This window comes from Ovis aries, chromosome 9, assembly GCF_016772045.2.
Source record: "Ovis aries strain OAR_USU_Benz2616 breed Rambouillet chromosome 9, ARS-UI_Ramb_v3.0, whole genome shotgun sequence".
NCBI lineage: Eukaryota > Metazoa > Chordata > Mammalia > Artiodactyla > Bovidae > Ovis > Ovis aries.
In genome coordinates this window covers 14,603,635-14,671,604 of record NC_056062.1, presented here as the reverse complement: position 1 = coordinate 14,671,604, position 67,970 = coordinate 14,603,635, and the positions used below count along the sequence as shown (strand labels likewise).

The following is a 67,970-nucleotide window of genomic DNA, read 5'->3' as shown; positions in this document are numbered from 1 at the left end:
ACCCCACCTACGCTTCTCCTCGAGGCATCTTGGGGTAGCGTCCTGCAGATCCCTTGGCCTCGCTGACCCCGCAGTCCTCGGCACCCTGAGGGGTGGACAGCCATGGCGGGTGGGAAGGAGGAGGGCACTGGACCACTGCGCGCGCTGGTCTGCACGAGGCCCTGGCCAGCCTGCCGCCTGCCACACCACCTTGCTTAGGTGACAGGTCTGCCCAGTGTCAGAAGCTAAGCACTAAAGCTCAGCCGGGCTCACGGGGCATCCACATCCGAGCCCAGAGTCACCACCTCCAGGAAGGCTCCCCAGGTTCCCGGGGTGTGAGCCTTGTCTGCCCCATGCCCCGCTTGGAGCCCCTGAGCACAGCCTCCTCCCACCTGTGCTTGTAGGTGTGTGTGAGTGAGCGTGAGAGCGTGAGAATGTGTCAGTGTGTCAGGGCGTGTGCCTCCTGATCTCTACAGCCGAGGCGTGCTCCTGCTGGCCAGCAGCCAGGCCCTGAGCTTGCTCTGGACACACGGAGTGGACAAAACGCCCTGCTCGCTGCCCGAAGAGACTCTGCCTGCTTAGAGGTGCGCCCACACCCCAAGCATGCTGGGGCCAGCAGCCCAGCGGGGTCCTGCCAGGCGGGGTCCGCCGGAGGGTGAGCAGGGCGACAGGGGTTGGGGGTAGGTGGGAGGGCTGCTCTGAGAGCTCATTTAGAGGGTCAGGATGAGAGCAGAGCTGGCTCCCAGGCGGGGGGGCGGGGGCATTGGAATCGGGCAGCCACCTCCTCCTCTCTGCCCACTGCGGCTCAGCCGGGCTGTGCATGGCCCCCACTGCCGCCCTGGAACCCCAGGGGCCCAGCAGAAGCCCCAAAGGTGGCCGGGCCCTCAGCCAGCATGCGGGGTGCGCTGCCAACCGGCCCAGGGAGACGTCCTCAGAGCCGGGTGCTGCAGACGCCCCTGCCAGGGAGGGGGTGGTGGCCGCTGCTCTGCTGTGCTCTGCGTTCCCATTTACATCTCCCAGCGCAGTGCGCCAGCCTCCACCACTCACTTCCGGGGCCATAAAAGGAGCGGGGCTGAGAATAGCTCGCTGTGACGCGGGGAGCTTCCCCACGCAGGTGCAGGCAGTGCCGCCGGCGGGCGGAAGGCAGGCTCTATCCCAGCTCCACCCCCGCGCACGGGAAACAGTGGCAGCCAGCTGGTAGCAGAGGTCCAGGGTCCCGCCTCCATTCTCCCTCTTGCCTCTCCTTCCCTGCCCCTGTGGGGCCTGAGCCCCATGCCCTTAAAGCCACCCGCCCCACGCGCACGTCTTGTCCACGCCCCCCGGTCTGGCCGAGGCCTCTCCTGGGCACGCACTGATCCACAGCTGCACGCCTGGCGCAGCTGCAGGCCCCTTGCCTGCCGAGGCTGGCATCCCCCCACTCCCCGCCCTGGGGTGTGGTGCCTTCCTGTCTGCTGCAGGCCTCTCAGATGCCAGGCATGGCCACAGTGACCTTTGGCGCCGATCTTCACCCAACCCGTCCACGGGCGGCCGCTCAGCTGCGCCTCCCTGGGCTTCTGTCTCCAGGGCGCCGTCCATGCCCTCTGGCCCTGTGCCCGGCCATCACTGAATGGCCAATTCTTACCAATTCTTACCAATTCTGAATAAAGGGTCTGTGCTGTTCTGCCGCGGACCCCATCCGCTGCACAGCCGGTCCACCTGCCAGGGCCCCCATCCTGGTTCAGGGGTCTCTCTGGAAAGAGGGTCGACATGGAAGGCGTGTGGGAGACAGGGCCTCAGTGCATGCCGAGCACCTCCCTGCGCCTTGGAACACAGCTGGGAGGTCACTGTCACCCATTTTACAGACGGGGAGCTTGAGGTGCAGGGAGGGTAGGGGATGAGCTTGGGGAACCAGCTGGTGAGCAAATGACTGAGACTCCTGGCCCCAAGGCTGATCCCATCCTGCCATCCACCACCACTGGCCAGATGCAGGGTCAGGCTACCCCGGACGCCCTCTGAGCCTCAGTTTCTTCGGCTGATGGGCAGGTGGCCCCTCGGAGGTTCAGGGTGAGGGGCTGATCGGCAGGACGTCCGACGCACGGCCCGTCTTCCGCGTTCTTGGTCCTGAGTTCTGTGTGCGGACCTGGAGGTGGTCCCCAGGGTGTGAGGGCCACAGCAGCGGGGGGCGGGGCGCTTGGAGGAGGGGCTGGTGACATCCGCGATCTGCACACAGCGCTGGCTGCCTCCTGGCTTGGGGACACCGGTCCGACCCCCACAGGCCAGAGTAGATCCCGGACCCCTTGGCTTCCCCCGCCGCCCTGGCACAGCGCCCCCTCCCCACTCCCTCCCTCCTTCTCCTGGCTGAGCTCCAGTGGGAGGGTCAGGAATAGCCCAACATGGTCGAGGGGTGTACAGCCCAGACCATCACCGGTGCCCCCACCCTCCCCGCACTGCATGGATTCTCCTCAACACATTCTTGCCCCTCCCTGGCCACACAGCCTGGGGGTCAGGGCCCCGCTGAGGTTGGGCAGCACGTCAGAGGACGGGCCCCTAAGAGAGGGGCTGGGCCTGGGGCCAGGGCCTGAGGGCGCAGGCCAGGCTGGGCCAGCTGTCCCGGGCTGGGTGCTGCCCACCGGCTCTGGGAGCAAGCCTGTCCCCACCCACCCGAGTGCTGGCCGCGGCCCATGACCTCCCTGTGGCCAGAGTGCTACCTGCGGGGAGGGAGCCCTAGGACCCCTCGGGTCTCGGGTGAAGGCTCTCCCTGCCCCGCCGGGGCGCCAGCACCTCCTGCCACCCCCACCTCTGTGTGGCGCCCACTGGCCCCAGCCCCTCAGTCCTCCCGCAGACAGTGGCCATCGTTCAAGCGTCCTCGTCCACCTCAAAGGAGGCCAGCCCTCCTGGGGGCGCCTGGGCTGGGGCTGGGGATGAACCCTGGGGGAACTGGAGAGGAGGGGAGCAGGAGGGCCCAGGTATGGCCTCTGGGGGCGGTGGTCCATCCCCCAACCCAAGCTGAGGATACGGTCCAGCGCCGTGGGTTGTCTCCCACCCTCTCCAGCCTCAGTGCCCCATGTCCACAGACACAGCCCATCTGAGCTGAGAGGCGGGGCCTTTCCACAGACCCCCAGCCCCCGCGGCAGGCCCGAGGGCCACTCCTCTAAGGGCCCTGAACAGACCACCTCCTGGCGGGGGTCTGCACCAGTTCCCCACCCTTGGCCATGACAGTGCCACCCACCCCAGAACCAGGCTGTCCTGGGGCCCCGTGTGCCCCTACGGGGGTGCCTCAGGGGCTTGGCTCCCTCAGGGTTGGGGCAGAGTCTGGGGATCTGGGGAGCCAGATGGCAGCCCCACCCCTGCAGGGTCAGGACCGCCAAGTGTGGCGCTCCCTCCCAGGCCCTGCTCCCCACCCAGCTCAGACTGGGGCCCATCTAAGCCAGCCCATCACCAGAGCAGACTCATCCACCCAGCAGCTTGCCGCCCACTGCCCGTGTCTACAGGCAGGAGCAGCATGAGGAGCCGTCCATCTCCAGCCGCCCCAGCCCCTGCCTGAGGGAGCTGGGTGGGAGCAGGCCCTCCATCTACCATCTAAGCACCGCCTGAGGAGCTGCGCCCCCTGAACTGGGCAGGCACACTTTCCTAGATAAACAAAATGCCATGTCAGGAGCCTGCAGGATCCCACTGTCTCCCCTGGCAATATGAGAGGGAGCCTGGGGAGGCAGGAGGTGGCTTCCTGGAGAGCCCTCCCAGACAGGCCTGTGGGCTTACCCACCACGTGTGGTCCCTGGTGCCACCCTCAGCAGGAGGCATTCACTTAAGACCCATGGCCCAGGCTCTCTTTGCTTCTCACCCCTCGATGTTCCGGCCGCGTGCCCCGCGCCTCATCGCTATGCCTGGCAAAATTGAGGAAATCAAGGACTTCCTGCTCATGGCCTGGCACAAGGATGCCAAGTCTGTCAAGATCAAGAAAAATAAGGATAATGTGAAGTTGAAATTTCGATGCAGCAGATACCTTTACACCTTGGTCATCACAAACCAAGAGAAGGCAGAGAAGCTGAAGCAGCCCCTGCCCTGAGGTTTGGCCGCGAAGGAGCTGAAATGAAGCACTTACACTGCTTTGAACTGTATTAAAATTTTTAAAATTCTCAAAAAAAAAAAAAAAAAAAAGATCCACAGCCCACAGTCCAGGCTCTGAATTCCAAGTGTCCCTCTTATAAGTTGTGTAATCATTGTCATACCACTCTCTCCATGACCAGCAACCACCATCACCACCACCACCACCACTATCACCATCACCATCATCACCACCCTTACCATCACCACCAATCCCATCACCACCAATCCCATCACCACCATCTCTACCACCACCATCACCAACACCACCAGTACTATCACCATCACCATCAGCACCATCACCATCTCTACCACCACCACCATCACCATCATAACCATCACCACCACCATCACCATCATCACCATCTCTACCACCACCATCACCACCGCTACCATCACCAACACCACCAGTACTATCACCACCATCACCACCAATCCCATCATCACCATCATAACCATCACCACCACTATCATCACCATCATCTCCCTCACCATTCCGAGTGTCAGTCAGCTCAGATCCCTGTAACAAAACACCATTGACTGGGCAGCTTAAACAACAGACCTTTCTTTCTTTCTCACAGATCTGAGGCTGGCAAGACCAAGATCAGGGTGTCAGTCTATCAGGTTTCCAGGGCGAGTTCTCTTGGCTGGTAGGTGGCGATCTTCTTGAAGTGTTCTCACAAGGCCTTTTCTTGGTTTGTGAGAAAGAGGGGAACTGAGAGCCATCATGCTCTTCTGATACAGGCATTAGTCCTATTGGAAAAGGGCCCCACTCTTATGACATCACCTAACTTCAGTTACCTCCTGAAAGCCCTATCTCTGAACACTGTCATGCCGGGGCCTTCATCATATGAATGGGGGAGGGACACGGATCAGTTCACATCACCCACCATCCTCAACATCGCCACCACCATTAAAACCACCATCTCACCAACCACCACACCACTGACCCCGTGCATTCCTCACTGCCCCATGCACCACCACCAGTGCCCTGGCCACCATGCCGCCTTCATCCCCACCTTCTTCTGTCTGGGGTGCTCTAACTATGCCACAGACAGGGTGGCTTGCAAGCTGCAGAAATTCATTCCTCACCATTGTGGGGGCTGGAAATCCCAGACCAGGGTGCCAGAGTGGCTGGGTTGTGGTGAAAGCCCTCCTGGCTGTGGATGGCAGACCTTGCTGCATCCTCACGTGACGTAAGAGGCGAGGGGCCCTCTGGGGTCTCTCTTCTAAGGGTGTTCATCCAATTCAAGTCTCCACCTGATCACCTTTCAAAGCCCCCACCTCCCAACACATCAGCTTGGGGGTTAGGATTTCAACAGTTAAATCGGGGTGGGGGGTAATACAAACATTCGGACCACAGCAATCTCATCACCAGTGTCTTCATCCAGCACCACAATTGGTCATCTCTGCCACAACCACCACAATCACCATCCTCACCAGCATCACCATCTCCAGAGCCTCACTGCCAAGCGGCACCACACCTCCTGGCCAGGCCCCCTTCCTGGATGGCGGGGCAGGTCAGACACCTGAGGCCAGTGGATGGCAGCCACTCAAGGCCTCATGCCGTCCACTGCGGAGCCTCCCAAGGACAGCTGGACTCCGTTTTCCTAATTAGGGAGTGTCGGCCAGTGGAGTGGCGGGCTTACTGAGGCGCCAGTGACATCACTACTCTGCTTTATTAATAAAACGGGGGGACGTACGCCCACTCACTGGAGACTGCAGCTGAGCCTCTTCTGAGGAGAACCCTCGGGCCCACGCTTCTTCCTGAGCTAACAGATGCCTCCTTAGACCCTCTGGCTCCCCCTGGCCCTTTCACTGCAGGAGGGGCCTTGGCTCTTGACGAGCTGCTGGCTGGGCTGCAGGCCTGCTGCCCGGGATAGGGGGAGCTGGAGAGTGAGCCTGGGGGCCTGGGGCCAGAACCTGCACCCAGACTACCTCGCATGTGCTGCAGGGGTCCTGATCTGGAGATGGGGAGCAGGGCCTCCTCCAAGGTTTACTGGGGAGCCACAGAGATGTGGGCAAGTTGACACGGGCTTCCACCCTAACAGGTCCAGACATAGAACACAGCGTCTCCAACACAGGGAGCCCTGCCTCCCCTCGTGGTGGCCGGTGCCTCAGCACCTGGAGGCCTGAGCTTACGCTGCAGCCTTGGGGGACAAGGGCACAAAGCCTGCCCATTGCTGGCTCCCCAGCCCCTCACTCCTCATACCTGTCCCCTGGGCCCCACCCTCAAAGTCAGGGTACCAGAGCCTGCAGAGGGACCCCCACAGGTGAGTCCTGTCACCCTGGGCACCATGGTCCCCTCCTCCAGGATGCCAGCCTTTTGCTCTCCAGGTCCCTTCTGTGCTCCCAGCGCCCCACTCTGGGAAGCTCCCCTGGGCCCTGGGCTCCAGGCTGGCTGTCTGGACAGGGCTGGCTGGCTGCAGGCCCCGGAGCGAGCAGAGGGTCAGGTTGGACAGGGAAGTCTCCGGCCTTGAAGGATGCCCCCAGCAGGCTCTCTGGGCTCCTTCTACTCTAGGACCTACAGCCTCCTGACTCCTGCAGCCAGAGATGACTGGCCTCAGCTGGACTGGCAAGAGCCCAGGACCCCAGCAAGGGATGGGCAGAGGCAGGGCAGGCAGCTGCCAGAGGACAGGGCTGCTCTGGATGGGCCCTGGCCCTGGCTCGGGTGTGTGCCTGCCAATGGGGGACACAATAGGGCCTGGCACAGCCCTGAGGCACCCCCAGGAGCTGCCTGAATGTGTGGGGGTCTTCCCTGGGGGAAGCCCAGCTCTGACATTCACACCTCTCCCACCTGCCGTGAGTCAGCCACACAGTCACTCTCCACCCCCGGGACCACTGTCAGCAGGGCCTGGAGCCAGGGCAGAGGCGGGGGGTGGGGGGTGAGGGGGTAGGGGGGAGAGCGTGTGTGGTCACAGAGAACTCTACATCACATGTGGGGGAGGAGGGGCGAGGTCACAAAGCTCTCACCTTCCCCCAGGGTACAAATGTATCCCACACGTGGTTCCAGGCTCCCTGGTCTTGCCCTCCTTGGGAGCTGAGAGAGCACACGGGCCAGAGTCAGGGCTCAGCCCGCAACCTGGGTCAGGACGCAGGAGTGGGACCAAGGACTGGGGCTCACTGAGGGACCAGCGTCAGGGTTCACCCGGGCCATCCACAGCATACCCCTGGCTGCTCAGGAACCTTCCAGCTCCTTCAAGGTTCTAGGCTGGGGCTGCCTGCCCTCCCTCAAGTTCCTCAGAAGGTGCTGCAAGGCCCCCAGAGACAGACAAAGCAAGCTCCTTGTCTGAAAGGGTCTGTGGGGCTGTTAAAACTCCTGGCAGCTTCCACATCCACACATGCCCTATACCCAAGCCAAGAGACCATCCCTCAAGAGGGTGTGGCAGAGGGGTGACCACACCTCACAGCCTGGGCTGTGGGAGGGCAGGGGCAGCCAGTGACGCCCAGACCCCAGCCGCCACCTGGGGCCCCCTGCTGGGCCTCTGGCCTCTCCTCACTCTGTCCTGCAGGCCAGTTCCAGGCCCGGGCCCTCTTGCTGGGCTTGTGCACCTAATACTGCCAGAACGATGTGGCCACCCTCCACCGAGCCTGGCCTCCGTGAAATGGGGCCATCATGGGGACCGTCCACCTGCCTGGACTGGCTTCTCCACCTTCGAGGGCCGTGCACCCAGCAAGCCTGGGTGGGTGGGAGGCAGCAGGCGCTCCAGCCGAGATGGAGGCCCAGGCTGCTGCCCCACCTGGTCTCCCGTTCCAGGTGGTGGGTGAGACCATCCCATGCCGCTCTGAGACCACCTGGGCCCCCAGGCTCACTCTCCACCTCCCCCCATCCCGAGCAGCAGGCCTGCAGCCGGGCCAGCAGCTCGTCAAGAACCGAGGCCCCTCCTGCAGCAAACAGCACCATCCCTCAAGCGCTCCCAAGATCATGCTCTTTCTCCCGCGAGTTCACAGCTACTGCTGGGCGCTCTGGCCAATCTGTCATGTTACAGTACCTTTCAACTCCAGGATTTCCATGGTTTTAAAACAGCTTTTTATTTACCATCTTTTTGCTGATTTTCTCTACTTACTATCTTCCTTTCCCCCTTTACTTCCTCAGTCGTGGTTTCCTCCAGTTCTCTGACTGCATCCGTAATGGTCAGCTTGAAGTCTTTCCCTGTTAAAGCCGGCATCTCACTCTGTCACCTGCGTTTTAGGAGCAACATGGTATGTGGTCGTGTTTCCGTTTCTTTGTATCTTTGTAATGTTGGATTGGAAACTGGTCCTTTTAGGTAATGTGTCATACCAGCTCTGGGTACTGGTCACCCCAGACTGGGACTTGCCTTCTCTTTGTGTCTTGCTGGCTGGGTCATCTTAGGGGCTCCCCGTCCCTGACAGAGGCTCTGATGCTCCTTCCCAGGGGCATGGCCTTAGGAAGGCCCATGGTCCCCCCACCCCACCCCACCCCACCCCACTCCATGGCAGTGGTTTTGGCAAAGCTCTGACTGTGTGGTCTCTGACCACACACAGCGGGTAAACTCCACTCACAGCTGGCCAACTGCTGTTTTCAACAATGCCCTGGGCAGAAGCTGCTTCTCAGACCAATCCCATTGCACCTGGCTCCTCTGAAGCAGATACCAAGGTCAGTGGTGGGGATTCCCCTGACCACAAGGGGGCCTTCGGCCCAGCCTCTCTCCATGACGTCCCTCTCTTGAGAGCACCCTGGGGTGGGCCCTGCCACGCTATGCAGGACCAGCCCGCTTCTCCCCTGGCAAAGACCTCTGAGCACTGCTCACTGCTGGCGGTGAGTGACAGCTGAGGGCTGCAAGCAGGGAGCAGTGGTCCAGGCCTCCGGGGCCAGCCCCTCAGCATGGAACCGCCACACGGCTCACCCCGGGCGCCTCAGCAGTCTGCCTGCATCCTCATGGAGACGGCGGTGGAGAATGTGACTCATGGACAGTGCAGCGCCCCAGAAGCCCTTCTTGGGAGAGCTGTGCTCCCTGGAAGCAGGTCAGGGGCTGTCTGACCGCCCTTGGGCCTCCAGATGGCTCGAGGCACAGCACACAGCAGGTGTCAGGATGGCTTCGCCCTGTGCTAGAAGCGCACTTAGGCACCAAGGAAGCCCACTGCAGGCGTCCTTGGGGGTGGGTCCTGCCTGCCTTGTGCCATGGCCTCCCAGGAACAGAGGCAGCCCAAGTCCCTTCCTCCAACCCCCCCCTCCTCCAGAAACATCTGGCTACTATGGCCTCGAGCTGCCTCCAAGGGGCTCTGGCTCCACCCCAGGGAAGCCTGACAGGTCCAAGCAGGAGCTGCACCCACCCACCCACCCATCAACCCCCCTGCCCCCACCACCTTGGCCATCAGAGCTGTGAGTTCGCAGGGCAGGGCCTCCTGCTTCCCACCCCCAACAGGAAATGCAGGTGAGGTGGGCGGTTCACCACGGCCCTGCAGGTGGGCCTCCCACACTGAAGGTCTAACCAGACTCCCCGAGGCCCAGTGTAACCAGGGAAGCAGCGGTTCAAGAAGGAGCGCCAAGGGCAGGCTCCCTCGGCCAGCGGGGACAGCTGCTTACCGACCGGCCATGACCCAGCGGGGATGGCAGCAGGCTGTGTGGGCAGGACGAGAATCCGGCCCGGGAGCTGCGTCTGGTGGGGACCGAGCACCCACAGGGGGGCTAGGAGGCCGGCCTACCCCAGCACCGTCCTGCTGCTCCAGGCCGCTGGACTGGGGCTGGCTGTGGGGAGGGAGCGTCTCCGTGTGTCTATCCGTCACGTCCAGGCTGCGGCCCCAACATCTGACCCTGCTGCACGCCCACAGCACAGGGGGCACAGCTGACCCTGCCGCACGCCCGCAGCACAGGGGGCACATCTGACCCTGCCGCACGCCCGCAGCACAGGGGGCACATCTGACCCTGCCGCACGCCCGCAGCACAGGGGGCACATCTGACCCTGCCGCACGCCCGCAGCTCAGGGGGCACATCTGACCCTGCCGCACGCCCGCAGCACAGGGGGCACATCTGACCCTGCCGCACGCCCGCAGCACAGGGGGCACATCTGACCCTGCCGCACGCCCGCAGCTCAGGGGGCACATCTGACCCTGCCGCACGCCCGCAGCACAGGGGGCACATCTGACCCTGCCGCACGCCCGCAGCACAGGGGGCACATCTGACCCTGCCGCACGCCCGCAGCACAGGGGGCACATCTGACCCTGCCGCACGCCCGCAGCACAGGGGGCACATCTGACCCTGCCGCACGCCCGCAGCACAGGGGGCACATCTGACCCTGCCGCACGCCCGCAGCTCAGGGGGCACATCTGACCCTGCCGCACGCCCACAGCTCAGGGGGCACACAAGTCCAGAAGGGGTGTGAGTGCACACTGCACAGCTGCCGCCCCACGCGTGCGGGAGACCGCCGTGAAAGCTCAGCAGGAGGCGGTCTGGCCCAAAAAATCAGCAACGCGACTTTGAAAATGACCTGTGCTTGTTTCACAATCTTCATACACACGTTTTCATCGGGAAACACACGGCTCAGAGAGCAGCGGCAGGCCAGCCACGACTGTCACCTCAGTGTTTGGAAGGACGCAGAGACACCAGAGAAACGACCACAAACCGAACCCTTGCCTCCACTTGGCTCTTGTGGGAACAAGGGTGTCTCGGTGGAATGAATAACACAGGAAAGGAAACTGTGTGCTCAATCAGCTGCCTGAGAAGCGGTGGAACTGAAGGCAAGCGGTGAAGAGCCCAGAAAGGCGCGCCCACTTCCGGTTCATTCAAAGAGGGCGGCCGGGCTGCCCAGGGCACTCCGTCTGGTGACAAGCAACCAGGCCGGCCAGGGGCGCTCTGTCTGGTCGTAAGTGACCAGGGGCTCTCCGTCTGGTGATAAGGGACCAGGCCGGCCAGGAGCGCTCTGTCTGGTCATAAGTGACCAGGGGCTCTCCGTCTGGTGATAAGGGACCAGGCCGGCCAGGGGCTCTCCGTCTGGTGATAAGGGACCAGGCCGGCCAGGGGCGCTCTGTCTCGTGACGAGCGATGCAGAATGGAGGCATCGGCAGCGATGTAGGGAGCACAGCAAGTCTCCGGGTACAGGTCTCTACAAGAGAGGCCCACACAGTCAGCCTTCCCCACGTGAATCACTATGGGGCCAACAGCTCAAAGTAAGAGTTCCGATGCTGCTAGGCACCTGAGCAGCTCCTTTTACTGTTTTTGTTACATCACCTAAGACTAACTTCTGAACGTCTGGTCCAGGTTTACTAATGCGGAGGCAGTAAATGCGAAGTTCTGGGGATTGAGGGACTGTGGACCACATACAGGACTTGGAGCCCAGATGCTCAAAACACTGGCAGTGACCTGGGGCCCCACACTGGGGCAATGGGCTCCCTGGTGGCCTGTTCCTGCTGGCTCTAACAACTCTACTGCTGCATCCTGGGGCTCGAGGCCCAGGGCAACATGGAAGTGAGGTTCACTCTGCCAGGAGAGCTGACGACCGACGTGGGGACACAGGGCCTGCAATGCCACAGGGCAGAGGCCACACGGACTCTCATTCACAACCAAGTCCCACCCTCAGTGACCTGCCTGACCCAGGGCTGGCCCCCAGACCTGCAGACAGCCCCAGTGGGCAAGCAGGGGGCCCTCAGGAAGTGTCAGCCCCATCAAGCAGCAGTGGGGACCACAGTCCGTTGGCTGAAGGTGGCTCTTCCCCGCTTGGACAGACAGACGTCCCTACCCTTGCACACAAGGCTTAGGCAGCAAATACAAGCTGGGTGGCAGCCCCTGGAGGTTCTGGGACATTTCAGGTCTGGGTGGGCCCTTGAGGAAGACCTCCTCGCGCTCAGGTGGCAGGACAGACCACACGGCAAAACCTCGACGGGGCAGGCTGTTCTGAGGAACGGGACTCCGAGACTGCAGGTCAGGCCTCACTGCCTCAGGCCTCGCCGGCCGTGGACGAGCTGGGCAGTGGGGAGCAAGGCTGGGTGCCGCGAGGCCCAGGGCGCTCCCAGGGCGCCTCGAGCTTGACCGCGGCTGTGGGGGCCCCGCGCCGCTGTGCCTGCCACCGCCTGCTGAACACGGAGTGCAGTGCGCGCAGCTGGCCCAGCTCCTGTGCCGAGAAGCAGGGCTGTGCCTCTGCGAAGCGCACCACGGCGTCAAAGGACACCGCCGCGTGCTCCCAGGCTGCTCTGTCCAACCCCCCAGCCTCCGCCGGCTCCAGGCTCCCTGAGGCCACGCTCCCGAGGCGGGCCGGGGTGCCTGCTGCGAGCCCGGGGGTGTGCGCAAAGGCCTGGTCGGGGGGCTTAGTCCTGAGCCGCTCCGGCTCCTCCTCGGAGGATGAGCCCTCTATGAGTGCAGCCTCGGGCCACAGCTTCCTCCAGGCCCGGCTGAGGACGGTGCCTGGCACTGCATCCCAGGCGCAGGCCACGTCGAGCACGGCGTCATGCACACTGCAGCGGGGGGCCAAGGCCTGCAGCCTGCCGTGGGGCGTGACGAAGTTCCTCATGAAGTCCCTCCGAATGCCCTGGTCCATGGGCTGGAGCAGGGTGGTGACGCTGGCAGGCAGGAAGATGGTGAAGACATTCTCCGAGGCCAGCTCAGCTTCGCGCGGGTGAGCCCGGGACCCGTCCAGGAGGAGGATGGCCTTGCTGTCCTCTGGCAGGGCCACGGCTCGGAAGTGCTCCTTCACTGCGGGCACGAAGATATGATGGAACCAGTCAGCAAAAATCTCCTTGTCCACCCAGGCGCTGCCTTGGGCCTTGTACACAACAGGCAGGTGCTGGAGGCCCTGCACCGCCTTGGGGCCACCCCATTTCCCGACCACCAAGGGTTTGATCCTGTGGGAGCCCGTGGCGTTGGCACACATGAGGACGGTCAGCCGGTCCTTGCTCTGCGTGGGGCTGGGCGTTGGCCCACCCTCTGGGCTGGGGCTGGGGGAGCAGCGCCAGAAGAGGCCGGTCTCGTCGGCATTGTAGACCTGCTCTGGGGACAGGCCGTGCTCGGCGGTTAAGCTCCGGAAGAACCCGCAGAACTGCTCAGCTGCCTGCTGGTCGGCCGCCTGCTTTTCGCTAGACGCATCCAGCTTCTTGATGCCATGTCTGGCCTTAAAGCGCCAGAGCCAGCCGCCAGAAAACACGCAGGGCTCGGTCAGCTGCATCTGCTCGTAGAAGTCCTTGGCCTTTTCGATGAGCATGGGGCCCGAGACGGGCACTCCCTCGGACCGCTTCACCAGGAACCACTCATACAGCACGCGGTCCAGGTGCTCCAGCTTGGGTGTGTGCAGGGTGCGGCGCTGCGCCAGCGCCTTGTCCGAGTCAGAGCTGGCGAAGAAGCGAAGCAGCTGGGCCTTGTGGGCCCTGATGTCGTACAGGGTGGACATGCCCACGTTGTACTCCTGCATCAGCGCCCGCCTGCTCTCGCCCTTCTCCAGGCGCCGGCAGATGTCCATCTTCTCCTTCAGCGTCAGCACCACCCTCTTGCGCTTCTCCCCAGGGCTCCGCCCAGCAGCCGGCTTGGAGGCCATGAGGAAGGGGCTCGGCCCAGCCAAGGGGTCGCGCCTGGGCAGGGGTTGGAGGCCTTCCCGCCTCTTCCTCCCCCACCCTCACCTGGCAGTGCTGACGTGGGGCCAGCACAAGTCAGGGCCCCTTCTTGGCTCCTCTCTCCAGCTCCAGCAGCTTCCCGACCCTCTCTGCAGGGGGACCAGTGTCAGCCACCTGGGCGTCCCCACAGCTGGACCTCCGGCCTTCTCTGCAAGGACGGTGGCAGCGACTTCCCTCAAACACGGAGCAGAGAGTAGAGGGGCCCTGGGAGCTGGTTTCCAGCTAATCGAGGTCTCGCCGCCTGAGCCGTGGGGGTCTCTCTCTCGCACATGGTGCTTTATCAGCTGGAAAGCAAAAGGGGGAAGAAAGAGAAGCATTACAGGGCGCGTGCCTCGGGCTTGCGAGCACGTCCTCGTCACTTTACCTGCGCTGAAGCAGCCACTGGCGGGGTCTGTGGGACAATGAACAGAGCTGCCGGCAGGTGACGCAAGAAGAGGCCAGCTCAGGGGCTACCAGGCTCACTGGCTCTTCTCAGCTTCCACAGTGACCTCAGAGTCACTCGCTATGGCTCCAAACTAAAAGTGGCTGTTGGGTGCAATCTGACTTTTCAGGAAAGCGTGAAGGGCGAGGCTACTGAACGAAGCTGGGATGTCACCAAGCGCTGGGACCCAAGGGCCACGTCCCACTCCAGACTCAACTTTCCATCACAACTGCTCACTGGGCCACCTGACATGAATGCCTTCATAAAACCCTCGTTCCTTCGAAAGCAGCTGAGGCAGGGGTGAAGGTGCTGCAGCGGGCAGGGATTCCTTTAGGATTCTGGGGCTGGGGAGCCTGCAAGCCTCTTCAGAAACAAGTCCCTCAAGCCCTCTCTTCAAGAGCAGGCCCCAAACTCCTTCTAGAAAGACAAGCTCGGTAGGCCTCAGGCTCCTCCCAGAGCCAGGAGGGGCTGCCAGTCTCTCAACTACTGGTCCCCACCAGTAGAGCCTCGGACACCTCTGGTCACACAGTCATACATAAGCGTGCAAACAGCACTCACACCAACTCTCACCTGGGAGGGATTGCCAGCACATCCCACCGCAGAGAGGCAGGCAGTGCTCACAGCCCCTCTTCCAGGCGGGACCCCCCACCTCACCTCCCTCCCAAACCCTCATGTGTGGCCCCACCCAACTTCATGCTGTGGGTGAAGCCACAGGACTACTCACATGTGGAATGTACAAAAGCAGCCCCAGCCCTTTGAGACCACAGCTCAACAGCAGTGAAGTGTTTTCAGATGTAGCAAGACTCCCAAAGACAAACCCTAGGCCTGTCAGCAGCCAGCCCCAGGTTTGTCCTTTCAGCCCTCTGAGTTAGTCTCCTGGTCTGCAAAGTGGGGGTGCTGGTCTTTTGGGGAGCTGTTTTCATCCTAATGGCTGTGTGACAGTGTGACTGTGCACTGCCTGGCCCCATGCGGAGCAGAGGGGATGAAAGGCCATAATCCATCCTCAAGGAGATGTGTAGTGCAAACCCACTGTAAAAACCAGGAGGAAACGGGGTGGGGGTGGGCGGTCGGGCGGTCACTTCCGAGGGACTGAGACTCTAAGCACAACAGGAAGGAGGAAGGACCAGAGAAGGGGATTCAGTGCCAGAAACTGCTCACTGTTTGCCTGACACGAGGCGTGTGCAGCAGGAGCTAGAACACACCAGTCCTGCTGGTGAGGCAGAAACTTCCTTTAAAAGTGACATGCAGGTATATTACTTCTGAAGCAACAGAAGCTAAAGGGTAACATAACACGGCAAGAACAATGAAGACCATTTGCAGCCTTGCTGTGGACATCCTCCTGTGCCATAGGGGAGGGTAGGAGGGGGTAGGGGGCACAGTGTGGGCAAGAGAGAGAGCAGCCAGGCACCACCTACATGCGGCCCCTTCCTGCGAGCTGGGGGAGGCTTGTCCTCAGAGAAGGCCTGAGGAATTCAGGTGGGGCATGTGAAAAAGCACCTTTCTTTGGGAGCAGCCAACAGCGTGAGGTCGGGGCGGGGGGCGGGGGGTTGACTACCGGGAGAAGTGCTCAAGACACAAGTTCTGGCCCAAGGAAGGGCTGGATGGAGTCCTGAGAGGCAAGAGCGGCTGGGCAGGGGTCCGCGCTCAGGCGTGGACGCCGGCACACTCTGCAGGGAAGCGAGGCCGTCGTGGGCGCAAGTGCGGGGCCCAGGCCTGGGGCAGCCTAAAGCAGAGGGCCGGCTCGGTTAAGAGACGAGGCCTTTTCTGAGAACGCTCCTATTCCGGAGACCACGTCTGGGTCAGAAGGGCAAAAGCCAAACAGAGAAGAAAGAGGCCAGGGCTCAGGCCGGCTCCTTCCGGGGGAAGGGAACTCGGGCGCCGGTCCTGCCTCGGGCCGGAACGCCGGCCCAGCTCGGAGGGAAGCTGCGGAGGGACCAGATCGGTTCCGGGGCGCTCAGACCCAGGGGCGCTCTGCACCAGCAGCCAGGCCCCGTGTCCCGGCGCCCGCCTCACCCGCCACACTGGCCCAGACCTCGCTCACCTGTGGACGCCTGGCCGCCGCCGCCGCCGGCCGGAAGCGCCCCGCCCCGCCCCCGCCGGCCCGCGGCCCCTCCCAGCCACTTCCGGGGCGCTCTAGGCGTGTCGGAGGAATCGGTATCTCTGTGGTCTCGCGGGCGGCCGGAGCCTGTGACTGGCTGCCAGGGCCAGGCGGTGACCGTAGCTGTGGGTTTGGTGATAGGTGCATCGCTGGGCGAGGGTGGCAGGAGGCTGCGGGTGGAGGAAAGCAGTGCTTGAGCCCCTCCCTTTGCGAAGCCCAACGGCCAAGGCTGTTTTTCTCCTCCCCAGCCTCCACTAGAGCCTCCCGTGTGTTAGTCGCTCAGTTGTGTCCGACTCTTTGCGACCCCATGGACTGTAGCCCACCAGGTTCCTCTGTCTGTGGGATTCTCCAAGCAAGGATACTGGAGTGGGTTGCCATGTCTTTCTCCAGGGGATCTTCCCGACCCGGGGATCAAACCCATATCTCCTAGCTAGAGCCTCATCCTCCCCTAATTGAGATGATTTGGATGATAAGACTTGAAGCCTTGACGCTGTAATGAGTTGAGATTTGGGGACCTTGGGATGGGGTGAATGTATTTTGCATGAGAGGCAGAGGACGTCCAAGCCCGAATGCCCAGAGCCCTGTGTGACTGGGTCACCTCACTTGTTATCAGTGACTGTGGATGCTACTGAGATACACTTCTTGAGGTGGGAAATTATTCCGGTTATCCCATGGGCCGGGTGTCATCCGTCACAGGCTCTTCATGAGGGGGAGGAAGGAGGCACAGGGCTGGAGAACCATGGGACCGTGGGAGCAGAGCCAGAAAAGGAGATGTGAGGCCAGACCTAGGAGGAAGGGGCCACGAGTAGAGGAATGCAGAACTTTTAGGACCCGGAAAACAAAAGAAGGCATTCTCGCCGGAGCCTGCAGAAGAACCAGCTCTGTGGACACATTGAGTTCAGCTCTAAGACATGTCAGACTTCTGACCTCCAGAACTGCAAGAACTTGTTTGAAGCCAAGTTTACAGTCACTTGTTAGACGGTAGCAGCGGGGAACTTAGATGGATTTTCATAGCTTCTTGCCTTGGCTCCCAGGATGCTCCCACCCTTGGTCCTCCTTCCTCTCCCTCCCCTGCTGATTGCCACCTGGCCAACTTCACCTCTGGCTCTCTCCTCTCTGTCCACACCCGCTTCCGGGATCTCCTCCAGCCTCGCGCTGTGCCTACCAGCAAAGCAGGCAGCCGAAATGTACGGCTCCTGCCAGGACCCCGCCCACAAGCTCTAGCCGCGTGTGCCCTACCCAGCGGCCAGCGGCCCCTCATAGCCTTCTAACGCACCGTTAACCAGCCGTCTCTAAGCCTGGGTGCACACGCCTCTCGCCCCGGGAGCTTCAGCTTCACACTCCCCACCGGAGTGAGTGGCAGCTCCACGTCTCCATCTCTCCGGCCAAAAACCCAGCCATCCCCGCCCTCTGTCTCTCATCCCCTTCCCCCAACACGCGCACTCTGGCCTCCACATCCAGGCAGCATCTGGCCTCTGCCCGCCCCTCTCTCTGGTCCAGGCCACTCTGACCCCGTGGGCAGCGACCCGGACTCCTCTGCATGGGCCCGCTCTGTCCCCGCGGGGCACTCTGCTGCCACCTTGTGGGCACAGGATCACTTGCGCCTCCCCGAACCTGCATGGAGCTCCGTTGGAAGCTCCCACAGGCTCACTGGGAACGCAGACCTTGTCTCCAGGACTGAGTCCACTCTGGCAGAGAGGAAGGGGTCTGGAAGACACAGGAGGAGGAAGACCATCCCCTGGTGCCACTTGAAGCCTGGCTGCGGAGGGCCCCTTCCCCTAAGTATCCCCCCAGTGCGCAGGGTCTGGCCCCAAACCATGCCAGATGGTCCCCAGCCCGGAAGTCTCGGAAAGGATCTGGCTGAGTGGACGCCCCCGCATCCCGTGCGCCCCAGAAAGGTCTTCCTGGGCCACCAGGCCTGGCTGGGTCCAGCTGTCACTGAGAGAGTCAGTTCCTAGGCAGTTTGATAAGTCCAGAGTCCCCGGGGAGGAGATAGGGGTCTGGGGTTCTCGAGGAGAAGGAAAGGACAAACTTTTTTTTTTTCTTCTCTACATTCCTTAGTCCTTAGTCGCATAAAACTTTTTTTTTTCTTTAAGCCGGGAACACAGCAAACAACTCAGTTTAAACTCTGTGCTAGGGATTATATAACAACAGTGTATCCTGCTTGAGGACAGTTTCTCCTTTCTGAAAACCTTCCGACTAATCCTGATATTTTAAATATATATGAGGGAATGGGTCTGGTAGGATCTTTCTATTGTTAAATTCTAATCCTGTCAGCCTAAAATGTAACCTGTGGGAGTGGGTCTGCTAAAATTTTTACAACCTCGAGACATTCTTTTGATTTATTGTAATAACTAATTTAAAAATATACAGCTCCCTTGCTAACACTAGCGAGGGGGCCACTCTCCGTCCCCCTTCTGATGCCTACGTCAGAAGCTTTGTCTGTCCCTTTTTCACTTTAATAAAACTCTGCTACACAAAAGTTCTTGAGTGATCAAACCTGGTCCCTGGTCCCGAAGCTAACTCTTCTTCTTTGGAGATCACGAATCCGACACCATTCCTTCATCGTTAAGTGTCAACTACAGATTGCACTTATCAAGAGCATTGACAATGATGAACAACAAAGGCACTCGCCATCTGCCTCTACGGAGACTGAACCCCATCCCCCTGTGGCTGCTGACCTGCAACACACCCTGAGGGAGTTCAGGGTGGAGTGAGGCACTCTGTGCTCCGGGGAATCTCGTGGGACCGGTCTTTAGATAGTTGGATGTTTTTAGGAACAGATTTTGTGATCTCAATCCTTGCATCTCCTCATATCTAGAGAAGCTCTAAATCCCTTCCTGGTGACATCAGATCCTCATGACTAACAAAAACCTTTTGTAAAATGAGTGCTTCATGGTATTGAACTCCCCCTTCCCCAAAACCTTACATATTGACCTTCCCCCCACTGCCGCGTTGGAGCAGTCTCTCAGAGCTCTCTGAGATGCCACCTCCCAGGCTGCAGGTCTCATTTTGCCCCAAATAAAACTTAACTCACAACTCTCAAGTTGTACATCTATTTTTAGTCGACATTTATGGCGACCGATAAAGCGACCCAGAGTGGACTTCCTTCCTGCGACCGGACTCCACGAGGAACCGGAGCTGTTGTACCAGCAGCGGCCCCTTGCGCCCATCCGCCTCCTCAGGGAGTGCAGACGGATTTGGGTAAGTCTCTCCTGGTTCTTGGGTCTCCCGTATTGGTTGAGATTCTGAGTTTTATTTGGCGGTGGAGGCGGTTACCTGCCCCCTCCCACCAGGAAAGACACTGGGGTGGGGGGGCCCGGGTGAAACATCCGGGGCATACCCACTCATGCTCTACACACTGAGTGGGACTCAGTTGAAAGATACCGAGGAATTCCCACAGCCAGGCAAAAGATGCTGGGTTGGGGGCTGGCTGAAAGATGCCAGGAGAATTGCCCACCCAGTGGAAAGGTACTGGGTAGGGGGGCTTGACTGGGAAAAAAATCAAGGAATACCCAGGGCTCGGCTGAAAGATGCTGAAGTCGCTCCGTTGTAGGGGACTGAGTAGTGTTGGCTGTGTGGTTAAGTAAGAGGCTGATCTGACACTAAATTTGACTGCCATTGTAGAATTTGTCAGGGTAAAAGTGAGGAAAATACACGAGAGCTTTGCTCTGAAGAAAAGGGACAAGACTCCTCCCGCTGGTTTCGGTTTTCTCAGATGGCTGAGAAATTTACAGGAGTGGTGGAGGCTTAGTCCTCATACCGTGCAGTGGTCCCATGGGGAAACCCACTCATTAATTAAAATACTCGTTCATCCAGGGGTCGCACATAAGAACTGCCATTCAGTGACCTGAGCAGCCATGGTGGTCTTAGATTGCCAGAGGCAGAACCTGAGACACGTAAGATGAGCTGAAATGACTCTGGGGTGACTCCTGGAGGGGTTAAGCTCACAAGCAACACATGGGCCCACCACACAAGTTCGCTAGTGACTTTTATCCCTGACAAATTCAGCTTAATATGGGATACAGAATCTCTCAAAAATAGAAACAAAGGGATGTCAGAAAGCCAGCTTCTGACTAACACTCATGTACAATACACATGGAGCTCATACTTGCAAGTACCTAGTTAATTGGAGAAATTAAACTAGAAGAGATCTTAACCTAAAATGGCCAAGCTGGGGTTCTTTGATATTCTAAAAGTTTTTGTGTGCACAATTAGAGAAGGCCGGCCATGCTTTGACTGGTATCTAGAAGCTTCTAAAGCGGGAAATGATAGAGTAACTTCTTTGCAGCAAATCAACACGAAATGCTTGCAACTATCAGAACTAAAAAGGCTGCTAGCACTCACTTTGCCAGGTCACAGGTCTAGGTGGAACTGGGAAGTCACATTCGGCATTTATGCCATTCGGCTTTTGATTTGGGGGCATCACTTTACCATCTTTGGGGGGCACTCTTGCCACTTGGCTTTTGATTTCTGGGCATCTCTTTGCCTTTTGTTTCATTTGGAGTGTGACTCCTGGCTGGTGAAGTTCCAGTTTGGTTTGGTTTGGTTTGGTGGTTTGGTTTGAGTGCACAGACATCTGATACAAACTATTCTACCTAATATGTGAATTGCTCACTCTAAGATTCCACACCCTACCTGGGAACCCCTTGGAAAAAATTTTTTAATGACTGGTTAATCTATAGCTATGATCCAATGACAAGAAAAGTGGCCTAAAAATATTAGATCTTTATTGACATAGGATAGGAAAATGAACTGAAGTTCCCTTATGTCCAGGACTTTCTCCTGTAATTAACAGCCTGGGGCTGATCAAACTAAGACACCTACTTCCCCAGAGGGACAATCCGTACTGGGGCCAACCTGCCCTTTTTAGCAGGGCCAAGTTGAGTACTAAATTTTGGTCTAGTTAGTCTAAATTTTAGCTATAAAACTATGGTCACCAAAAAAAGAATTACAATTTTTGACAACGTGGTCACAATATTCTTTAGACTCTAGAGGAAACTTAGAGAAAAAATTTATCTCTTTAAGAATTCTTGCCCTGAGGAAATAACTCCTCCTATACCTTTAGACCAGAGCTCTCTGGATCACTTATCTAGACCATATCTAATTCTTGAAACCAAAAGGAACAAAAAGGGGAATAAAGCCTTTTAAAATCTTACTCCAAACATTTTTTTATTCATAACTAAGTTTGGAAAGCAAAACTATAGGATCTCTTGTGTCTCTTTGCATGTATGTATATCTGAGTGTGTGTCTTTTTTTTTTTTTATAATATTGCTGATGGCTGAGATCAATTTGTAAATGAGCTCTAATCTGCTGCTGCTAAGTCACTTCAGTCGTGTCTGACTCTGTGCGACCCCACCAGGCTCCCCGCCCCTGGGATTCTCCAGGCAAGAACACTGGAGTGGGTTGCCGTTTCCTTCTCCAGTGCATGAAAGTGAAAAGCGAAAGTGAAGTCGTTCAGTCGTGTCTGACTCTTAGAGACCCCAGGGACTGCAGCCTACCAGGCTCCTCCGCCCATGGAATTTTCCAGGCATTTAATTGGCCTTAAAAAAAAGAAGTAAGCACTTACAAATCAAATAATTCTAAATACAAGAGAAAGTAACCTAAATGAATTTCAGGTTCACATGAATGAACTGGGAAATATTCAGTATTAAATACCTGATATTAATGTTTGTCTAAATAATGTAGGCATGTCTAAGAGTAATTAACATTAAGCAGAATATTTTCATTGTACCTAGGTTTAATATTAGTTAAATATTAGTATATCTGTTACAAATTTGTCAGCAAGGAAATTACCTAGCGTGAAGAAACTTCTAAAAAAATGTACATGAAATGAGAACTCTATTAGGAATGTCTGTCTAAAATAGTCTATCCAGATTGGGGTAACTTGAACTTCTAAGGGTTGTGCTAAATCAAGTGTTGGAAGTCTAATGAATAGCTAAGTCATTTCCAAATAAAATAAGAATTTGAAACATTTACTACTAAACACTCCCTCTTATAGAGGAATTAAAGAGATTTAGGATTAAAAATAAATGATGTTTGGTGCCATCCTAAAATGTTCTAAGAAAATGTCACGCGAGTCTATGTTCCTCGATTCTTTGTCTCGTCACAACAAAGGTTTGGAGTGACGGACATTGAAGCCCCCTCGGTGTGTCGCAGCTCTCAGGTCTTGGATAGACCGTGTTATAGCTCTCAGGTCTCAAATGGACCGTGTTATAGCTCTTAGACAAATCAGTGTTACAGCTCAGTGTTACAGCTCTATTTTATTTAGAAGATAGCAGGAAAATCCATCTTCGAGGCATGAGGGCATGTCGATCTAAAGACACGAGGAGAGGAGCGCCTAACAAAAACAAAGGGTTTAGAAATTATCACTGGTATTTATGCTCACCAATCTATAAAATGCTAATATAAAAGTCAGCTTTTGGTTGCTTAAGGGAAGTAGGAAGTGTGTTTTCGGTAAAAAGGGTATGAGAATGAAATTGCATTTTGTGAAGGGAAAAGGAAGTAAGCCTGACTTACAGGTGGCTTTTTAGGATGGAAGATGACAGTAATGGGTGCAGAAAGCGATGAGGTTTGTGAAAAGTGAACCCTGAGGAGAAGAGTTTTTTATATGGTTATGTTGCTGCTGCTGCTGCTGCTGCTGCTAAGTCGCTTCAGTCGTGTCCGACTCTGTGCGACCCCATAGACGGCAGCTCACCAGGCTCCCCTGTCCCTGGGATTCTCCAGGCAAGAACACTGGAGTGGGTTGCCATTTGGTAGTTAGAATAGGGAAAAGGAGTCCAAAATGGCAGTGGCTAAAAGACAAGGAAGGGAAAAGCCCGCGAAAATAAAACAAAGGAAGGTCCGAGGACAGGAGTGAAGACCTCAGGTATAACAAACAGCACTCCTGGCTAAGCCCAATTTGCATAGGGCAGGCCCAGGGGGAGGAAAAACCACGTAAAAGGAGGAGCCAAAGCCCGCCCTCTCTCTCCCTCCCTACTCCCCGCCGCCTCCTGCGTGTGCTCTTTTTCTCTCTCTCCCGCGTGCTGGCGTCCTCCTCCACTCTCTTCTCTTCAAGTCTTTGGGTTGCATGCCCTCACACTTTGAGGATGGATTCTCCTGCTATCTTCTAAATAAAATAGAGCTGTAACACTGATTTGTCTAACAGCTATAACACGGTTTGTCCAAGACCCGAGAGCTGTGATGCGCCAAGGGCTTTAATGTCTGTCACTCCAAATCTTTGTTGTGGATGAGACAGACCGAGGAATATGCACTCGCCTGACAGTTAGGACCAAGTTTGGGGCTTCCCTGGTGGCTCAGATGGTAAAGCATCTGCCTGCAATGCTGGAGACCTAGGTCCCTGGGTCAGGAAGATCCCCTGGAGAAGGAAATGGCAACCCACTCCTGTACTCTTGCCTGGAAAATTCCATGGACAGAGGAGCCTTGTAGGCTACAGTCCATGGGGTCACAAAGAGTCGGACATGACTGAGCGACTTCACTTCACTTCAGGACTAAGTTTACCTTTTAAGTAAAGTAAGCTGGTGCATACACTTGAATTTAGCTTCTCTCTCTGTTAAGAGGATACCTTTTCCTCAGATATTGAACTGCCTTTGATGATGGATTTAAGTTTCTTTTACTCTTTTTTTAAAATTTTTTTTAACCTTTTTATTTTTTTATTTTTATTTTTACTTTATTTTACTTTACAATACTGTATAGGTTTTGCCATACATTGACATGAATCCAGCACGGGTGTATATGCGTTCCCAAACATGAACCCTCCTCCCACCTCCCTCCCCATAACATCTCTCTGGGTCATCACCATGTACCAGCCCCAAGCATGCTGTATCCTGCGTCGGACACAGACTGGCGATTCGATTCTTATATGATAGTGTACATGTTACAATGCCATTCTCCCAAATCATCCCACCCTCTCCCTCTCCCTCAGAGTCCAAAAGTCCGTTATACACACATGTCTTTTTTGCTGTCTTGCATACAAGGTCGTCATTGCCATCTTTCTAAATTCCATATATATGTGTTAGTATACTGTATTGGTGTTTTTCTTTCTGGCTTACTTCACTCTGTATAATCGGCTCCAGTTTCATCCATCTCATCAGAACTGATTCGAATGTATTCTTTTTAACGGCTGAGTAATACTCCATTGTGTATATGTACCACAGCTTTCTTATCCATTCACCTGCTGATGGACATCTAGGTTGTTTCCATGTCCTGGCTATTATAAACAGTGCTGCGATGAACACTGGGGTACATGTGTCTCTTTCAATTCTGGTTTCCTTGGTGTGTATGCCCAGCAGTGGGATTGCTGGGTCATAAGGTAGTTCTATTTGCAATTTTTTAAGGAATCTCCACACTGTTCTCCAAAGTGGCTGTACTAGTTTGCATTTCCACCAACAGTGTAAGAGGGTTCCCTTTTCTCCACACCCTCTCCAGCATGTATTGCTTGCAGATTTTTGGATCGCAGCCATTCTGACTGGTGTGAAGTGGTACCTCATTGTGGTTTTGATTTGCATTTCTCTAATAATGAGTGATGTTGAGCATCTTTTCATGTGTTTGTTAGCCATCCGTATGTCTTCTTTGGAGAAATGTCTATTTAGTTCTTTGGCCCATTTTTTGATTGGGTCGTTTATTTTTCTGGAATTGAGCTGCAGAAGTTGCTTGTATATTTTTGAGATTAGTTGTTTGTCAGTTGCTTCATTTGCTATTATTTTCTCCCATTCAGAAGGCTGTCTTTTCACCTTGCTTATAGTTTCCTTTGTTGTGCAGAAGCTTTTAATTTTAATTAGATCCCATTTGTTTATTTTTGCTTTTATTTCCAGAATTCTGGGAGGTGGATCATAGAGGATCCTGCTGTGATTTATGTCGGAGAGTGTTTTGCCTATATTCTCCTCTAGGAGTTTTATAGTTTCTGGTCTTACATTTAGATCTTTAATCCATTTTGAGTTTATTTTTGTGTGCGGTGTTAGAAAGTGATCTAGTTTCATTCTTTTACAAGTGGTTGACCAGTTTTCCCAGCACCACTTGTTGAAGAGATTGTCTTTACTCCATTGTATATTCTTGCCTCCTTTGTCAAAGATAAGGTGTCCATATGTATGCGGATTTATCTCTGGGCTTTCTATTTTGTTCCGTTGATCTATATGTCTGTCTTTGTGCCAGTACCATACTGTCTTGATCACTGTGGCTTTGTAGTAGAGCCTGAAGTCAGGCAAGTTGATTCCTCCAGTTCCATTCTTCTTTCTCAAGATTGCTTTGGCTATTCGAGGTTTTCTGTATTTCCATACAAATGTTGAAATTATTTGTTCTAGTTCTGTGAAAAATATGGCTGGTAGCTTGATAGGGATTGCATTGAATTTGTAAATTGCTTTGGGTAGTATACTCATTTTCACTATATTGATTCTTCCAATCCATGAACATGGTATATTTCTCCATCTATTAGTGTCCTCTTTGATTTCTTTCATCAGTGTTTTATAATTTTCTATATATAGGTCTTTAGTTTCTTTAGGTAGATATATTCCTAAGTATTTTATTCTTTTCATTGCAATGGTGAATGGAATTGTTTCCTTAATTTCTTTTTCTACTTTCTCATTATTAGTGTATAGGAATGCAAGGGATTTCTGTGTGTTGATTTTATATCCTGCAACTTTACTATATTCATTGATTAGCTCTAGTAATTTTCTGGTGGAGTCTTTAGGGTTTTCTATGTAGAGGATCATGTCATCTGCAACAGTGAAAGTTTTACTTCTTCCTCTCCAATTTGGATTCCTTTTATTTCTTTTTCTGCTCTGATTGCTGTGGTCAAAACTTCCAGAACTATGTTGAATAGCAGCGGTGAAAGTGGGCACCCTTGTCTTGTTCCTGACTTTAGGGGAAACGCTTTCAATTTTTCACCATTGAGGATAATGTTTGCTGTGGGTTTGTCATATATAGCTTTTATGATGTTGAGGTATGTTCCTTCTATTCCTGCTTTCTGGAGAGTTTTTATCATAAATGGATGTTGAATTTTGTCAATTTTTTTGAATTTATCAAGTTTAGATTTATGGCCCAGGATGTGATCTATCCTGGAGAATGTTCCATGAGCACTTGAGAAAAAGGTGAAATTCATTGTTTTGGGGTGAAATGTCCTATAGATATCAATTAGGTCTAACTGATCTAATGTATCATTTAAAGTTTGCATTTCTTTGTTGATTTTCTGTTTAGTTGATCTGTCCATAGGTGTGAGTGGGGTATTAAAGTCTCCCACTATTATTGTGTTATTGTTGATTTCCCCTTTCATACTTGTTAGCATTTGTCTTACATATTGCGGTGCTCCTATATTGGGTGAATATATATTTATAATTGTTATATCTTCTTCTTGGATTGATCCTTTGATCATTATGTAGTGGCCTTCTTTGTCTCTTTTCACAGCCTTTGTTTTAAAGTCTATTTTATCGGATATGAGTATTGCCACTCCTGCTTTCTTTTGGTCTCTATTTGCATGGTATATCTTTTCCAGCCCTTCACTTTCAGTCTGTATGTGTCCCTTGTTTTGAGGTGGGTCTCTTGTAAGCAGCATATAGAGGGGTCTTGTTTTTGTATCCATTCAGCCAGTCTTTGCCTTTTGGTTGGGGCATTCAACCCATTTACATTTAAGGTAATTATTGATAAGTATGATCCTGTTACCATTTACTTTATTGTTTTGGGTTCGGGTTTACACACCCTTTTTGTGTTTCCTGTCTAGAGAATATCCTTTAGAATTTGTTGGAGAGCTGGTTTGGTGGTGCTGAATTCTCTCAGCTTTTGCTTGTCTGTAAAGCTTTTGATTTCTCCTTCGTATTTGAATGAGATCCTTGCTGGGTACAGTAATCTGGGCTGTAGGTTATTTTCTTTCATCACTTTAAGTATGTCTTGCCATTCCCTCCTGGCCTGAAGAGTTTCTATTGAAAGATCAGCTGTTATCCTTATGGGAATCCCTTTGTGTGTTATTTGTTGTTTTTCCCTTGCTGCTTTTAATATTTGTTCTTTGTGTTTGATCTTTGTTAATTTGATTAATATGTGTCTTGGGGTGTTTTGCCTTGGGTTTATCCTATTTGGAACTCTCTGTGTTTCTTGGACTTGGCTGATTATTTCCTTTCCCATTTTAGGGAAGTTTTCAACTATTATCTCCTCAAGGATTTTCTCATGGTCTTTCTTTTTGTCCTCTTCTTCTGGGACTCCTATAATTCGAATGTTGAAGTGTTTCATATTGTCCTGGAGATCTCTGAGATTGTCCTCATTTCTTTTAATTTGTTTTTCTTGTTTCCTCTCTGATTCATTTATTTCTACCATTCTATCTTCTATTTCACTAATCCTATCTTCTGCCTCCGTTATTCTGCTATTTGTTGCCTCCAGAGTGTTTCTGATCTCATTTATTGCATTATTCATTATATATTGACTCTTTTTTATTTCTTCTAGGTCCTTGTTAAACCTTTCTTGCATCTTCTCAATCCTTGTCTCTAGGCTATTTATCTGTGATTCCATTTTGATTTAAAGATTTTGGATCATTTTCACTATCAATATTCAGAATTCTTTCTCAGGTAGATTCCCTACCTCTTCCTCTTTTGTTTGGTTTGGTGGGCAACTCTCCTGTTCCTTTACCTGCTGAGTATTCCTCTGTCTCTTCATCTTGGTTATATTGCTGCGTTTGGGGTGGCCTTTTTATATTCTGGTAATTTGTGAAGTTCTCTTTATTATGAAGCTTCCTCACTGTGGGTGGGGTTGTATCAGTGGCTTGTCTAGGTTTCCTGGTTAGGGAGGCTTGTGTTGGAGTTCTGGTGGGTGGAGCTAGGTTTCTTCTCTCTGGAGTGCAGTGGAGTGACCAGTAATGGGTTATGAGACGTCAAAGCTTTTGGGGAAACTTTGAGCTGCCTGTATATTAAACCTCAGGGGTGTGTTCCTGTGTTGCTGGAGAATTTGCGTGGTATGTCTTGTTCTGGAACTTGTTGATCCTTGGGTGGAGCTTGGTTTCAGTGTAGGTATGGAGGCATTTGATGAGCTCCTATTGCTTAATGTTCCCTGAATTCAGGAGTTCTCTGATGTTTTCAGGCTTTGGACTTAAGCCTCCTGCTTCTGGTTTTCAGTTTTATTTTTACAGTAGCCTCTAGACTTCTCCATCTATACAGCACCGATGATAAAACATCTAAGTTAAAGATGAAAGTTTCTCCACATTGAGAGACACTCAGAGAGGTTCACTGAGTTACAAGGAGAAGAGAAGAGGGAGGGGTAGTTAGAGGTGACTGGAATGAGATGCGGTGAGATCAAAAGAGGAGAGAGCAAGCTAGCCAGTAGTCACTTCCTTATGTGTGTTCCATAGTCTGGACTGCTCAGAGGTATTTATGGAGTTATACAGGGAAGAGGAGAGGGAGGAAGTAGACAGAGATGGCCAGGAGGATAAGAGAGAGGAATGAGAAGGAGAAAGACAAATCCTGCCAGTAACCAGTTACTTAGGTGTTCTCCACCGTCTGGAACACCCAGAGATTCACAGAGTTGGATAGAGAAGAGATGGGGGAGAAAAGAGACAGAGGCCACCTGGTGGAGAAACAGGAGAGTCCAAAGGAGGAGAGAGTGGTCAAGCCAGTAATCTCGCTCTCAGATAAAATTGGGTAGTGAAGTTTGGGTTTTTAAATGTACAAAATTGACAACAAAAACCAAAGAGCAAAGATTAAAAATCTAGAGTAGAGGTTGGATTTTCAAAAATATAATATTAAAGAAAAGAAGCAGAAGGAAAAAGGAAAAAAGAAAGAAAAAGAAAAGAAAAAAAAAGCCCAAGATTAAAAAAAAAAAAACAAAACACCAATAACCACCCAAAGACTATATATGGTGTTTGCCTTTAAAAAAAAAAAAAGTCTTTTTTTTTAATAGTAATAATAGGTTACAGAAATAAAAATTAGAGGAGAAATAGAAGACTTAACTATTAAAAAAAGTTAGAAAAAAAAGGAATGATTTTAAAAATAGTAAAAATATATCTGGCTCTTCTCTGATGTTGTGGGCAGTGTGGGGTCACTTCCAAGGCAGTTCCCTCTGTTTAACTTCTTTATGCTGGTTTTTTAGGTTCATTAGTTCATTCACGCTGTGGGGAGGGGGGATGCTGCAAACAAACAGCGCTGTCCTGTGCACACAGTGTCTCAGCCCCGCTTGACCTGTCCCTTCTCGCGGTGTACAAACCGCTCCGGCTCTACGATGCTCAGCCAGGAACCGTCTGAGGCCGGCCCTAGGCTGCGTGCACTTCCCCGGTCTAAGCCGCTCAGGTTCGGCGCTCAGGCAGCCCTCAGAGGCACAGATTTGGTTGGGACTGCGTTTTGTTCCCTTCCCGGGTCCGAGTAGCTCAGGAGTTTGGCGAGCGCGATCGCTGCGACTTGTCGCCTTTTCTGCCTCTGCTGCTCAGTTTTCTGGGTGGACCACTGGCTCCCCTTGTGAGGCAGATTGTGACTGTCCAGCACCCCCAGAAGTCTTAGCAAAGAAGCCTGCTTGCAGTTAGGTAAGTGAAGTCTCTCCGGGTCTGCAATTGCCCCTTTCCAGCCCTTATGGCTCTGGCTGCCTGTCCCCGGTGGGGGATGGTCTGCAGCCGGCTTTTCCGTTCCGTCCTTTGTTCTGTGCTCGGTCCTGGCGGTGTCTTATGTTCGAGCTTTTCTCGTGGTAGCTATCCCACAGTCTGGTTTGCTAGACCAAGTTAGATCGTTCTGGTTGCGCGTGGGGCATTCCTGCCCGATTCTTGCAAAGCCCTGCAGCCCGCGCCTCCCGCGCGTCCCTGCCCTGCCCCCACTTCCCAGTGGCGGATGCAGGCGTCTGCGCTGCTTTTCCGCTGGGGGAGTTACTGTTGGGCTTGTAATCTCTTGGTTTTAATTATTTATTTATTTATCCCTTCCTGTTATGTTGCCCTCTGTGTTTCCAAGGCTCGCCACAGACTCGGCAGGGAGAGTGTTTCCTGGTGTTTGGAAACCTCTCTTCTTAAAATTCCCTTCCCGGGACGGAGCTCCCTCCCCACCTCCTTTGTCTCCTTTTTTGTCTTTTATATTTTTTCCTACCTGTTTTTGAAGACAATGGTCTGCTTTTCTGGCTGCCTGATGTCCTCTGCCAGCCTACAGAAGTTGTTTTGTGGAGTTTGTTCAGCATTGAAATGTTCTTTTGAGGAATTTGTGAGGGAGAAAGTGGTCTTCCCGTCCTATTCCTCCGCCATCTTAGGACCGCCCTCCGTTTCTTTTACTCTTAAATGATCTGTTCTGAAATCCCTTACTGTTACCTTGGCTAAGTGAATAATACTGTTTCACAATGACCTATAATCCTATCTGACTGAGTGTTCTAAACCTTTTTGATATTTGTTGACAAAGCTTCCTAAATCATTCTAATGAAGAAGATTTCTGGCTTACTTTGGGATGCTTCAGAGGGTCCCTGAAACATCCCAAAGAGAGATATTACACTGATTAGGTTCATTTTGTATACAGAATAACATGGGAGTATTGTCAAGTGAGTAATAAGTCTCGGGTTATAATGTATGGTAAATGTTACTAATATCGGAGAAGGCAATGGCAACCCACTCCAGTACTCTTGCCTGGAAAATCCCATGGATGGAGGAGCCTGGTGGGCTGCAGTCCATGGGATCGCTAAGAGTCAGACACGACTGAGCGACTTCACTTTCACTTTTCACTTTCATGCATTGGAGAAGGAAATAGCAACCCACTCCAGTGTTCTTGTCTGGAGAATCCCAGGAACAGAGGAGTCTAGTGGGCTGCCGTCTATGGGGTCGCACAGGGTTGGACACGACTGAAGCGACTCAGCAGCAGCAGCAGCAGCAGCAGCAGCAGAAACTGTATGGAGTTCCTAAAATTTTTATGTTTAGGTAAAATGTTATCAGGCATAATTCTAGTTACTATCTCAAAATATTGTCATAGCACTAACCAAGTTTTGCCAAAATGCTTCCTCTTCAAGATTTATAAAAAGGACTTTTGGACAAATGCCCGGTCTAATGAAAAACCTGATGACTTCACAAAGGTTAACAAAAAGACTGAACTGATGAATATGCTTGTAACTTTTATGGTTTCTATCTGAAAAATTACTGATTTGAATCTGCGTTTTCCAGGTGTAAGAAAAAAAAAAAAACCTTCCCCTCAAACTAATTATGACAGTAATTGGTAAAATTATATTTTATAAACAAATTGAAACTTTATCTTTTCTCTATATCTGAACCCTCCAGAGATTGGAAGCTCTTAGTTTCCAGCAACTTTATCAGATAAGTTAGGAAGGTTATCTCAATAACAGGGACAGAGATCTCAAGGAATTTTGGAGACCTTGAGAAGGCAAAAATTTTCTTAGCTCTTTTAGGCAAAATCTGATAAGCCTTTGGCATGACTTTTCTAGCCCTGAAAGGTTTTATTTTAAAACTTCAGTCTGAGACTGTATAAAGTCTCAGCAAAGCAAAAAAGTCTTTGATCAATTATGGTTCTAGAAGTCATCAGGCCAAGTTTATTGAGACCAAACCTATATTACAAACACTTCTTACTTTGGTTATATCTGGTAAAAATGATGGTGATTTTAGGGACAAAGAGATGTTTCAATGAATGTTAAATCCCAGTTTGTTAATGGAGGTCTGTATCTACTATTTCCTGGATAGTTCTTTGCTGTTAGGATATATTAATGCAAAATTTAATTAAATTATTAAACGACACTCTAGGGTTGTTTCTGAAGCTTGTCTCAGTAATCTGTCTTTGGATGAAGATCAGATGCCTCACACGTGACCTTCAATCAAGACTGGAAGACGACAAAATTTAAGGAACTGTCTCCAACCTGGAAGGACCTTTCTATCAGGTTCTCTGAACTAGCTCACACCCAGTGAAACCAAACGGAAACTGACTCAGGGTTAACTCCCACTTCCAAAGGACCCTGAGCTGCACTGGTCCATAGAGAGGCCTGCTGACCTCAGATTCACCTTAAAACAGTGCTCAAACAGAGGAAACTACACCACAGGAGGATGAGAAGAAGATGACATCACCCAAGATGCTGATCTGACTTTTATGATTGTTTATAATGTTTTCCTGATTCCTTGGACCTATGCCTATCAGCCACATGTTTTCTATCATGGACATTGTCTCATCCATTAAAAGGAAAACTCCCCCAGTTATGGGGAAGATCTACATGGTTAACACCAGGCTATGGTCATTTAGGTTTAAAGGCTCCTCTATGTTGGAATGGTTAAATCATACTAAAAATGATCAACCTGCTAATTATGAGACAAGGCTGGGTGCTTTATGAACTATGCCTATTATTACCCATAGAGAGAGTGATTGGTGTGGAACTCAGGGGATTTGTGGCACTAATTTATGCCTTCACATCTACAGGGATGGATACGAAGGTGTAGCTTGGGATTCCCATGAATTTAAGCTCATCAGTTCAGTTCAGTTCAGTCGCTCAGTCGTGTCCGACTCTTTGGGACCCCATGAATCGCAGCACGCCAGGCCTCCCTGTCCATCACCAACTCCCGGACTTCACTCAGATTCACATCCATCGAGTCAGTGATACCATCTAGCCATCTCATCCTCGGTCGTCCCCTTCTCCTCCTGCCCTCAATCCCTCCCAGAAATCCCAGGGCTGATCTCCTTCAGAATGGACTGGTTGGATCTCCTTGCAGTCCAAGGGACTCTCAAGAGTCTTCTCCAACACCACAGTTCAAAAGCATCAATTCTTCGGCACTCAGCCTTCTTCACAGTCCAACTCTCACATCCATACGTGACCACAAGAAAAACCATAGCCTTGACTAGACAGACCTTAGTCGGCAAAGTAATGTCTCTGCTTTTGAATATACTATCTAGGTTGGTCATCACTTTTCTTCCAAGGAGTAAGCGTCTCTTAATTTCATGGCTGCAATCACCATCTGCAGTGATTTTGGAGCCCCCCAAAATAAACTCTGACAGTTTCCACTGTTTCCCCATCTATTTCCCATGAAGTGATGGGACCGGATGCCATGATCTTCATTTGCTGAATGTTGAGCTTTAGGCCAACTTTTTCACTCTTCTCTTTCACTTTCATCAAGAGGCTTTTTAGTTCTTCTTCACTTTCTGCCGTAAGGGTGGTGTCATCTGCATATCTGAGGTTATTGATATTTCTCCCGACAGTCCTAATTCCAGCTTGTGTTTCTTCCAGTCCAGCGTTTCTCATGATGTACTCTGCATAGAAGTTAAATAAGCAGGGTGACAATATACAGCCTTGACGTACTCCTTTTCCTATTTGGAACCAGTCTGTTCCATGTTCAGTTCTAACTGTTGCTTCCTGACCTGCATACAGATTTCTCAAGAAGCATGTTAACAAATTAGAGGTAATCCTAACCAATCTATCATTGGTATGATCCCAGTGTGTCAAAGATCTGTATTCTACTGGTATGACCACTTAGCAGCTTGTGTGTGTGTGTGTGTGTGCGTGTGTGTGTGTGTGCCTTCAATGGTGTTGGAGGATGTAATTGACCATATCTAAGCCTTAACAACTTCCATAAGCTTTAAATGGTAGTAACTGGGCTATTAGCCTATTGAATTCTGTGTCTATGATGAGAAAGGCAGTGCTAGGCAACTGCAAGGCCCTTGATACCTTATAGCATCTCAGGGAGATATCTGTGCTATAATTAAAATTGAATGCTGTATTTTCATACCTGATAAATCCTTTAATGTAACACATTTGAACCACGTGAAAAATCAGATTTCTGCTTTAAGTGATTCATTCCCTAGTCTTGACGATCTTTAAAAAAAACTGGTGTGGGAGGCTCAGGGCTAAAATATTTACTTTTAATTCCACTAATGTTATTAATATAATATTTGTATTTTGCTTGTTTCACAAGATTATTATTTCTTGTATTACCAAGTATTTGACTGAGCCTCCAGTGGAAATGAGGACTAGACTTGAAGCAGTGGATCAAATGAATAGCTCGATATATGATCAATGACTGTAGCAGTGTAACTGTAGGTATGAAAAGATGCAACAAAGGAAATGCTTCCCTGGACCATAACTAGAAGACAGGTGTCCAGAGATCTTTGACTGTTAAGACCTAGTCCAGTAATAGCACATTGAGTGTTTTAGGACAAAGACCTTCAAAACTGGGAACGAGGCTTCCCAGCAACGCGGGACAAAATGGTCATGAAATGCCCCCCAGAGTATGGATGTATGACCACGAGGGGCTGTGTCAACTACAAATTGGCACTTACCAAGAGCATCACCAGCAACTGAACAACAAAGGCATTCGCCATCTGCCTCTACGGAGACTGAACCCCATGCTGCTGCAGCTGCTGACCTGCAACCCCCCCCCGAGGAAGTTCAGGGTGGAGTGAGGCACTCTGCTCCAGGGAATCTGGTGGGACCGGTCTTTAGATAGTTGGATGTTTTTAGGAACAGATTTTGTGATCTCAATCCTTGCATCTCCTCATATCTAGAGAAGCATTAAATCCCTTCCTGGTGACATCAGATCCTCATGACTAACAAAAACCTTTCGTAAAATGAGTGCTTCATGGTATTGAACTCCCCCTTCCCAAAAATCTTATATATTGACCTTCCCAGCTGCTGCTTTGGAGCAGTCTCTCAGAGCTCTCTGAGATGCTGCCTCCCAGGCTGCAGTCCTCATTTTGTCCAAAATACAACTTAACTCACAACTCTCAAGTTATACATCTGTTTTTAGTTGACATAAGCTATCATCACCATCCTCTGAGTCCACAGGACTCCTGAGTGCTGGGATCCTTGGTCCTCAGCTGGGGCCTCACTGGGGACAGTGGAGCCGCTCCCCCAGGTTTTGGACCCTAGAGTGGGGAGACCAGAGCCAGGGCAAGGGTTTTTCACGGCAGAGGGGACTTTACCTGGGGGATGGGGGTGCAGCTGCGGCTTCTGGGCTCCCCGACTTCACTCTGCATGGATGAGAGGGGGGCACCTTCTCTGCCACCAGGATCCTTTGGGACAGAGACCCCCAAACCCAGGATGGACATGTCCTGGTGCTGGCCAGGTGGACAGGGTCTCCAGGGGTCTGTTGGCAAGGGCCCTTGTGAGGTGGGGTCTGCCCTGCAGCCAGTCCTGCGAGCCCCGGTGTCACCCTGGCAAGACCCAGGAGACCCTAGAGCCATGTGAACAGGCAGGATCCCCAGGGAACTGGCTTGGCCCATGGGCGGGTAGGTGGAGGGCCATCAAGGAAAAGAGTCCCAGGAGGAGGCTACAGAGGAGAGGGGGCTCAGGGGACATCACAGCAAAGGCACTCGCTGACCCTCTCTGCCGGAAGCCAGCACGGGAGATCCCACCCATGGCAAAGGTCATGAGGAAGAGACCTGTCGGGCAAAGGCGAGATCAGGCCTCGAGGGACCCCCCCCCCCGGACCTTCCTGAGCATCTACCCCAAAACCAGAATCTGTCTGTCTTACTATTTTATGACTTTCACCAACTCCTCTGACATTAGCAGGGGGCTATCCCCAACCACCTTTCTCTGGAAAAAGTTAACTTAGAGCTCCAGTTAATAGTCTCCTGCATATAAAAGGAGTGTCTCAGCTCAAACCTCTCTGATGGCTCTCTAACTTGCCTGACAGGTTTCCCCGGACTTTTACAACTGTGCACGTGATTGTTTACAGCCTCCCAACCTCTAGAGGCACGGGAAGCTTAAAACATCTTAAAGATATAGAGCCTTTTAAAGAGCTAAGAATTATATTGGTGAAGGGTTTCATTGTTGAGTTAATGATTGCCACCAGGCCTCCATATCATTTATCTTTTAGGCACCTGGGAGGATATTAATCAATGTAATTGGGATGCAGAAATACGAATATAGTAGTTTTGATGTTAGCAATACTATACTTTTGAGTTAATGAATTTTCTCTTTATTATAAATCACTGTACTCCTCTTTCTTTGTAATAAATCGTTGTATCCTTGCTATGTAAGAATGTAACTTTATTTAGTGCTTTCTGAGAGTGACACCAGACTTTAGAAAGAACAACACTTTTAGGGCAAATAAGTTTTCTCGTTGACGGACCCTTATCAGAAAAGGATCATAAAATGCTAATAGGCCTCCTGGCCAGAAAATGATGTAAATCACCTAAGACCTGTGTATACAGATAGGTGTGCAGAGAGAAAGCCTGGTCTCGATAAGGGTCAGGGCTGCTGACCCTGCATGACTTTGTATTTTCCATTATTCTCTATGTACAGCTTAAGGTATATAAGCTCCCTGGAAAAATAAAGTTTTGGGCCTCGCCTCATCATTGCTTGGCTCCCCCGTGTCAATTCTCTCTTTCTTTCTTTCTTTCTCTCTCTCTTACTCTCTTTTCAGGCTGATCCCCTGGAGCACAGGGGCTCGCTGTGTTCACTTTTCTGCCTGGGCTTCTAAGACCCACGCAAGAGGGAGCCCAAGGTGGGGCATCCTCCACTATTCAAGCGGGCACCTGTGGCCTACGTGAACAGTGTAAGCCCCTTGTCTTGGGACTTTATTGGCTTTCTGTGTAAACCAAGGAATATCGGCCTCTTTCTATTTTCTTAACTGCAACATTCTTTCTTTATCTCTCTATCTTTAAATAAATCCTTATCTCTCTATATATCTCTAAATAAATAAATAAATCTCAGTCGCCAACACCGTCCACGCTTCAGATACCCTGGATCCAACCGGGGCTGGTCCCCGGTACCTCTCCACCCCAGGAGGGGCTCCAGGGAGCTGGGCAGGCCTCCCAGGAAGTTGGATCACCGAAGGGTCCAGGTTCAGTGGACGCCTGAGTGGCAGCGTCAGAGCTCAGATTTTGACCCCAGTGAGAGCTCAGTTTAGGGCCAAGAGCAGAGCTCAAATTGTGATCAAGGAGTGGAGTTTAATAACGGTCTTCAGGGCATCAGGGCCAAGGTCTTCACTATCTGAGCTGCGGCTGTTAGTCATCTGTCTCAGTCAGCTAGGGCCACCATAACAGAATGCCACAGGCTGGGTGACAGAAACAAGGCAATCTACTGCTCTGTGATCAGCGCTCCTTGCAGGCAGGTGCGAGTTGGGCCTCTTCCTGGTCTGCAGGCGGCCCCCTTGCCCTGTATCCTCAGGTGGTAGGGAAGGACGGGTGCCCAACCTCCTGACCTGTGCAGCCCTCGTCTCTGAGAACCATCACATCGGGGCTTAGTGCTTCAGTGTGTGAATTTGGGGAGGACACCGTCCAGCCCTTGGCCCCTCAAAATTCACATCCTTCTCACATGCACAGTGCACTCACATCATCCCAACAGCCTCAGAAGCCCTAACTCATTACAGCACCAACACGGACGCCTAGAGCCCAAAGTCTCCCCTGATCTCTCACCGCACGTGGCTGAGGCCGGGTAGGATTCATCCTGGCAGATTCCTCTCCAGCTGTGAATCTGTGAAGCCAGACGAGTTAATACAGCAGTGGGATAGACTGAGAACAGACATTCCCACTGCAAAGGGGGAAACTGGAAGGAAGGATGGTGGGTTCCAACCCCAGCAAAGCTGGTCCTGCCTGGTGTCAGCCGACGACTCTGCTGTGACTGCAGGCGTCGGGCAGCGCTCTCGACCTGCGCCCCTGGACACCAGGAGACCCCCATTAGGGCAACCGAGAAGGTCTCCAGGCCCTGCCAAAGGTCCCCTGGGCCGCAGAAGTAATGCTGCCATCTGAGAACCACTGCCTCACAATGACCACTTCATATCAAATCACATCGACAAACACAGAGGCAACAGTCAATGTTTGAAGAATGAGTTTTCCAGGCTGGTGCTAGGTGCTGGGTGCCTTGAATACAAAGACAGATAAGAAGGTCCCAGCCCAAGGTCCCCCGGCCCTGGTGAACTGGAGTGAGGGTGGGGTGCACACAGGTGGCCCCAGTGGAAACAGCAAAGGCACAAGCATTTTGCTTTCCATGTGAGGCAGTTGAGCCTGGGGCGGGTGATTGCCTGAGGGGGGCGATGGCCTGGGGATTGGCGGGGGGGCGTGGGGTTCAGAAAGTTCCAAGGGGGGCAGCCTGGGCAAGGAAGGTGTGCCATGCTGGTGCCACACTCACCTCTGCTCAAGGTCAGGTTCCTCCCCGTCTCTGGGCCCCAGGCTCTTTAGGACAGAGCCCAGCCTGTGGGAGCCGGGGGCTGGAGGGTGTGGGAGACCCAGGGGTGCTGAGCCACGGGAGGGCCAGGATTCAGGCCACCCCTGTCATCCGGGGCTGCCCCCTGCTGAGGCACCCACCTGTCCCTCAGCTTCCCCACGGCCCAGGGAGTGCCCCCAGTGCTCACCCTCTAGCAGTGTCCTCTCCACCTGTGACATGCCCTGGCCCTTTTCCAGGGTAAATCAAGCAGGGGAGTAGGATCTGCTCCCTGAGGCCATCTGGAGGCCAGGAAGATCTGAGGAAACGAAAGGCACTCTCTCCCGCAGGGAGGGGCTTGTTGCCCCCAGACTCACACCGAGGCCAGTAGGCACTTGGTGCAGCCTGGGCCGTCAGCCCCTGCCGACACTCCAAGGGGTCCTGGGAAAACTGTTCACAAAGGTCAGGTGAAAGGACAGCAGGGATCACTCCTGGCCCCCAGGTCAACAGCGGTCACGAGCCACTGTTGCCACCCCCCACCGCTGGGTTCGGAGGAGTGCAGGAAGAGCCACGTTAGGGAAATTAAAATGGAAGAAGTCTTGTTCAGGCTTCAGAAGCCGGAGATCAGACCTCTGACCTGCTTCTGCCTTGCCTAGTCACTGCCTGGATTCTGTGCCTGCCTGCACGCACAGTCAGGTGACACTTTAGATCAGAAAGGGTCTTGGAATTCTTGAGTCCCTGAAGGGGTTGGTCTGGCCAACCTCCTGGGTCTAACTCACAACGTGAAGCAATCAGCATTGTAAAACTTTTTAAAAACAGAGCTGCATTTTTGTTGATGATGGTATCAGTTTGCAGCCTGGGCTTATAAGCAGGAGCCCCCAAAATTGCAATCTGAAGTCTCATCTGTGAGGTGGATGCACTGCTGGGGACCCTTTCCCAATTAGGACTCCAGATTGCTGGAGGGTCTTCCCAGAGCTTTTAAGTCTGGATAAGTAGTTGGCCCAAGCTGGTGATGTTTAATAAGTATTTACTTCTCTCTGTTATATATCTTTCTTTGCTTTTGTTTTAATGACTGTATATTAAAATTAAGTCAAATAGTCCTCTGTTAAATATTGAAATTGTTTATTTGTGTGTAACAAGTGGTTTCTTTTGTTAACAAATCCGTCAAACCTAAAACAATTTTCGGCAATACAGGTGGGTTCCCAGAGGCTGGCCGGAGGCGTTGATGGGAGAAGGGTGGGAAAGGGACACAGTCACTGCCACCATGGCCCTGGCGTGCCGGTGTGGCCGAAGAGCTGGCCTGCTGATGAAACTCCCACCCTCAGGTCTTGACGGTGGAAGCCTTTCTAGGCTCCTTATGGAACCGCCCTCTCTGCAAGGGTGGAGATGCTGCCTGCCGGCCTCCTCCTGGGGTGGCTGAGAAATGGGCCCCCATCCCCAGCAGGCTCTGCCTTCCGGAAACAGAGAGAAGGCCAGGGAGGATGCAGCCTGGCAGGCACTGCGGATCTGCCCCGCCCTGGGGCCTGGACCGTCGGTGTTGACTGTGGGCAGCTGACCCTGCCCTGCCAGCAGAGCGCTTAAAGCCGCCCAGGCTCTGCTCACCTGAACCCGCCACCATGAAGGCTCTCCTCCCCCTGCTCGCTGCTAACTTTGTCTTGCAGCCGGGTGAGGCTTGGGTGGGCCCCGGGGCAGAGCTGGGGGAGCAGGGCCCTGGGGGTGGGACGATGAGGGAGGCAAGAGGGGCCCAGAGGGAGGAGGTGGCTGGGAGGAGGCAAGCAGAAGGGGCTCGAGGCGCCGGTGGAGCCTGCGTGCAGGCGGGCTGCTGGCGGCCTGTTGGCCCTTCGCTGTGTGGACCTCAGCTTCGACCTGTCCTGCCCGAGGAGATGAATCACCAGGAGCTGGAGCCTCGCCCCAGGGACAGAGCCTGCCCGGCCAGGGATGCACCCACCACTCATTGCTCCGGGGACGAGGCCACTGAGAGGCACCTTGCCCGGTGATGCAGGCCATTTCGGAAGGGTCCTGTCCACCCTGCCCTCCCCTGCCTGGTGCCCCTCCCTCTCAGGAGCGTGGCATCGTGACAAGGCCTTAGGGTGGCTGGGCAGGGCGCCCCCATGTGCGGGACCCTTAGTCTGTGGCTCTTGTGCACGGGACAGTGCCCCCCGCTCCATGCAGGAGAGGAGTAAACGAGGTTCCTGTCCCCCGGCACTGCAGAGAGGGGCAGCCCATCACCCCACCCCTCATTCCCCCACAGGCACGGCCCTCCAGTGTTACTCCTGCGAGGACCAGGGCAACAACGAGGGCTGCCAGCGTGTGCAGAACCAGGGCTGGGCCGAGCGCGTCGGTGAGTGGCCCGATGTCCCCCTGGCCTCTCTGCGTACTGCCCTGCCCCCCAAGCTGTCCCTCGGACTCCCCGCCCCCCGCCCCCCCGCGCCGTCCCCCAGAGGTCCCCCCTGCCCCGAGCCCTCCGCCCGGACATCCCGCCCCCAGCGCCATCCCCGGACGCCCCCTTCCCCCTCCTGCGCAGTCCCCGGACGCCCCACCCCCTCGCCGTCCTGCGCCCTCCCCTGGACGCCCTGCCCCCGGCGCTGTCCCCCAGACTCCTGCAGGCGTTCCAAGGGCCGAGGATTGGGTCTCTGCACTGGACTGTTCATCCTTCTGACCACCCGCCCACCGGCCCCCTTGTTCTCCCGTCCTGGCACAGATATGGGCGCTCCGTTTCCCATCCATCCACCCCCGCCCTACCCCTTACGGATGGGACAGAGGACCCATCCGTCTGTCCCCTCACCCATAACCCGTCCCTTTCACCGCTCGCCCTCCACGCACCCGTTGGCCCTCGTCCCTCCCACCCTGCATCCACTCATTCACTGAGCATCTCCAGTGCCGGCAGAGGGTCTGGATGCCCGGGCATGTGGACATGGATGAGACCAGGCCCCCGCCCTCACAGGGCTTGGGGTCGTCTGGGGGTCGACCCAAGCTCTGGAGTTTCAGGCAAGAGTCAGGACAGGAGGCAGGCCGCAGGAGCTGGGCAGGGCAGGTTGAGTGCCCAAGGCCCAGCCCTGCCCAGCATCTCCATCGCTCCTCCCCCCACAGAAGCCATCGGTCTCCTGACAGTCATCAGCAAAGGCTGCAGCTGGCACTGTGTGGAGGACTCGGGGAATTCCTTCCGGAGCAAGAAAACGTCGCATGCTGCTCCCCCGACCTGTGCAATGCCAGCGGGGCCCAGGCCCTGCAGCTGGCCGGCGTCACCTGGGCGCTGCTTGGTGCTCCTGGCTGTCTGCTGCCCTGGGGCCGGGCCCAGCTGTAGGATCCAGGAGGACCCTGCTGTCCCCTGTGCCAGGCAGCAGTGTCCAGGGTCCAGGCCACGCCTGACACACCTGGCCCCGTCACAGACCCTCTGAGACCCTCACTCAGGTCAGGCAACGCGCCCTGCCCTTCCCAGCTCTCCGTGGCTCCCTCGAGGACCCCTGCCCAGCTCCCACCGCCCAGCACGCTGGGCTTCATGATGTGAGACAGCCGGCAGATAGCCCACCAGACCCCTGCTCAATATTCCGACACACCCTTAACCCTTGCTCAAGCACGTCTTCCTCTGGGAAGCCTTCCCTGCCTGCCCCTGCACGAGCTGAGACAGATTCTACCTGCAGCGTCCTCCACACCCAGCATGGAGCAGGCTCTCAGAAGGGCCCTGCAAAGGCTGAGAGGAAGTGTTCCGAGTAGGCCTGGAGTCAGCAGTGTGAGGTCCTGAGAGCCCCAAGAGAGGAAGCTCGGAGGGGCGGGCTTGTTCATGGGGGTCGGGGGGGCAGCAATGCCATACACACAGTAGGCCCTTAACAAAGGCCTGTGGGCTTGGCGGCAGAAAGCCTCTGTCCTTGCTTGCCCCCAGGCGGAGGTCAGGGTCAGGGTCTGGGCCTGTGTGGGTGTAAACATGGAAACGTGGAGCACGTTTAGAGCTCATAGAAAGAAACCAAGCCAAGGACGAGGATCCCAAGCACTGGTGCCCGGAAGGCCTCTGCAGGACCCAAGGTCCTGAGGGAAGGACTGCGGCGCTGAGAGCAGCCACGTCCACTGAGCAGGGCTCCGGGCCTGGTGCCCACATGTCAGCCCCTCCCCATGGGGGGGTGCTCCGCCCTGGGCCAAGGCTCAGGAGGGGAGGTGCTCCGGGCCCCCACGCCCCACTCTGGACTCCACGGGCGAGCGTGAGAGGGGAGAGGCGGCTGGCCCCCGGAGGTGGGAGCCCTGGCTGCGCCCTCCATGCCCTATGACCCAGGTCCTGGCCCACCTCCTGCCGTCCCTGAGGTCTTGCAGCCATAAGCCTCCACAAGAGCTCTGCTCCCGGCCCAGCTCCCTGGGCAGAGGTCTCCCCTCCTGCAGGATGGGGCGCTGACAGGCCGCCCCTCCAAGGGTGCAGACAGCATGGGGCCACCTGCAGGGGCAGCCCCCCCCAGTCCCCATACAGAGCTACGGGACAAAGAGGAAGTGCAAACCCCTGTCCCCAAGCTCCGGGACAACACCTGCCCCCATCTCACCCTCATGGTGTTGCTTCTTGTGCAGAACAAGGTGCGTTCTGCAAGCTGGCACACCTGGTCACACTCTCTAAGGGAAAGGGAAACCACTTTTGTTTCTAACCTCTGTCTCTCCTTGGTAAGGAACAGAAACCCTGTGGTGGCCGAAGCGGTCCTCCAGATGGACCAGCATGTTTGTTTCTACAATGACCCTTGTATCTTCCACGGGGGAGATGCTATCCGATCCGCTCGCAGCTCCAGTAGCCAGTGATGACCCAGCAGACCTGACAGAGCCCTCGCCACACGCCAGGCTCTTCGCTGCCACCTCCCGCACAATCATTCATTCATTCCTCCCCACTTAGAGGTAGGGCTGTGCAGAGGAGGAACCTGAAGCAAGGAGGTGAGGCAGCTTGCCCAAGATCATGCAGTCAGCTGGTCAGAACTGGCAAGGCTGCACATTCAAACTCGAGTAGATACAGACTCAGAGAGGTGAAGGAGCTGACCTGAGGCCACACAGCTGGCTCCTGCCCACCCCAAACCAAGCCCCGCCGTGGGCATCTCCTGCTCTGGCCCCAGCTCCCAGCCACACTCAGCCCCAGGCCGTCCTCCTCCAAGGACTCTGGCTGCACTGGACCAGCGGTCTGGCCCTTCCAGGGCTCAGGTTGGTGGGCTCCCCCCGGGCTGATGACTGGTCTGACTCCCTGGGGATACCCCCACCCTCCCCACTTGACTCCAGCTGCTCAGGGAGGCAGGCTGGATAGCAGGGAGTGCGGGTCTCCAGGGGGTGCTCTGCAGTCCTAGGGTACCTCCAGGGCCCTTCCCGAGTCAGGAGAGATGCCCAGTGCTTCCCCACGCCTGGTGGGCATCTCTCCTGACTCAGGAAGGGCCCCAGAGGTGCCCCCGGACTGCAGAGCACCCCCTAGAGACCCCATCATCCGGCCCACATAGGCTATGGGGGTGGGGCAGCCCCCAGGTGAGTCACCGCCTCGCTGCTGAACGCTCAGGGACTGTCCCCGCCCCCAGCCTGGGCCTGAGCACACAGCACCCAGAAAAGAATTGCAGCCCCAGGAGTAATCTGGTCAGTCCCCCCAGAGTCTCCCGGGCTCCACCCCTGCGCTTTGACAGAGCTGCTCTCTGCCAGAGCGACCACCCCGTTTTTATAGAACTGAATTTCAGCTCCACAGTGGACTGGCCATCCACTGCGGACAAACAGGTCTGCACCCTGGTTCTGTCCGGCCAGCAGGCTACCTCTTCACGGCAACGTGGTGGTGACCAAGGCGTGCACGGATCCATGAAAGCCCTAAACCGGGACTGGCTAGGCCAAAAGGGCACGCAGAGCTGCTGCCGCTGGATCCGGGACCTCTGCATGGAATTGCTAGGGTCTGGACCCAGGGGCGGGGTCCAGGTGGGGCCTGGGTCCAGGGGCTGCCTGCTGGTTCCGACTACAGGCACTGCTGCTTTTGTTCCCTCGGGCGGCGTCTTGAGCTCATGCTTCTCTTCACTTGGAGGCTCGAACCTAGGAGGTGGCCAGTGGCGCTTAGTATGCGGGCCTGCCCCTGGTGACGATGCCCGGTGCTACCCAGATAGGAGAGTCCTTAGGAACCAAGGGGACCCAGAAGCACCCCTCTGTCCGTCTGCCCTGCTTGGTTCCGCAGGCTCGGAGGCTCCAGGGCCAAGGGAAGGGATCGAGGCCCCGCGCCCAGGACTCCTTCCAGCCCTCCACAAAGTGCCAGAGACCTATCACAAGATGCGTGTGTCCACTGGGTGGGACAGAAGCAGCTGGATTGGTGGGGGCGTGGAGAAGGTGCTGGTCCTTATAGCATTCACATTTTGAGCACCTTCAGTGCACCGGGCATCCCGTTGGCCTTGGGGTTTGGCAGTCTACGAGACAGATCAGCCCTGGCCACCTGGCCACAGGATCCAGCGGGGAGAGAGCACCCATTACTTAAGGACTGCATCAGTGTAAAAGCAAGTACTCTGGGGATCTAGCCCAGTTTGGGGTTCCAGAAAGGGGCAGATGGAAGGGAGGGTGCCCTGCAGAGGGAACAGCATTGCAGTGTGTGTGTGTCAATGTGCGCATCTGTATGCGCCCGCATGTCGTGTGTGCATGTGTATGTATGAGTGTGCACATGTGCATGTGTACCCGTTTCGTGTGTGCATGTCTGTGCATGTGTATGTGCATTCGTGTGCGGACATCCGTGTACCCACGTGTGTGGATATGTGTGGGCACACATGTACATGTGTGGGGTGCACATGTGCACCCGTGTCGTGTGCATGTGCACATGTGTGCACGTGTGTGTGCACGTGTGTGTACATGTGTGTGCTGGGTGACGTGCACAGCAGAAGCTCAGAAGGACTCAGGATGGGGGGCTGTGAGGAGGGCGGGACTGCTGGAGCCTCACCCACCAAGCTGCACTGTGGTCTCCAGAACTACACTCTAGCTACGAGGTCCTCTCCTGTGGGGATGGGACAAGGTGGGTGAGAAGGCGGCTGCATTCTGAGGGGTGGCCAAGGGGGCCTCGAAGGGCATGGCATTGGCTCTGAGAAGCTAGCCCACCCCTGGACAGATGGCTCGGAGCCCAGCCAGGGCAGGGACAGCATTACAGGGACAAGTGTGAGCATGTGTGGGAAGGGTCTTCTTACTGCCAGGGTTTCCTAGGGCGGTGGACCTGCCCTGACAGGAAATGAGCCCCCTGTTCCTGGAAGTATCCAAGCAGATCCAGGGACCCAGGACAACACTGGCCCTACTCTGCCCAGCTGCTGGTCCCAGAAGCAAAGCCAGAAAAGCAAACCACTCATCCTCTGCCCGACACTGACCCTGGCGAGGAGGCCGCCTAGCACCCAGCTCTGTGGACCGCGGCTGCCCCAGGAGCTCCTTCTTCCCGGCCTGCAAGAACCCTGCAGCCCACGCCCGCTGGGTGTGGACTGGCCGGAGAGGCAGCTTCCTCAGCCCAGCTGCTGCCAGATGCCTTCTCAGAGGCACTGGACCGCAGCAATCACTCGGCAAACCCACCCTCGCGGGACTCTAATACTGACCTGAGCAGGCAGCCTCGGGGGTCACTGGCAGACGCGGTCGTTGGAGAGGCCTGGAGGCTGGTCAGGCGAGGTGGCCTGCCTTCTCTGGGCCTTCGCGCAAAGCCCCGCAGAGAAAAGGGACAGGACAGCGACTCAGTGCAGCAGCGTGTCAGGCCAGGCGTCCAGGTGCCTAAGGCGAGTTACCGTTGAATCCACTGCTGAGTCATTTCAGTTACTAACTCCTCCCTCTCCACTCTGGATGTTCTTTGCTCCCGTTTCTTAAAAGAGCAAAGGGTGGGAATGCTTGGAAATGAGGTTGCGGTTGTCAGGATCTTGGGGGGCAGGGGTGAGTGTGGCGGGGTTAATGAAGAGACTGAACAGGTGTACTGGGGCCAGACTGAGACACTCCTTGAATCCGCCCGCACGTGGGGCTGTCGTCCTGCGAAAGCGGGGAGCCCCTGGAGGTTCGGGAGCAGAGGATCGGTTTCCAGTCGTCTCCAAGTAACGCTGCTGGGGACTGGACTATTTTCCATTTCTCCCGCAAAATTCCACAGCCTAGGCCAGGGAAGTGTTGGAAGCTCTCCCAAATTAGAGGTGGAATCTCCGGGGTCAGTCCGAGTCTTCAAGCGCCAGGGAAGGCGCGAGGGGCTCGCGCTCCCAGAGGGGCCAGGGGGCGACGCTGCGGGAGACTCGGCGGCGCTCCTGCGTCCGTAGCGCCGGGAGTGACCGCCAGGTGCCGCTGCGACCCCTGGGCTCGCCGACCTATGCCCCGCCCGCCGAGGAGAAAGCGAAAGCCGCTAGCGCCGGCGTGGGACGAACCACTGAGAGCGTGGAGGGGGGCGCCGCGGAGAGAGGAGGTACTTCGTCCCGCGGCGACAGGCGCGTCGCCCCCTCAGCCGGCCTCGCGAGATGGTTCGTTCCGCCAGCGCAACTCAAGGGTTCCCAGGCGGGCCGGCAGAGCATTGGAACCAGCGCCGCCGGCTGCAACGCTGCGCGCGGAACCAGCACCCGCGCTGACTGCTCTCCCGCGCCCGGCGCCCGCTGCCACGATGCTGGAGCTGCTCGTAGCGCTGCTGGCCCTGGCCCTCGCCTACTTCGCGTTGCTGGACGGCTGGTACCTCGTGCGCGTGCCGTGCGCCGTGCTGCGCGCGCGCCTCCTGCAGCCGCGAGTCCGCGACCTGCTGGCTGAGCAGAGCTATGCGGGCCGCGTGCTGCCTTCGGACTTGGACCTGCTGCTGCACATGAACAACGCGCGCTACCTGCGCGAGGCCGACGTGGCACGCATCGCGCACCTGGCCCGCTGTGGTGTGCTCGAGGGGCTGCGCGCGCTCGGGGCGCGCGCCGTGCTGGCCGCTTCCTGCGCGCGCTACCGCCGCTCGCTGCGTCTGTTCGAGCCGTTCGAGGTGCGCACGCGCCTACTGGGCTGGGACGACCGCGCCTTCTACATGGAGGCGCGCTTCATCAGCCTGCGCGACGGCTTCGTGTGCGCGCTGCTGCGCTCCCGCCAGCACGTGCTGGGCACCTCGCCAGAGCGAGTCGTTCAGCACCTGTGCAAGCGCAGGGTGAGCATCCCCCGTCCCCCGCACATCTCCCCTGGCCCCTGAGGACCGCTGGCCTCCTGGCCCCACACTGCCGCTTCCCCTCTGCGGGGTGCTCTCGTCCCGCCGGGTACCGCTCCCGCCCTTCCCTTTGGTCCCAGGCCAGGGCCTTCTTCACTGATGCCTTTCTTCGTGGGACCCCTCAGGGTTCCCTGATCACCTCTTTGTAGCAGGACTCAGCATGCCCACCTCCCGCTGCTTCTTAGGAACCTAGCTCCTCAGGGCTCCCTGCCTCACCCTCCACATTTTCCAGAATAGGGAAGACCCCTCTCAGTCCAAGTGTGGCCGAGAGTGCTGAGCCCGTCTCACGGGTCCTCGGTTCTGAACGAAGGATGGCGTTGGGGTGGGGGTGCTGTCGGTGACAGGAGATTGGTGGGCGTTCTCAAGATCCTGAGACCCCCTTCACCCAGATTAGAGCTGAGGGGCTGGGTCACCATCTCCTGGGTTCGGGTGAGAATTGAACTCTAGAGCTGCAGGCCCTGCGCCTTTTCCAGTTGGAGAAAGGAGGGCCGCAGCACCTGCCTGGGGCTCAAGGCCCCTCCCCAGGGCCTGCTATTCCCGGCACAGTTGGGCCTGCCGCTGCGGCATGGCAAGGGGGCCCTGGGGACGTTGCTGCGGTGCTGGTTGCCAGGGCAGGCTCCTGCTGCAGACAGGTGCCTAATGCTTGGGCACCTGCATGCCAAAGCCAGGACCTGCTGGACCCCTTGGTGCCCTCAGGCAGGGCGCTGCCCTCTCTGGCCCTGGACAGGCGCAGAAGAGGGAGACAGCCTCACCTTGGTCATGGTGAGGCCATGCCTTTCCATTATATCAGAGGTGGGGAAACAGGCTCAGAGAGGCAATGCAAACTGCCTGAGGCTACACAGCAGGCCAGAGGCCCAGCCTGCTGCTTTTCTGTCTCTTTGAGTCAGGGACACCCCCAGAGAGCCTGGATCCCACCCACCTCACACCCACAGAGATGCTGTGTGTGTCCCTTCATCAGGAGGGGGGAGACCGGGAGGGGAGAGCCATCGAGGCTTCAAATCCGTGGACTCAGCTGTGACCAAAGTGTGGAGGAGAGAGAGCCAAGGCCACTTTCCTGCAGGGGAGGGTGCCATGAGGTCAGGCGTGGGCTGAAGGGTGATGCCCATGTGAGGTGAAGCGCCCCTCACGTGGCCTGGCAGGGGCGCCCCGTGGACGTCCAGTCCCAGATGGGGCGGAGGGCCCTGGGTCCAGTGTCAGGCTTAGCGTGGGGCAGGCTGAGCCCAGTGCCTGGGATCTGCCTGCTGAAATGCTGGCACGGGGTGGCCTGGCCTCGTGGGAAGGGCTGGGCTGCAGGCGAGTCTGGATCTGGTCTCAACCCCCCCTTCTGCAGGTGGAGCCCCCGGAGCTGCCAGCTGACCTGCAGCACTGGATCGCCTACAATGAGGCCAGCAGCCAGCTGATTCGAGCCGAGAGTGGGCTCCACGACGTTCTCAAGGAGCAGTGACTGCCACGGCCTGCCTGCCCTGCCCACCAGCCTTAACCTGGAGGCAGCATGGGCCGGCTGGACTGGGCCCTGTTTGAAGTGGAGTGGCCTTGTGACCCACCCAGCCCCCTCACATGCTCAAGGCCCTCCCCGTCCCCATTATTGATGCCCCTCCGTACCCCATCCCACACCGAGCACGGGGTGGGGGTGACGCAGGCACCCAGCCAGCTTTGCCCTCGGGGTGATAACGATGGGCAAACTGGGGCCCAGGGCCCTTGGTATGCAGGCAGCAGGGGGTCGGGGTGGGTCGCCTTACAGGTGAAGCCAGGCTTCCGTGCTCTGAGTGGGCAGGGTGCCTGAAGCAGGGAACGGGCTGGGGTTGCCCTGAGCGCCAGAGCTTGGAGTCTGAGGCTGCCATTGGGGGTGAGGCCAGAGCAGTCCTGGGTGTAAGGCCGGGGGCGGGGCAGGGAGCTGGCCAAGGCCTGGGCCCTGATGTGGGCCCCGAGGAGCTGGAAGGATCAGAGCAGCATTTCAAGGTAGATCCCTCTGCTGCACGTGAGGGCAGGGCAGAGTGTGGCCAGCTAGGGGCCAGGCAGACCGGCCCAGGGTACTCAGGAGAGAGGCCTGGTCACTGGACCCTAGGGTGGTGGCAGGGCCTGCAGCAGGGGCTTCGGGCCTTGGAGACTATGGTGGGCCCAGCGCAGGTCAGATGTGCAGCGACTCCAGTGGAGGTGGTGAGCTGTCATAGCTGGGGGTGGGGGTGGGGGTTCCTAGTCGGAACCTGCTGCTGAGGAGGGATTGGGGAGAGGTGTGGGGTCCTGCCTGGGTGCCCTCACCCGTCTGCACCCCTTGGTGCCCATAGGACCATGCTTTGTGACCCTGGCTGGGGTCCTGCCCTCTCTGGGTCTATAGTGCCTCTGCCCTCCCGCTGGGGCTGTCCTTGCCTGACTTGACGTCCTGCCCGGCTATTGATTTGTTTGTTTCTTCCTGCACTGAGAGCTGCTTCCCACAGTGGGCTGGAGCCACACAGGGTTTTCCTGGCTTTGCTCGAGCAGCTCTGTCCTTGTGTCACCAGCCTGCTGAGGTGCCCGCTGGGGCCTGCCCGCTCTCCTGCCTAGCAGCTAGGACAAGGGCAGCCTGGGGAGAAGCAGGTACTGGCTCAGGGCCTCGGAGAGTGTGAGGGCAGTGCAGGTGGGCCTCGTCCCTGGCTGGGGACAGTCAGAGCTTTGGGGGTGGGTTCTGCCCTGGGCAGGGTGCCTGCTCACGTGTGCCCCTGCAGCGGCCCCCGGGGCAGCTCAGAGGGGCCCAGGACTGCTCCCTGGCCAACCCGTCCACCCCTCGCCAGCGGGGCCAGGAGCATGGCCACAGCCCTCTTCCTCCCCTGCCCCCACAGCATTGTCTGCCTCAGCCACTGGGAACACCACAGTGTTTCTGTTTTATTTAAGGAAAGCCCAAGAGTAAAGGGCCTTCAATGTGAGCGTGCTGGAGAGTCTTCATTTCCGAAGCCCTTTCTGACATGGGGCGGGGGTCGCTGTCGGGATTGTTGGATGAGCTTGGGGTCCACACTGGCAGGACCTGTGCCCGTTCTGCGGATCACGGGGTCGTGGCCAGAAAGGAGCTGCCCCAAGCCCCTTACAGGTTGGCCCTCTCCTTCTCTGTGGTTGTCCACAGAGGCTTGGGAGGTCCCACCCCAGACTCTGGGTCTGGGCCCCCAGGCTCCTGGGCTCATTGGGCAAGGTGAGGGCTGGCAGGTGGGGCAGAGGTCAGTGGGCTTTAGTGGGTGGGGTGGGGGGCAGGGTGAGCAGAGGGACCGTTGTGCAGGCCCTCCCAGGAGGGCAGGGATGGTACCCCTGAGACAGAAGGCAGGTGAGGGGGGTGGTGTCCGTGCTCTGACCACCTTCCCCAGGAGGGGCCAGCACTGGGGCTTGGGAGAGAAGGGCCCTTGGCAGTGGCTGGGTGTGCAGCAGGCATTCAGCAATGGGGTGGTGGGGCTGGAGAGGCTTGGAGTAGGGTGGAGCTGTGCTGCCAGGGAGGTTGGCTGGAGCCGCAGGCCTTTTCACCTTCCGCCTTCCCCGAGGGCCCTGCCAGGGGTCAGTCAGGACCAGGGCCTGCCAGGTGGGGCCTCGTGCCTGTCCTGAGCCAGTGGCCACGTGAGGGTCAGGTGGGCCCCCCTCCCAGAAGGTCTGTTTCTCTTCATGTGACATGTTTGCACAGGTCCTGTAGGGAGGGGCGGTGGGGTTTGGGGGATCGTGGCAGGTGACTGAGCTGACCGTTGCCAGACAGGACAAGTTCCTGGTGGGGCCACAGACAGGAAATGGTGCACTTAGCCAGTGGCCCCTAGTGACTGGCTGGGCGCATGTGGGATGAGTGGCTGGAGAGGTGGAATGCAGGTGCCTAGGCATGGTCTGCCTCACTTGGTACAGTAGGGGGTGTTCAGGATGGCCGTTGGCATCTAGGCTGCATGTGGCTGCCCCAGGGGCATGGGGACTTCTGTGTCCACTTCAGGGAGACGCAGCCCAGCTGGGCTGGAGGTAGGGGAGGCTCTGGGTCCGCACTCGGAAGACAGGCCCACAGCAGAGGGGAGAAGGGTACCTGTTGACTAAGGGGCCTGGCTTCAGGATTGGGCTGTTGGAAGTGATCTGCAGCCTAGTTCTCGCAAGACCCACTGATCCCATGCGTTGGCTGCTTCTATTGAGAAGTTCAAATGACTGTCAACCTGCGTGTGGCCTGGGCACTGGTTCTCCCTAGACCACGCTCCGCCTCCTGCACGCCAGTGGGTACAGGACCGTCCACCCCAGGCCCCCGCCCCCTGTGGTCTGTGCAGCATCTGGCTCCCCAGGTGACCACGCCCCCCACCCCGCCACCTGCCTGTGGGACGTCCAGGGAGGCAGAGCTCCTGGAGGCAGTGGTGGCGTTCCTCATCATCTCTCATGATGGAAGAGGGGCCCTTCTTTCTCTGGCCAGTGAGCGGGGAGGGGGCAGAGCATTGAGTATCTCCCCACTGCAGGTCTTGTGACCCACCCGCTTCCATGTAATGGGAGGTGAGGGTGTGCGATCAGCACCCACTTGCGTCAAGGCCCCACATGCCCACAGACAGTGTGGGCAGCTGCCGTCCACCCTGCTGCCACCCACTGGCCACTCTTGTGGCCCCCAGCCATGGCCTCCCCAGCTCCCAAAGGGGCGCAGACCAGCGGGCGTGCCTAGGGCCAGGGCAGGGGCTTGGCGGGCCCCTGTGCACTCAGGCCACCCCGCGTGGCTCCCGGTGGAGGTGCAGGCAGGGAGGCCCCGCGACCCTGGCGCCAGGCGAGGAGTCGGAGGGGCGCACGCCCTCTGCTGGCCACGTGGAGGCCCCACAGGTGCCTGCCCCCACCGACCCGCCTTCCCTGGGAGTGGTCAGCTGCCACGCCTCTCCCAGCTGCACACCTGCTCTGCACCCCTGAAGTGCCCAGAGATTGCCCCCCTGTTGCTCTGCTGGTGAGGCTGAAGGGGGCAGTGACATGGCTTCACTGTGCCCCAAGGTGAGTGGTGGCTCTGGCCTCCAAGTGCAGGGTCACATCAGGGGCGGTCTGGAAGTCTGGCTGTGATGCAGAATGTAGAGACTCTCCTGCCCAGAGGCCCGACAGCAAGGCGACACTGACAGGCGGGGGTCAGTCCAGCTCCTGCTTCCCACTCCCTGCAGTGGGGCTTGAGCAAGGGACCGCCAGGGGCGCCAGGGACAGCTGGCAGGGTTTCCTGGGGCCAAAGGATCCTGGGCTCCAGGGGGGTGGTCAGCCCCCAAGGACACTCTGCAGCCCATCCTTGAGCAGACAGGCTAGACCGTGGGGGGCCCCTGAGCCGGCCCCGGCATTCTGGGGCAAGCTGGCACAGCCTTCATGTTCTGTACACACACTCCCCTCTAATCTCAGCTGTCCCCGAGGCCCAGGGTGTAGTAGGCCTGTTGTCGCAGGAGGTGACTGGGGCCTGGGGAGTTGTGTGGGTTCCCGCAGACCCAGGTACACACCACCCCACACCCTTTGGAAGACCCAGCCTGGGGGGCCAGGTCATCTCCACACACCCTCTTCCCCAGGTCCCCTCTTGCTGCCGCAGCAGACCTGGGCCCCGCAGACTCACCCACCCACGGATAACACTGGATTCCAGCCTGTTTCCTCCCCATCCTGGGGAGAGGGGGATGCCTCCAGAACCCCAGGAAATATTCTGGAAGCAGGGTCAGATTTTCCTTGGGCTGAGCAACGAATCCTGGTCAGACTACCGGAAGGCATTTGTCCCCTGAAGCCTCTGCCTGCCTGTCTGTGAAGCGGCTCAGAACGGCCGTGGTGGGCACAAGGCTCGCGTGCCGGAACACGCCTGGTCCCACCCAGCTCCCTGAAGGCGGCCCCATGGGCTCTCTCTGTCCAGAAGGAAGAGATGGTCTCCAGCCTCGGTCTATTTATGTATTCCACAGGTTTAGGGGAGGAGGGCAGAGTGCACCCCAAAACGATTCTCCCCCAGGGTCCCACCAGTAGCCTTGTGCCCACTGAGATTGGGCCGTGGGCGTGTGCCAACAGAGTGGCCAGCTGGCAGCGTTGGGTGCCTCAGGGAAGGAGGTGGCTGAGGACCACGGCCCCCAGGGGGGCCAGGGCCCCGGCACTGAGCCTGGCAATGCCCACGGAGTTGCAGAGGTCATGGAAGCAGCAGAAGATGGGGTGGGCAGCCCCGATGCTGTCTGGGTCGGTGGCCTCACAAGAGCTGGCACAGGTGCTGGTCACCACAGGGCTCTCATTGAAGGGGAACTCTGGAGGGAGGGCAGGTGTCAGAGCACAGTCACCCCATCACGGCCTTCCTTGGCCGTCCCAATCTGTGCCCTTCACCTTGCGCTTCCTGCCTCCTCCCAGGACACCCTAACTGACCGATGGCCGGGAAGTCACCCAGGCCCCTGCTGGGGTCTGCAGTGTGGCCCTGAAGTGGGAGCTGGGAGCCCCAGGCCCCCGCCTCACCTGCCTCCATCGTCATCAGCGTGGTCTTGCAGGCTATTTCGTCCGGCTTGCAGTAGGTAATGTTCTTGCACAGAGGAAGGGCTGTGGGCTGCTCACAGGTGATGCAACTTAAGGCCTCACCTGGGGGAGGAGCGGAGGCAGACCCTCATCACCCAGCCCTGAGACCCACCCTGGGGGTCACAGGAAGGGCAGGAGAAGAGGCCAGGGGTGGTTCAGTCCTGGGCCCTTTCCCCCTGCTCCACCTGGAGCGTGTGTCGGGTCCCTCCCTGGGGGACAGCCTTGCCCCGCTGAGCCCCTTCAGGCCCACCCTCCCGGCTTAGACGTGATCCCTGCACTGCGCTCCCCGCAACCCGAGCCACAGTCTCCCTGCTTGGAGAGCAGGCCATGACCCCTGCCCTGGGTGGAGCCGGGCTCAGGACCAGAGGGTCAGGGCGACCAGCCCAGTCAGTGACCCCCTCCCCACCGCGGAGCTAGGCTGGGCAAAGACCAGCGCCAGGCCCCCTGCCGGCCAGCCACACTGCCCCTCTCACCCAGGCTCACAGCCGAGGCTGCGGCGAGCAGCAGGGCCAGCAGGGCCCTGGGGACGGCCATCCCTCTAGTCGAGCCGAGCAGCTGCGGTCTCCGCCGGCCGCCTGTGGGGATTTATACCCAGCCCTTGGGTCCCCACTCTGGGTGGCGGCAGGAGCCGCCAGTGAGTCAGCAGGGTGGAAGCTGGGCAAGCAGCTGGCGGAGGACGCGTAAGTGCCGGCCCTCGGGGCGGGAGCCCTGGGTGCTGGAGCTGGCCAGGCCGACCCCTCCCCTGGCCGCCACACGGGAGCCGTGGGCCCCTTTCCACTGCTGAGTGTGGTGCCCTGGGCCCACATCCCCGATGGTGCCCTCATCACCGCCAACCTCTTCCTCACAAATGGCCTTTAGACCAAGCCTGAGCTTCCTGTTCCCGGCCCCAGACAGCAGGGCTCCTGGACCTGCCACGCGGCCCACCTCCCACTGCACACTGCCCCACGTCCTCCCCTGTGCTCTGCTGCTTGCGGACCCTGCCGTCCGTCTCCCCTGTGCCAGAGGCCTGGGTCCCGTCTGCTGTCCCATCCTCTGACTTCTCTGTCCTCTGAGGGCGCAGTGGGTGGGTGGGTGGATGTGTGGATGGACGGGTGGATGGATGATGGATGGTTGAAAAGACAGATGGCAGGGTGATGCTTGAGCGAGTGACTAGGTGGAGGGAGAAATGAACGGATGGACGATGCATGGGTGGTGGGTGCACTGGCTGGAAAGGGAGGGGGCACGTTCCGACACTTGAGCCTCATGCCCACTTATTCTTCCACCACTTATGAGAGAGGTGGTGGATGAAGGGGTATGTGCTGGTTGGATAGTGGGGGTGGGCCCTGCCATAGAGCAGGGAGTTACACCCCAGTCTCAGGGCAGGGTGACGTGCTGGGAGGAGCTTGGGGCTGGCACTCAGGAGGCCTGGATTTGAGCCTTGGCTGTGCTGCCGTCTCTGTGTGTGACCTTGGGGTGACTCTTCTTCCTCCAGACTGGATTTCTGTTTCTCTGATGAAACTAGGGACCCAGGGCAGTTGGAGAGCAGAAGTGACTTGGCCTCGTGGATGGGGAGGTGGTTGCAAGGAAACAAAAGGAATTGTTTGCAAAGGGAGGACCATGGTTAATGCAGGTCAAACGATGGAGTCACACACAGCGGGCGTGGGCCCAGAACACAGCGGGGCGGCCCTTCCCTGGGGCCTGGGCTGCGAAGGCACAAGGGCTGTGCGAGTGGAACCAGGCAGGGTCTGGTCTGAGCCTCAGAGATGGTGGGTCCAGGCACCCTCCAGGCTTCTGTGCCACCAGGCCTGCTCATGAGCCACCCTGACCCCCTTTCAGGTGTTAAAGCAGGCAGAGGACCATCAACCCAGGGGGCAGCTATGAAAACTAGCCGGCGAAGGTCGCGGTGGTGATGGATGTGGAGCAGCCACCAGGTGGGCTGGTCTGGGCTCCAGGCTGGGAGACCCCGTGGGCCATCGGGGCAGGCCGCCTGGAAAGCAGCCTTGAAGAAGCCAGAAGACGTTGGAGGTGGAGATGGCAGGGAGGGTGCTGAGGGCGGTGGGGTAGTGACCAGGATGGACACACAGCCTTCTCATGTTTGCCTGTAGGGCCATGTGTGTGTGTGTTTACCGAATCACGCCTGGGTGCATAGTCGCTTCAGTCGTGTCTGACTCCTTGCAGCCCTATTGACTGTGGCCCTCCAGGCTCCTCCTCCATGGGATTCTCCAGGCAAGAATACTGCAGTGGGTTGCTATGCCCTTCTCCAAGGTAGCTGCCTGACCCAGGGATCGAACCGGGGTTTCCTGCATTGCAGGCGGATTCTTTACCAGCTGAGCTACCAGGGGAGCCCTTACTGAGTCTCAATCTAGGCTTTATGGCTTAAGTGACCCACGGCCGTCCTTACGGCCGTCCTTGTTTTTGTGAGAGACGGGAAGAGCCAGGTGGGAGGGCTGGTGGATAGCTGAGGGCAGGGTCTCCTTGACAAGGTCAGCATCCAGAGACACGGCCCCGGGGGTGGTGTCTGAGACTGTGTGAACGTTCCTGGCCTCCTGGCCCCCGCTGTTCCAGGGGGGTTGTCCAAATGCTCTCCCAGCAGCAGCTCTGCAAGGGTCCTGCCCCTGGGAGCTGCCTGGGACTGCGAGTCTTGCCCGCAGGAAGAGGAGGTGTGGCGTTCCCAGGGTCCGAGGGACAGGAGGCCTCCGAGGCTGCTTGCCTCCTGTCCCGCAGGCGTGGGATGCCCTCAGTGGGACCCGACTGTGCGTCCAGCGGCTGCCTCCCTCCATCCAGGGGCAGGAAACCCTTAAAGGGGGTGACAGACAGTTGGGGTTCTCCGGACTCAGGGCTGTGGGCTGGGGGGGGCACCTTGTGGTGCAGAAGGAAAGCCGTGCAGCCCCGTCGCGATGTGGCTGGAGACTCTGGGTGCTGTGTGTATTCAGGGCCTCAGAGCAGCCTCTGGAGTGGGGCGGGGCAGAGACCGGGGGTGTACCCCAGGGTACCTGGGGTCCATCTCTTGCCCTCCATCCCTCAAGTGCACAGGCCTGTGCTCATAGGGCCCGAGGGGAGGGGCGGGGGCAGGAAGGAGGTATGAGAGGCCTGCGGGGCGGGGGCTCCCTGGGGAGGCAGCCTGGAGGCTTTGGGCTGGCCGAAGGTCCAGGGGAGATGGAGCTCCCTTCTGCACTGGAGCTTGGGCTGCCTGGGCACCAGGGGGTGGGGCTTGTGGGGGTGGGGCTTGTGAGGGTGGGGTTGGGGGCTTTCTGGGGTGGGCCTGGAGAGGGCCTGGAGCTCACCCTCCAGCCTCCCCGCCTCTGCCACACGACGCAGGGATCCCTGCCACCACAGACCTGACCCAGCATAACGCCTTGTTCAGGGCCAGGCTGGTGAGCTTTGTGGGGCTTCGTGGAGTAATCCCTGGTCCTGGGCCACTCTTGGCCCCCCTTGCCTACCTTCTGCCTGGCCTGGCTTGCCATCCTGTACCCAGCCAATATCTCTGTCATTCAGGGGCAGTCCTAATGCCTCCTCCTCCAAGAAGCCACCCCTGATCCAGCCCTGGTGGATGTGGTGTGCCTCCTGCCTGTGGGCCCCACTTCCTGTCCTGCCACAGCCAGGCCCCCAGAGCTAGGACTAGTGGGTGTGCAGGTCTAGTGGGTATGCAGGACTAGAGGGTGTGCAGGACTAGTGGGTGTCCAGGTCTACTCGGTGTCCAGGTCTACTCGGTGTCCAGGACTAGAAGGTGTCCAGGTCTAGTGGGTGTGCAGGACTAATGGGTGTGCAGGACTAGAGGGTGTGCAGGACTAGTGGGTGTGCAGGTCTAGTGGGTGTCTCAGGACTAGTGGGTGTGGAGGTTTGGTGGGTGTACAGGTCTAGTAGGTGTGCAGGACTAGTGGGTGTGCAGGACTAGAGGGTGTGCAGGACTAGTGGGTGTCTCAGGACTAGTGGGTGTGCAGGTCTAGTGGGTGTGCAGGACTAGAGGGTGTGCAGGTCCAGTGGGTGTGCAGATCTAGTGGGTGTCCAGGTCTAGTGGGTGTCCAGGTCTAGTGGGTGTCTCAGGACTAGTGGGTGTCTCAGATCTACTGGGTGTGGAGGTCTAGTGGGTGTGCAGATCTACTGGGTGTCCAGGTCTAGTGGGTGTCTCAGGACTAGTGGGTGTGCAGGACTAGTGGGTGTGCAGGACTAGAGGGTGTGCAGGACTAGTGGGTGTCTCAGGACTAGTGGGTGTGCAGGTCTAGTGGGTGTCTCAGGACCAGTGGGTGTGCAGGACTAGTGGGTGTCCAGATCTAGTGGGTGTGTTAGGACTAGTGGGTGTCTCAGGACTAGAGGGTGTGCAGGACTAGTGGGTGTGCAGGTCTAGTGGGTGTGCAGGTCTAGAGGGTGTGCAGGACTAAGAGTGTCCAGGTCTAATGGGTGTCCCAGGACTAGTGGGTGTTCAGCTCTAGTGGGTGTCCAGGTCTAGTGGTGTCCAGGACTAGAGGGTGTCCAGGTCTAGTGGGTGTGCAGGTCTAGAGGGTGTCCAGCTCTAGAGGGTGTGCAGGTCTAGAGGGTGTCCAGCTCTAGCGGGTGTGCAGGTCTAGAGGGTGTCCAGGCCTAGTGGGTGTGCAGGTCTAGGGGGTGTCCGGGTCTAGTGGGTGTCCAGGACTAGAAGGTGTCCAGGGCTAGTGGATGTCCCAGGTCTAGTGGTGTCCAGGACTAGTGGGTGACCCAGGACTAGTTGGTGTCCAGGACTAGAGGGTGTCCAGGTCTAGTGGGTGTCCAGGACTAAAGGGTGTCCAGGTCTAGTGACCATCCCCCCTTACCCCATCACAGGGAGATGGAGGGCCCACAGACAGATGGGGCAGCGGAGTGGCCGAGAGAGAGCCTGGGCCGGGCAGAGGGGCTGGGGAGATGGAGGGGCTAGAACGGCTAAGGGGGACACGGCCTAGGCTGAGGAGCCAGAGCTGCAGCGGGCAGCCCTCCTCCCCATCCAGCAGGTAGGTCTGCTTCCAGAAAACAGATTCAGGAGGCCTGGTGCAGGTGTGGGCCGTGATTCTTCAGAGGCGCTGGGGGCTGGGCTACATGGGGCTGTGGGCCATGGTCTAGAGATGGAGGCTCAAGAGTGGGGTGATCAGCAGGAGGGTGCCGGCCAGGCTGCGGGGGCTGCCCAGGGTGGGCGCCCCGTCCACGTTGCACAGGTCAGTGTTGCAGCAGGACACGGGCCGGGTCCAGCCGATGCCGTCCACGTCCGAGGGCACGCACTTGCTCGCACAGGACTTGGTCACCGTGGAGTCCCCCAGGAAGGGGTACACTGGGGGAATGGGGGCACCAGTGTCAGGCCAGCCCCCCGAGCCCCAGCCCAGCCTCCTCCCACAGCACCCACTCTGCCTCAACCCCTCCATGACCTGGCCCCTCCTTCCTTCCACCACCATTGCACCAGGGGCGTGCAGTGACTTGTTCAGGATGCCTCGAGGGGTGAGGCCACTCTGTGACTCCCCAGCAAGGCTGCAAGGGCCTCCCATTCCAGGAAGAAGGGTGAGGAAAGAGGGAGGGAGCCTGGCTGCTGGGACCAAAAGCTCTCTCTGGAAATGTCAAAGGTGGTGGCCGCTCTCTGCACACAGGGCCTGGGCTGGAGGCGGGCCTGGGCTGGAGGCGGGCCTGGGCCTGGGACCCTGCCCAAGCCGCCCCGCTGACCTGTCTCCAGGGAGTAGAGTGTGGTCTTGCACATGGTCTCGTTGGCGTTGCAGGTGGTGATGGTGTCACAGCTGGACACGCTGACGGGCTCGGGACACGTGTAGCATTGCAGGGCGACCACTGGGAAAGGGCGCGCCAGGGCTGGTCAGGCAGGCCTGTCCCTCCCAAGCCTTGGGACCCAGCAGCCTAGGTTTGAGGGGGACAACGCCACCGAGTCTCCGGGCGCCCACCAACCAAAACCCCAGGAAGATTCAAGAGCCGCGAGCTGGGTCCCTGAGTCCTGAGGCAGAGTACGCCCCTGGCGGTTGGGCTTAGCCTGCTGGCCAAAGCTGAGAGGAAGCTGTGTTAGGGGTGCTGGGGAGGCACGCGGAGGTGAGGCCACACCCACACCTCTGCAGTGAAGGGCCCGGCAGGGGCCCAGAGGACCTCACTGCAGCAGGTCGCCCCCCCAACACCCCCGGGGTCCTCATCAGCAACATGCAGGACCCCAAGCGCTGCAGGGGGGCCGGGGATCGGGCAGGGAGGTACATGGCATGCAAGGCAGGCTGAGCCGGGTCTGCTGTGCCTGTTGGTGGAAGCTGAACGAGGGAGAGGAGGAAAGCTCAGGCCCAGAGGGACGCAGGCGGGTCAGGGTGCAGGCTGGTGGGCTGACCCTCTCCTTCCAGCATCGGTGCCCCAGCCGGGCCCCCGCAGCCTGGCCCTTGCCCCCACTGCTGTCACTGTGTCTCCCAGACACCTCTGTTTCCTCCTGGATGGGACAGCCTGGCTGGGGCCCAGCCCACCAGCTCCTCCTCGAATTGGGAGTGGGGCCCGTGAGGGTCTGGGTGTCTGAGACGCAAGTGCCCCAGGATATCCAGTCTGCTTCCCTCTTCTCCACGTCCTGCTGCCCCCACCCCAGTGCCTCCCCGGGGTGGCCATGGCATCCCCTGAGTCCTGCCTCAGGAACCACGGCACTGGAATCTGGGAACGTGACTCTGACCTTGCCCGCCTGCCCCAGCGGAGATCCCATCCCTGGTGCCCACGCCCCCCATGAAGGGCCATTTCCCACAATGGGCACCCAGGACTTTTGCGGCCAACCACCCTGCCAGTCCCAGCACTTGACAGCGCCTCCCACTGTCCCCGTCCTCACCCTCCCTGGACCGCAGGCACCCCTCTGCCGGTGCCCCTCTGTGCCTGGCCCCACGCCCTCCTCACCTCCCTGCTTTCTGCCTCTCCCTGGCCCCCGCTGCTCCCTCCGGCCTCCCGGCACCCCTCACCGAGCTCACTGCAGGTGGCCAGCACCAGCGCTGGCAGTGCCAGCCGTGTCCCCCACATGGTCTGGTTCCTGAAGCACGTCGGTCCGGGGCCTGCCCCTCAGGAATGGGAGCACCGTGCAGCCACCCCACCAGCCAGCCGAGCAGATTAGGTGGATCGGTTTGTTAGCGGAGGTACGGAGGCCCGCCCCCTCCCTGGGGGCCCCACCCACCTCCACCTGGACCCGCTCCTCCTTGGTGGCTCTCCTCCACCCCTCCCTGCCCCTTCCTCATTCCTCCGCCTCCCGCAGTCTGGGCCCCTCCCCACACCCTCATGACCCCCCTCTTATGGTTGGGGGTCCTCGCCTGCCTCTGTAACTCCCTCGGGGGTGCTCTGACTTCTCCCCACCAGACAGTACTGCCCCTCAGGATGGCCTCAGCCTGCCTGGAAGGGAGCGGCAGAGGGGGGCTCCCCTGCACCCTGACTCCTGCCTCTGTCAGGAGCCTTGGATGCCCATTCCTTTCTGCAGTGTTGAGTCCTGGTCTAGTGGTTCTGGGTTCGAGTCCTCCCAGGGTGCCCAGGCCCCAGTGCACGGCTTCTTTGAGGTGGTCACGTGGGGCGTCCTGATGGGGAAGTGGTCGCCTGGACAACCAGCCAAAATGTGCTCAGAGGCTTAAGGGCACAAAGACAGCAAAACTGCTGGGTCAACAGAAAGATCCTGGACGGTGGCGGGGGAGGGGTGGGTTTGCAGGGGGACACGAATCCTGGTGTCCCCTCCAGGGTCTGGCATGCCTTGATCAGAGCCCCTGGCCCCGCTGCAGGTCAGTGAGTTGACAGATGGGCCTGGCCCCAGACTCAGAAGGGGGAGAAACGGATCCAGTCCTAGGTTCAAGCAGCTCCAGGCACTGCTCCCCAGCCTGTCCACACGCCCCCCCCTCCCCAGGGGCTGCGCCTCAGCCTCTCCAGGGTCTGCCCTGTCTGTGACCCTGCCTCCCCCCTCTGGGCCCCACGCTGCCCCAGCCAGCACGGGTAGGTGCGGTACAGGGCTGTTGACAGGCCTCGTTGGGCGGGCTGGGCCCAACTCACCCGGCTCCACCACAGCCCCGCTGCCCTCCTCCCTCCTCTCCCACCAGGTCCAGATCTCACGCCCCTCCAGCTCCGTCCCTGCCTGCTCCAGGGTGTCCTTCCCTCCTCTTGTCCTGCGGCTGAAATTCTGCCTGGGAGCCCCCCACCCCACCCCATGGCCCCCAGTGGCCTTTTCTAGTCCCGGGGGGCAGCAGCTCCATGTGGGCTGTGGTCTTTGATCCTGAGACTGGGAGGGCTGTGTCTCCCTGGGCACCAGGGTGGGGAGGGGCACCCAGCCTTCCCTAAACACCCAGAAGGTGTCAGACGCTCCACCCGCCGGACCTGGTTCCTGACACTACGGCGAGCTGGTGGTGCCAGAGTTTCAGATGCGGGATGAGAGGCTGTCGCAGCGAGTTGACAGGCTGGTCACTTCAAAGGGAGGGCTGGGCGGCAGCCAAACGGCAGCCGGGCTTGTCTGGTTCTGCCGCTCCCCAGGCCGCCAGGGTGATGCCGGGCGCGGCTAACAGGAACAGACAGCACCTCACACACCCCAGCTTCCTCCTGGCCCATTCTCCCAGCGGCTGGCCCAGTCCAGTGCCTTCTGTCCTTAGACCCAGAGACCCCACCTGTCCTTTTCTTCTGGAACAAGTCTGGCCTCTGGGCATTAGCTCCTCCTAGAGTTTCTGCCTGACCCTGGTGGGGAGATACAGGCTGAGCCTTTCTGAAGTCACAGCTGTGCACAGGATGAGGAGGAATGTGCCTCAGCCAGGGTCTGGGTGCTCTGCTGGGAAGCCTCCCTACTAAGAGGTCTATGCCCTTCCCTGTTCCTCTAGAGACCTTGGGGTCAGTGTGTACAGTGTGACCAGGCTCAGAGGTCAGAGTGTGACCAGGGTCAGGGGTCAGAGTGTGACCAGGATCAGAGAATGACCAGAGTCAGGCTCAGTGTGTGACTGGGGTCAGGGGTCAGGTATCACCATCGCTTTGTCTGGGAAGCTCTTGTGTCCTTAGAAACAAACTAGACAAGTAGGTTAAAAAGGCAGGGAACAAAGGTCACTAAAAGAATTACTGTAACCAGCAGTCCAAGCAGGAGTAAGAACCAGTAGCAGTTTTGATCTCGGTCCAGGTGGAGTCAACACTTGGGTTACCCTCTTCACAGGAATGGAGCCATTTGGAGTGGTCATATATATGTATTTATGTATTTTAACCTAGTGTTATCAACGTAGGTACAACAGACCCAGTTAGTAGTAGTTGAAGGACTAACAACCTGAACGTTAGCAGACAAAATAAATCTTTTTTTTTTCTCCAGGAGAATGAGCCTGAAAGCCAATCTGGGCCTGGTGTTTTGCCAGGCAGCCAGCTGTCTAAGTTCGTCCGAGTAGGTTCTAGTCTTTTAATGTGGTATAAACATATAAGCCAAAGTAGCTGTCTCCAGTAACAATTTTAGCCTTTTTCTAGGTATGAGAAGATGTAAGAATTTGGGCTCAAGAAAATGCTTACACGAAGATATCTAACTATCTGAAGGCCTGTTTTGTCCATTTTCCCAGAGCACAAAGTGAGTGCCTGATTTCTGCTCTCCGTCCTGAATTCCTTCAGGGGGTGTGAAGGGCAGCGATTTAACCTTTGTAGAGGCAGCAGCGAGTGCTGGTTTTCAGTCGGCAGGGCCCCTTCACAGCCACAAGTTGACCACGGTTTGGGTTCCGTGGCCATTTTATCCCATGGTGCTAGGAATGCTTACTCCCAAGTCTGTCAATGATTTCACTCATGGGCCACCCAGTGTTTCTGGACCAGGCCCCATGAGCAGCAAAAGTCTCTGGACCACACCTACCTTACTGGCCTCTTGGTCCAGGGAAATAGTCCCTCTTGTTGCTTCTTCTTATATCTGTGGTCACACTATTACAATCATTGATCTCGTATGGAACTGTAGCCCATCGTTTTCTCAGGGGCTCAGTCACACACTTGGTAATGTAAGAAACAACACTTTTTGAAACAGGCAATATAGAGAACTCTAATAAATAATATATATTATATTAAATATATTTATAATTTATGTTAAATATATTAAATTATGTTAATAACAAAATTAGTTTACCTAGTTAATTTTAATTTAATCTTAGAAAGCCCCTGCCCTTTTAAAACAAATCTTGAAGAGGTAATATTTTTGCACAGGCGTCAGAATGAAACCATAGCCCTCTGTGATGACAGGCCTAAGAAGCATGTTTAAAATCTCATTGCAATTCAATAGGCAAAGCAACTTGGCTGCTGCTATGACGTATACCATTTTAGAGAGTAACTATAACTATGACTAATAACATTTACCAGGACATGTCAGATCTTTATGAATTCCATTTAGTTGTTAGAATATCTGCATTAGTAATACCTACCATACAATATTTACTGTGTAACAAGTTATTCACTTAGCGAAAATAACAATGAAAGATTTCAAAGGCAGTTCAACATCTTAAGAAAACTTGTACCATGTACAAAACTCTTTTAATTGGGTTTCCAAAAGCCCTCTTTTTTTTTACTTTGTGTATCCAAAGTAAAACTCTCCCCACCCAGAAACAGTCACCTGTGAGCCAGACCTACTTTCTTTTCCCTTAATAAAATGCAATTTCATTCCTCATACCCTGTTTACCAAAAACACACATCTTCCTCTCTTTATGGCCCTAACAGAAGCAGAAGATATTAAGAAGAGGTGGCAAGAATACACAGAAGAACTGTACAAAAGGATCTTCATGACCCGGATAATCACAGTGGTGTGATCACTCATCTAGAGCCAGACATCTTGGAATGTGAAGTCAAGTGGGCCTTAGGAAGCATCACTACGAACAAAGCTAGTGGAGGTGATGGAATTCCAGTAGAGCTATTTCAAATCCTGAAAGATGATGCTGTGAAAGGGCTGCACTCAATATGCCAGCACATTTGGAAAACTCAGCAGTGGCCACAGGACTGGAAAAGGTCAGTTTTCATTCCAATTCCAAAGAAAGGCAATGCCAAAGAATGCTCAGACTACTGCACAATTGCATTCATCTCACACGCTAGTAAAGTAATACTCAAAATTCTTCAAGCCAGGCTTCAGCAATACGTGAACTGTGAACTTCCTGATGTTCAAGCTGGTTTTAGAAAAGGCAGAGGAACCAGAGATCAAATTGCCAACATCCGCTGGATCATGGAAAAAGCAAGAGAGTTCCAGAAAAACATCTACTTCTGCTTTATTGAGTATGCCAAAGCCTTTGACTGTGTGGATCACAATAAACTGTGGAAAATTCTGAGAGAGATGGGAATACCAGACCACCTAACCTGCCTCTTGAGAAATCTGTATGCAGACCAGGAAGCAACAGTTAGAACTGGACATGGAACAATGGACTGGTTCCAAATAGGAAAAGGAGTACATCAAGGCTGTATATTGTCACCCTGCTTATTTAACTTCTATGCAGAGTACATCATGAGAAACCCTGGACTGGAAGAAACACAAGCTGGAATCAAGATTGCTGGGAGAAATATCAATAACCTCAGATATGCAGATGACACCACCCTTATGGCAGAAAGTGAAGAGGAACTAAAAGCCTCTTGATGAACGTGAAAGAGGAGAGTGAAAAAGTTGGCTTAAAGCTCAACTTTCAGAAAACAAAGATCATGGCATCTGGTCCCATCACTCCATGGGAAATAGATGGAGAAACAGTGGATACAGTGTCAGACTTTATTTTCTTGGGCTCCAAAATCACCACAGATGGTGATTGCAGCCATGAAATTAAAAGACGCTTACTCCTTGGAAGAAAAGTTATGACCAACCTAGATAACATATTCAAAAGCAGAGACATTACTTTGCCGACTAAGGTCCGTCTAGTCAAGGCTATGGTTTTTCCGGTAGTCATGTATGGATGTGAGAGTTGGACTGTGAAGAAGGCTGAGTGCCGAAGAATTGATGCTTTTAAAGTGTGGTGTTGGAGAAGACTCTTGAGAGTCCCTTGGACTGCAAGGAGATCCAACCAGTCCATTCTGAAGGAGATCAGCCCTGGGATTTCTTTGGAAGGAATGATGCGAAAGCTGAAACTCCAATACTTTGGCCACCTCATGCAAAGAGTTGACTCATTGGAAAAGACTCTGATGCTGGGAGGGATTGAGGGCAGGAGAAGAAGGGGATGACAGAGGATGAGATGGCTGGATGGCATCACTGACTTGATGGACGCGAGTCTGAGTGAACTCTGGGAGTTGGTGATGAACAGGGAGGCCTGGCGTGCTGCAGTTCATGGGGTCACAAAGAGTCAGACACGACTGAGCGACTGAACTGAACTGAACTTCTAAAAACCTTTGCTTTCTTATAGAAAACATCTCAGGATGGCACCAAACATTCCTCATTAATAGTCCAAAATGTCTTTAGTTTTTCTGTAAGAGGAAATTAGTTTTCAGTTACCAGTGTTTCAGAATCTTATTTTATTTAGAAATGACATAGCTAGTCAATAAACTTTTTCATCACTTAATTTAGCATAACCCTAGAAATTCAGGTTACCAAAATCTGGACAGACTGTTTTAGACATTCCTAAAGAATAATTATTCTTAACAGAGTTTATCTAAAAGCTCCAATCTAATTTGCATTCTTTCCTTAAAAATTTTTTCACTGGAGTTACTTTCCGTGCTGACAAACTTGTAACAGATATAACAAAATTTTATTTAACTTACATTAAATGTAGCCACAATGAAAATATTATGCTTAATGTTAATGACTCTTATACCTGTCTATATTAGATCAATAAACATTAATATCAGCTTAATACTAAATACGTCACAGTTTACATGAATCTGAAATTTATTTAGCTTAATTTTTCTTAAAATTAAGTGCATTTGTACTTAGAATGGCAAGTTTCATTTGTAAGTGCTTACTTTTCTTTAAACCAATTGAATAGAGTTCATTTACAAATTAAACTCAGCAATATTATCTAAAGACAAAGACATATATTGAGACACACATATATACCTGAACAGATAGAGATGTCATAGTTTCTGATTCAGGCAAGATGGGCTGTGTATCTCAAGGACATGATAAGAGTTAACTTCAAGTTTTCTCTAGGTATATATTTTTTAACAAGCTTTGTGACTATCGCTCAATTGTGTGTGACTCTCTGTGACCCCATGGACTATACAGTCCATGGAATTTTCCAGGCCAGAATACTAGAGTGGGTAGCCTTTCCCTTCTCTAGGGGATCTTCCCAACCCAGGGATTGAACCCAGGTCTCCTGCATTGAAGGCAGATTCTTTACCAGCTGAGCCACCAGGGAAGCTCAAGAATACTGGAGTGGGTAGCCTATCCCGTCTCCAGGAGATAGATCTTCCTGACCCAGGAATCGAACCGGGGTCTCCTGCATTGCAGATGGATTCTTTACCAACTGAGCTATCAGGGAAGCCAAGTTTTTAACTGCATATGCAAAAAGAACTGATCTTGCAATTTCAAAAGAATTTTTGTTTCAGCCCAATTTCTCCAGAGTCTAAAGAATATTGTGGCCACACTCTTTTCTTTTCTTTCTGTGATCATGGTCTCCTAATTAAATTTAAATCAGAGAGTGCTCAAATTGACTCTGACAAGAGGGGCAGGTTGACTGATAAAATCTTGTCCCAGCAGAGACTGTCTCTCTGGAGAGGTGAGGCCTTTGTCCTGTCAGAAGAATCTGAAGGAGTAAGGGAAATTACAGGGGTAGGGGAAGACCCCACCCCACTCCACCACCCCCACCCATGAGACAGGAGAAATTAAAAGGGAATTTTTTAGAATGTTAGGAGAATTTTTCTGATTCCTTAAGCTTTTGATTATAGGAGAAAGTCCTAGACATAAGGGACCCTCAGTCCTTCTTCCCATCCTGTGGCAATAAAGATAAGAGACCCATTTTCAGGTCATTTTTTTAATCCCCAACTTAAAGGCCAGGCACTGCTACAGTTAAGACTTCATTTTTCCCTTTCTTAGCACATCTGTGTTTCTTCTGGCTTAGAAAGGGATCCACCCACATTGAATAGCCTGCAACCAGGAACACAGAGCTTGTAGCAAAGCAATCCAGTATACCAGTATACAATCCATTTAGCAGGACCGGAGCATGCCCTGAATTCCGTTTGATCTTATCGTCTGATGAGGTTTTGAGTCATGAATCCATTGAATCATGGCCAGATGTCTCTGGCCCCCTTTGATATCCTGCACAGGGCGTCCAACCCAGCATGGCCAGAGAAGGGCTTTTAGACCATTGCCAGCATGTTGCCAGGGCTCTCCTTGAGAGAGGTCTGTTGTAGCATCACAGTCTGCACTAAAGTGGCTAAGCTGACAGGCTGGCTGT

At 55.6% G+C, this 67,970-nt stretch overlaps 5 protein-coding genes across 6 annotated transcripts; 2 read left to right on the top strand and 3 right to left on the bottom strand.

Moving 5' to 3' along the window:
• Window positions 1-8,069: 8,069 nt before the first annotated feature.
• Window positions 8,070-16,139, bottom strand: JRK (Jrk helix-turn-helix protein). Of its 2 annotated transcripts, none has more exons than XM_015097704.4 (2): window positions 16,083-16,139; window positions 8,070-13,904 (listed from the first exon to the last, which is right to left on the bottom strand). In XM_015097704.4, exon 2 carries the CDS (start codon window positions 13,542-13,544, stop codon window positions 11,958-11,960), a length of 1,587 nt encoding a protein of 528 aa, XP_014953190.3. In that variant the 5' UTR covers window positions 13,545-13,904; window positions 16,083-16,139; the 3' UTR covers window positions 8,070-11,957. The 2 variants fall into 2 exon arrangements, with proteins under 2 accessions (XP_014953190.3, XP_042109931.1); XM_042253997.2 differs by having other exon boundaries at window positions 14,766-16,094.
• Window positions 16,140-16,997: 858 nt separating this feature from the next.
• Window positions 16,998-41,439, top strand: PSCA (prostate stem cell antigen). Its single transcript, XM_060419954.1, is given in 4 exon segments — window positions 16,998-19,343; window positions 40,387-40,476; window positions 41,226-41,285; window positions 41,288-41,439. Coding segments are annotated over 4 exon segments (432 nt in total). The 5' UTR covers window positions 16,998-19,213.
• Window positions 41,440-46,605: 5,166 nt separating this feature from the next.
• On the top strand, window positions 46,606-50,168 carry THEM6 (thioesterase superfamily member 6). Its single transcript, XM_004011618.5, has 2 exons — window positions 46,606-47,211; window positions 48,599-50,168. Exons 1-2 carry the CDS (start codon window positions 46,699-46,701, stop codon window positions 48,710-48,712), a joined length of 627 nt encoding a protein of 208 aa, XP_004011667.1. The 5' UTR covers window positions 46,606-46,698; the 3' UTR covers window positions 48,713-50,168.
• Window positions 50,169-53,107: 2,939 nt separating this feature from the next.
• Window positions 53,108-54,280, bottom strand: SLURP1 (secreted LY6/PLAUR domain containing 1). The gene is made up of 3 exons (XM_027973459.2): window positions 54,195-54,280; window positions 53,665-53,784; window positions 53,108-53,462 (listed from the first exon to the last, which is right to left on the bottom strand). Exons 1-3 carry the CDS (start codon window positions 54,253-54,255, stop codon window positions 53,263-53,265), a joined length of 381 nt encoding a protein of 126 aa, XP_027829260.1. The 5' UTR covers window positions 54,256-54,280; the 3' UTR covers window positions 53,108-53,262.
• Window positions 54,281-58,699: 4,419 nt separating this feature from the next.
• Window positions 58,700-60,765, bottom strand: LYPD2 (LY6/PLAUR domain containing 2). The gene is made up of 3 exons (XM_012183474.4): window positions 60,615-60,765; window positions 59,359-59,478; window positions 58,700-58,975 (listed from the first exon to the last, which is right to left on the bottom strand). Exons 1-3 carry the CDS (start codon window positions 60,670-60,672, stop codon window positions 58,767-58,769), a joined length of 387 nt encoding a protein of 128 aa, XP_012038864.1. The 5' UTR covers window positions 60,673-60,765; the 3' UTR covers window positions 58,700-58,766.
• Window positions 60,766-67,970: the final 7,205 nt, after the last annotated feature.

Bases quoted from the DNA above. Each gene is read 5' to 3' on its own strand.
- JRK (XM_015097704.4), bottom strand. From the start codon at position 13,544: ATGGCCTCCAAGCCGGCTGCTGGGCGGAGCCCTGGGGAGAAGCGCAAG.
- THEM6 (XM_004011618.5), top strand. From the start codon at position 46,699: ATGCTGGAGCTGCTCGTAGCGCTGCTGGCCCTGGCCCTCGCCTACTTC. The intron at 47,212-48,598 runs GTGAGCATCCCC...CCCCTTCTGCAG, and splicing joins AGCACCTGTGCAAGCGCAGG to GTGGAGCCCCCGGAGCTGCC.
- SLURP1 (XM_027973459.2), bottom strand. From the start codon at position 54,255: ATGGCCGTCCCCAGGGCCCTGCTGGCCCTGCTGCTCGCCGCAGCCTCG. The intron at 53,785-54,194 runs GTGAGAGGGGCA...CTCCTCCCCCAG, and splicing joins AGCCTCGGCTGTGAGCCTGG to GTGAGGCCTTAAGTTGCATC. The intron at 53,463-53,664 runs GTGAGGCGGGGG...CCCTCCCTCCAG, and splicing joins GCTGATGACGATGGAGGCAG to AGTTCCCCTTCAATGAGAGC.
- LYPD2 (XM_012183474.4), bottom strand. From the start codon at position 60,672: ATGTGGGGGACACGGCTGGCACTGCCAGCGCTGGTGCTGGCCACCTGC. The intron at 59,479-60,614 runs GTGAGGGGTGCC...GCCCTTTCCCAG, and splicing joins GGCCACCTGCAGTGAGCTCG to TGGTCGCCCTGCAATGCTAC. The intron at 58,976-59,358 runs GTCAGCGGGGCG...CCATTCCCCCAG, and splicing joins ACTCTACTCCCTGGAGACAG to TGTACCCCTTCCTGGGGGAC.